Source organism: Haliotis rubra, unplaced genomic scaffold, assembly GCF_003918875.1.
Source record: "Haliotis rubra isolate DU_JTF1 unplaced genomic scaffold, ASM391887v1 Scf576, whole genome shotgun sequence".
Lineage (NCBI taxonomy): Eukaryota > Metazoa > Mollusca > Gastropoda > Lepetellida > Haliotidae > Haliotis > Haliotis rubra.
In genome coordinates, this window is record NW_025767275.1 from 610,444 (window position 1) to 682,532 (window position 72,089).

The 72,089-nt window shown below is 38.3% G+C and overlaps 2 protein-coding genes and 2 long non-coding RNA genes across 4 annotated transcripts; 3 read left to right on the plus strand and 1 right to left on the minus strand.

Annotated features, from left to right (window-relative positions):
* Nucleotides 1–30,624: 30,624 nt before the first annotated feature.
* Nucleotides 30,625–31,951, plus strand: LOC124254570 (putative nuclease HARBI1). Its single transcript, XM_046688395.1, has 2 exons — nt 30,625–31,327; nt 31,813–31,951. The coding sequence occupies exons 1-2, from the start codon at nt 30,771–30,773 to the stop codon at nt 31,949–31,951; spliced, it is 696 nt and encodes a 231-aa protein (XP_046544351.1). The 5' UTR covers nt 30,625–30,770.
* A 1,901-nt stretch (nt 31,952–33,852) lies between these two features.
* LOC124254579 lies at nt 33,853–34,737 on the plus strand. Its single transcript, XR_006892492.1, has 2 exons — nt 33,853–33,895; nt 34,562–34,737. It is a non-coding gene; the product is annotated as an uncharacterized LOC124254579 (long non-coding RNA).
* Nucleotides 34,039–35,038, minus strand: LOC124254578. Its single transcript, XR_006892491.1, has 4 exons — nt 34,873–35,038; nt 34,550–34,646; nt 34,290–34,359; nt 34,039–34,093 (listed from the first exon to the last, which is right to left on the minus strand). It is a non-coding gene; the product is annotated as an uncharacterized LOC124254578 (long non-coding RNA).
* A 1,622-nt stretch (nt 35,039–36,660) lies between these two features.
* Nucleotides 36,661–36,996, plus strand: LOC124254572. The gene has a single exon (XM_046688396.1). The coding sequence runs from the start codon at nt 36,661–36,663 to the stop codon at nt 36,994–36,996; it is 336 nt and encodes a 111-aa protein (XP_046544352.1).
* The last annotated feature ends 35,093 nt before the right edge of the window (nt 36,997–72,089 follow it).

Genomic DNA, 72,089 nt, shown 5'->3' on the forward strand with positions numbered 1-72,089 from the left:
TTTATATGATAATGCTGCAGTATTTCATGTTTCATGTCATTTTGAGGGTGGTTTCTAGAATGACTACCAGAAACTATAACACTTTGTTCCGATTGGAATGTGGTTTACTGTGTTTAACGGATTTGTTCTCTTTCAAGATGACAAAGTTATAACCCTTAACCTAGTTCACACATCAGTGACGTTCGTTCCACAATGACATCGATGCATTTATGTGTGTATATCAAGTACAAGGAAAGGCTGACTGACGCAGTTTACTATCCTTGAGTTATCGCCTCGTTTTCTCCTACAGGAAATAACCAAAGGGTTTCGTGAATTGCCATACATTATTTCATTTCACTCTCATTAAATATCATATCTTGATAATGTAAATATGTTTATTAAACGTGTGCTTATTGCCGATAACATTGTGAAATCAGTCAATGCAATCGTTTCAAACTTTGTTACTCGAATCAATCAATGTCATCAGGTCTGGCATCTCGGAACAGACGGTTACCATTCCAAACTTTTAAAGAAAACCACTTGAAAAATATTCGTAAATCATAAGAGAATTGATTCACAATAATAGAAACCTAATTTAACCTTATCGAGGATACATTGACAAATATAGTACTGATAAAAATTTTATGTAATTTGGTAAAGTTCCAAGAATGATTGAAAGTTCAATTACAACTGTGATCTCATGGATAAATGAGGCTCTTTCAGAATTTGCCACAAAACATATTCAAGGAAACATGTGTTTTGAGGTTGTCTACATTAGCGTGATATGTTTAGCTTCGAACGCTAAGTATACACACGCATGTAAACTACATGGAATTGATTCTGTCTGAGTGCACCGTTCTTTGCATTGGTTCAATCTGACCATGCTGCACTCTCCCAAAACAACGTTTACCTTGACATTCCCGCGGGCTAAAAATCAGTATCTCAATTAATGAAAACTACCGCTTGGTTAAGTAAATGTAGTGTGAAAATGCTTGGACGCTCTGTGCTATTTGTTGTGCAAATACCGGAGTTATCGAACTTGCACTAGCTGCGTAGATATGTGCACTATATTATCATCCTATAATAATAATAATAATATTAAGGGCCTGATGATGTACGCCTCTCCGTGGATAGGCCTAGAATTTTATTCCCTGAACTAAACGTACATCACCCAGTTAGGGCTGACCCTCGAAGCTGGTTTTACACTGGGTTACCGAAAGCCAAGGAGGATATCATCTTTCAACTCCGCAGCCCAGTCAGCCTTCCTCCGGTTTGATTTAAACATATTTTATTCAGTGAAGAAAGGGATGAGGAACGTTCTACGTTCTATCTGTATTTAGCACCTGCTGTATATAGCTTCACTGTCAGAAAGTAGGACTAGATTTCCCAATCGGCTTTTAGCAACATATATTAGGCGTACGTACGCGATGCCATGGCACAGTGTTTTAAGTATACATTTATTCATGGATGCTAAGCCGAACAGTCCCTGTTTTATCACCCTCACCAACCCGAGCTCTTCACAGCAGATGACGAACAGGATCGGGTGATTTAGGCTCGTTGACTTGGTTGATGGATGTAACTTTGCAAAAATGCGTAACTTGATCCACGTGATGTCAAAACTACCCCTGAAGGTCCGGGTTCAGTAACCCATGCTTGTCGTAAGAGGCGACTAACGGGATCGGGTGGTCTGGCTCGCTGACTTGGTTGACACATGTCATCGGTTCCCAATTGCGTATATCGATGCTCATGCTGTTGATCACTGGATTGTCTTGTCCAGACTCGATTATTTACAGACCGCCGCCATTTGGCTGGAATATTGCTGAGTGCGGCGTGGAACTAAACTCATTCACTCACTCCAAAGTGGATTGTCTTGTCCAGCTGGAATATTACTGAATGCAGTTTTGAAAAACACACAAAGGATTAGCTATGACTAGCATGTCTACATATATGTGTATCTGTCACAAGCCACGACCACTCGTTATAGGTGCCTATAATAATCTCATCCTACCACAGACACAGAAATACTAGAATGCCGGATTCAGTCTTCATTAATATTCGACGCCAATGCACATATTTGTTTAGTAGTTTAAATATGCGGGAGGGAACACAGCAACTAAATCTGAACAATTGACTATCGTAACAATGTCACTGTGGTCTTTCAGAATGCTAAAAGATTTTCCGTGTCCCAAGTCCGCTAAAAGTACGAAACAAATCTAAGTGGCCGAAAGCTGTGATAAATGCTGCACGTTTGAAGTCAAAGTGAGGAATTGAAAGATATGTATACATTCAGAAAGTGCATATATTTACAGGTCTTTCTGGAGACGGCCATGGCGAAATCAGTGAACAATAAAGTATATTGTTTAAGTTATAACTGTTAACAGATATTCAGGCAACAAAAAGGTGTAACCGATAGTTGGTTTATTTTCATGTAGCTTATTGATACCTACTTGGGTGTCCCACTACTTTTGCAGTAGATCTCTAATGTAACATCTAATAATTGATTGATAGTCTGTGTAGGGGATGAGAAATGGTGCCACCGATTTGTTGTGTGCTGCTTTAGTTGCAGCATCAGCCCCCGTGTTACAAGAAATTCCAACATGGCTAGGTAACCAACCAAAACAATATGTCGTATTGGCCTGTAGCAAGAACATAAAATATTCTCGTAAATATACGAAAAGAGTCTGAAACTTTGATGAACTGTGTATATTTAGACTGGGTATTTACATATTTTGTAAATATGACATCCGCCATCCGGTAATCATGAAGATAGTGTTCTGGATCAAATGTATTTGGCACTTGCAACTTCGTAACCATCCTTGGATCCATGCTGGGTTTCCATGACCACAATGTATCTATGTGTAGGACATTCAGCAAGAGTACATACTGGATGAGTACGATGACCTGTAAGGGGGAAAGTATTAACTTTGCATGATACCAAAGGTGAAAAACCGTCATTTTAACAAAACAGGTTTTGCATTTTTTTTATTTATGACAAGCTTCCGTTTACAAACAGAGAGATTTTGTTCAAAGACGATATTCACTGGTCGATAAGAAGCACTTGGGATGGCTCAAAATATTGCTCAACACTGTCGTATTCCAATTTGTCACCAGCAAATATTTTCCCTGTGAAGATGACTTGCTTCATTTTCTTTCACAAATGATGTCAGACTTTCACACATACCACTGCATATACTCTTCAGAAAGGTAGGATATAATCGGAAATGACACAATATTTCTGAAATTGAAAGAGGTAGTAGTTTCTGCTAATACTATTGAACCAATTGAGGACACATTGCAACCTGCAGTGAGTGTAGTATGCCAGTCCATGGCATGAACAGCAAACAGAAAGTACTGCGTGTATAGGAAGGTAAAGCAAGTTCGCAGATGCTTAGCTATTTGGATATACAGCTTTCGCAGAATTGGAGTCACAATCGAAACTAAAAGCATTTACTAGAAACAAAACAAGGAAGAAGTCTGCATTCGGATACCCGAAGGAAGCTTCAGTTTTTACTTTTTATACCTGTTTGAACGAAATGCAAAACCAAAACCATGTTTAATGGAATGTTTTCCTTCACTGCACAACAAATAGCACAGAGGGTCCAGGCATTTCCACACCACATTTACTTAACCATCAGCAATGCCAACACATATCATAAATATATTTTTGCATTATCAAGCACTGATGCTTAATGCGAGTGAAATGAAATACTGTATGGCAATTTACGAAACCCTTTTGCCATTTCAAGCAGGAGTAAACGAGGCGATAACTCACGGATAGTAAACTCCGGGTTGCATGTCTAAGCTTTCCTTGTACATGATGCACACATAGATGTATAGATGTCATTCTGAGACGTCGTTGACGTGTGAAGTAGGTTAAGGGTCAGATCTTTATATGTTCAACGAAAACACATCCATTAAGCAGAACATATTAATTCGTCAATGAAAATTGTCAACAACGTTTCTGGATACCTATTAAGACTGCCAGCCAAATGGCATGAAGCATAACATGCTGCAATATATCATGTAGACACAACCTTATAAATGTAATGACTTACCGCAAATTCGTTTCCTTAGAGATGCTGCTCTGGGGAAACCCACAAGCGTAGATGAGTATTATTGTTATCTCTTTAGTCTGGTTTGTGGATGTTTATCATCCTAGATGGATGAAGAATGGACGGATCAGGACACAGACTGAAAGCATAAAATTCTGTAGTAGGAGGAAGGGTGAGATTGTACATTGTTAGATAAGGCGGGTCAATACACACAAGGAGACAGAACTGGAAAGAGGAACAATAAATTCAGGTCTCAGGAGCTCCTTCCGTGACACAATTTGTTGAAAGAAACTGTGTAATCCTTTTGGTCGTCCACTTTATACAGAATTACATTCCTTTAATTATGTGTTTAAGATAGTTAACCTCATTCTTTAATTATTTTGCCCTTGATGTTCTATATCCTTTGTGAATGTTTTCGATTATAGAAACAGAAAGTGGGATCTTAAGGCAAAAACAAGGATATACTGCACGTATCAGAATATTCATAAAGGCATTCAGCAAGAGCGTACATACTGATTGAACGGGGGAAAGCAATGATGCAAATGTTTGCGTGATAACAGTTGATGCCAACCAACTGAAAAACCTCAATTTTAGCAAAGAGCCTTTTGCATTGTTTGATTTATGACTAACGTCCGTTTACAAGCACGTCGTAATTCGTTCAAAGACGATATTCAATTCTTAGAAAATGCTCCTGACAGCTAAAAAGAAAAGATGAGTTATGGTGCATTGTATTTCATGTATTCCTGAAGATTGTGTTTAGTTTCAACTTCAAACGCACGCAGGACGTCACGTTTTAGATTAAAGATTACTATTTTTAAAGCGTTTATGCATTATGGGAGTGATTGAATGAGTGAGCGAAATTAGTTTTACGCCTCTCGTAACAATATTCCAGCAATATCCCGGCACGGGACACCAGAAATGGGCTTCACACATTGTATCCATGTGGGGAATCGAACCCGGGTCTTCGGCGTGACGAGCTTTAACCACTAGACCAACCCGAGGGTCCCTTTGCATTAGGGATAAAAAAAAAAATTGTTATCAAAATTGAACATTTGAGATATTGATATATATTCTCAGAACAAGAGATTGAAGCGTCCCAACATTTATGCTTGTCACTTTTAGTCACACATGATGTAAATATCATTCTGATGGAAAATGTTGACAATTCAACACATAATACATTAATACATTGTCTAAGCCACTCATCTTCCTTGCTTTGAAACTGTCCTGGAACAAAAGAGGAATATGGTCATAATTGTGGTTGTACAATTTGTTGCCTTTATGTGAGAATGAATATGAAATTGACATTACTTTGCAATGTTTTTAACATGGTAAGCATATTCAACAGCGATCTGGTATTTTCACTGTCAGGCAATATTTGTATACAGCAAATATGTGACACTGAAGTCGCAGCAATGTGATATATAACACACGAATGAGGCAAAGCTGACTAAGCAGTTTCGCTAATTGCTTGCTGTCACATATATCTACGGATCAAAATAGGATGCAAAAGGAGGTTTATTGACATTAGTACAACTGACAGGTGGTAAAAACCGTATTCCGATTTACTTTGTGATTCAAGGACATGGTGACCCAGAGCAATCGATGGCAAGTTCTCCCGTCATCTTAGCGTTTAAAGAGCCAGGAGCTGAGGACAGAATTATAGAGGTTCAGACTATGATTAGAGATCACATCCTCTGTTTTGGTTTATCACGTTTTGCATCTGGGAACATGTATGTTTACTGCACGTTGTTGTACCCGCAACTAGGTGTTTGCACGTATTCATGTGGCCACCATTTGGTCATATACCAACGGATTCGTGGGTTCTTTGAGGTGCACAGGGTTATGTACTGTACATTAGGGGTTGTGACAACACTGAAAGAGTCTGCACACAATGTTGACACCAAGGTTTTCACACCCGGTCACAGGTGGGCTCGATCCCGACACCTCAACCTCGCTGGATCACTAGCCTGGCGCCTTAGCCAGCTCGCCAACCGCGCCCCCATGTGTGGAGGGAAATGTGTCTTTCCAAAGGTTAATGATGTGACAGTCACCACTAAAAGTATTTACTTGAAACAAAAATATAGATACCTTGGGATACCTTCAGCAACCTTCAGTTTTCTTGGTACTTTTCATACCTGTTTGAACAAAATGCATAAACTAATTTTTCAGTCTGCCATGGAATGTTCCCTTTCATTGAACACCCTGTTGGCAGAGTGTAGCTATCTGCACTTCCTAGGGCAGACTGGAGCAGAAAGTATTTATCATACATTTATGGGTGGTTAAATTCCAAAAGTGAAAATGAAAACACCATTATTGAAATGATAAAATAGGTCGTCATGGCTTTAAATTGTTTGCCTCTTGCAATCCATTTTCTGTTTAAGTAGGTGCACTACAAATTTGATAACTGGATGTTTTGGGGCCGTTAAAAAGGTTCGATAACTCCGGTATTTGCACAACAAATAGCACAGAGGGTCCAAACATTTTCACACTACATTTACTTAACCAAGCGGTAGTTTTCATTAATTGAGATACTGATTTTTAGCCCGCGGGAATGTCAAGGTAAACGTTGTTTTGGGAGAGTGCAGCATGGTCAGATTGAACCAATGCAAAGAACGGTGCACTTAGAATCAATTCCATGTAGTTTACATGCGTGTGTATACTTAGCGTTCGAAGCTAAACATATCACGCTAATGTAGACAACCTCAAAACACGTGTTTCCTGGAATATATTTTGTGGCAAATTCTAAAAGGGCCTCATTTATCCATGAGATCACAGTTGTAATTGAACTTTCAATCATTCTTTGAACTTTACCAAATTACATAAAATTCTTTATCAGTACTATATTTGTCCATGTATCCTCGATAAGGTTAAAATAGGTTTCTTTTATTGTGAATCAATTTTCTTATGATTTACGAATATTTTTCAAGTGGTTTTCTTTAAAAGTTTGGAATGGTAACCGTCCGTTCAGAGACAGAAATCCACTTGATGCCAGACCTGATGACATTGATTGATTCGAGTAACAAAGTTTGAAACGATTGCATTGACTGATTTCACAATGTTATCGGCAATAAGATCACATTTAATAAATATATTTACATTATCAAGATATGATATTTAATGTGAGTGAAATGAAATAATGTATGGCAATTCACGAAACCCTTTGGTTATTTCCTGTTGGCGAAAACGAGGCGATACTTCAAGGATAGTAAACTGCGTCTATCCCTCTCCTTGTACTTGATATATACACATAAATGCATAGATGTCATTGTGGAACGAACGTCACTGATGTGTGAACTAGGTTAAGGGTTATAACTTTGTCATCTTCAACGAGAACAAATCCGTTAAACACAGTAAACCATATTCCAATCGGAAAAAAATGTTATCGTTTCCGGTAGTCATTTTAGAAACCACCCTCAAAATGACATTAAACATGAAATACTGCAGCATTATCGTAGAAACACATCCTACTGTATAATATCTTACCTATCTTGCTAAAGATGCTGCTCTGGGGAAATCCATAAGTGCAGATTACTATTGTCATCTGTTTTGTCTGGTTAGTGGGTGTTTACCAGCCCAGATTGGTGTCAAATGGACTAGGCTGGACACAAACTGAAAGCATAAAATTCTATAATAGGAGGAGGGACGAGATTGTACATCGTCAGATAAGCCGGATCAATACACACCAAGAGACAGAACTGGAAAGAGGAACAATAAAATTAGGCCTCTGTAGCTCATTCTGTGAATACAATTTGATGAAAGAAACAATAAAATCGTTTTGATTGTGCACTGTAGAAATAATTACATTCATTCAACAAGATCTTTAAGATAATTAACCTGTTATCGGTTTTACTGGATAGATCCGGTAAGATACGTAGGCTTTACTTGGAAACTGGTGGCGTCCTTAATAACATTATCAGTTGTTGAGAAGATCCATGATAAGACTGTAAGGACTGACACTAACTCAAGGTAAACCGAATATACGAAGAAAACCTTCGAACGAAGCCGGATTGGTTAAATGGTTTGTCCTTGATTTTCTATCTGTTTGGATGATATTTCCTTAATGCATATATATATCCTACAAGACTAAGAACAAATACGAATGTTCTCGTTCTACTCTTTGCATTATTCCAGGGATGTTCTATCTGTATTTAGCACCTGTTAGCTTCACTGTCAGAAAGTAGGACTAGATTTCTCAATCGGTTTTAGCAATATATTAGGCGTACGTACGCGTTTGTGGGTCCGTGCGAGTGTGTGTATGTGTGTGTGTGTACTTAGCAAGTGACTATGTTTTATCATCTAATGGAGGGTGTTATCGGTGCAATAAAGCAATTTGATAAACTCGGTATCCAAATCTGATAACTATGCAAATAACGTCAGTCCACGAACTACTTTCTCAAAACTCAATACATGCCAATCCTAAAACGTTAACATTTCATTGATGACGTCGTCACGAGGTTACGTGGACGAGTTTGTAAACAAACATGGCTGCTCCCATTATCAAAATTGGTGATTCTGTAAGAATTGATGACAGAGGTTCTGGAGTCGTTACTGCAGTAGTTGACTTTGGAAAACATGAAACGGAGAACTTCGTTCAAATTGAAGGTACGGATTATGAGGCACGTGTGACAAGGTGTCACTACCATGAAGACCCTGCCTGACTTTGTTCTTTTTAGACAGAAAGGCATGAGTTATGTTTGCCGTGTATTAGTGACTAGTCTCAACCATATGCCAACGTCATGAGCCACCTTCACCTTGGTGTACCGCTAAATATTCTTACGCGAATGCTCGATTCTCTTCATATATAAATTCACGTACGATTTGCTTCTTTTTTAGAGTAATTAAGAATGACAAAGAGATTTTTAACCTCGTTTGTTTCCGTATCATTAATATCATATATTAGGAATAAATAATATGTATTATGCTCGCCAAAGGCTCGTATAATACACTTTTTATTCCTAATACATGATATTAATGATACGGAAACACACGAGGTTAATAAGCTCTATTTATCTCAAAGCCATCCCATAAGGCCTTCTTTCATACAAGAAGTAATGACGCACCATCAGGCGGTAAACACCACAATAAATCTGTTTTCAAAATAAATGTGTGTATGAGGTTTAGTGCGTGTGTGTACCAGCGCTTATAGTGCCAGCACATCGAGATGCCATGGCGCAGTGTTATAAGTATACATTTATTCATGGATGCTAAGCCGAACAGTCCCTCTTTTATCACCTCACCAACCTGAGCTCTTCGCAGCAGAGGGGGCGCTGGGGTAGCCTAGTGGTTAAAGCGTTCGCTCGTCAAGCCGAAGGCCCGGGTTCGATTCCCCACATGGGTACAATTAGTGAAGCCAATTTCTGGTGTCCCCCGTCGTGATATCTCTGGAATATTGCTAAAAACGGCGTAAAGCCATACTCAGTCAGTCAGTCAGTCTTCGCAGCAGGTGACTAACAGGATCGGGTGATTTAGGCTCGTTGACTTGGTTGATGCATGTCACTGTCAAGAATGCGTAACTTGATCCACGTGATGTCAAAACTACCCGTGAAGGTCCGGGTTAGAATTGATCTTCAGAAACCCATGCTTGTCGTAAGAGGCGACTAACGGGATCGGGTGGTCTGGCTCGCTGACTTGGTTGACACATGTCATCGGTTCCCGATTGCGTATATCGATGCTCATGCTGTTGATCACTGGATTGTCTTGTCCAGACTCGATTATTTACAGACCGCCGCCATATAGCTGGAATATTGCTGAGTTCATTGTGAAACTAAACTCACTCACTCACTCACTCAAACCTCGATTGCTCCCGCCTTATCTAACAATGTACAATCTCGCCCTTCCTCCTACTATAGAATTTTATGCTTTCAGTCTGTGTCCTGATCCGTACATTCTTCACCCATCTAGGATGATAAACATCCACTAACCAGACTAAACAGATGACAATATTCATCTACGCTTGTGGATTTCCCCAGAGCAGCATCTCTAAGGAAACGAATTTGCGGTCAGTCATTACATTTATAAGGTTGTGTCTACATGATATATTGCAGCATGTTATCATTCATGCCATTTGGCTGGCAGTCTTAATAGGTATCCAGAAACGTTGTTGACAATTTTCATTGACGAATTAATATGTTCTGCTTAATGGATGTGTTTTCGTTGAACATATAAAGATCTAACCCTTAAACTACTTCACACGTCAACGACGCCTCAGAATGACATCTATACATTAATTTGTGTATCATGTACAAGGAAAGCTTAGACATGCAACCCGGAGTTTACTATCCGTGAGTTATCGCCTCGTTTACTCCTGCTTGAAATGGCAAAAGGGTTTCGTGAATTGCTATATATTATTTCATTTCACTCGCATTAAATATATCTATGAGATGTGTTGGCATTGCCGATGGTAATTAAATATAGTGTGAAAATGCCTGGACCCTCTGTGCTATTTAATATTGTTGTGCAGTGAAGGGAAACATTCCATTAAACATTGAAAGATTTGGTTTTGAATGTCGTTTAAACAGATATAAAAAGTGAAAACTGGAACTTTCTTCAGGTATCCGAATGCAAACTTCTTCCATGTTTTGTTTCTAGTAAATGCTTTTAGTTTCGATTGTGACTCCAATTCTGCGAGAGCTGTATATCCAAATTGCTAAGCATCTGTGAACTTGCCTTACCTTCCTCTATTGGCAGCACTTTCTGTTTGCTGTTCATGCCATGGACTGGCATACTACACTCACTGCAGGTTGCAATGTGTCCTCAATTGGTTCAATAGCATTGCAATGTGTCCTCAATTGGTTCAATACCCTACCCTTCTGAAGAGTATATGCAGTAATTGTGAGTAAAGTCTGAGATTATTTGTGAAAGAAAATGAAGCGAGACATCTTCAAAGGAAAAATATCTGCTGGTGACAAATTGGAATACGACAGTGTTGAGCAATATTATTTTGAGCCATCCCAAGTGCTTCCGTCGTCCAGTGTGTGATTGACAATATTTCCACAGGATGGACAGCGCTATACTCGCATCTGATATTCTATACGAAATCTGAACAGAGAATAATCAGTATAAGTGAGTTTGTTTAGTTTTAGACCGCACTTAGCAATATTCCAGTTATATGGCGGCGGTCTGTAAATAATTGATTCTGGACCAGACAACCCAGTGATCAACAGCATGAGCATCGATCTATGCAACTTGGATACGATGACGTGTCAACGAAGGCAGCGAGCCTGACCATCCGACCCCGTTAGTCGCCTCTTACGACAAGAATAGGTTGTCCGGATCTTCAAGTGTCAGTATAATCAGAATAATCATAATTGATATGGAGATGCCAATGTGTCAGTTGCAGAGTGAAGCGTTCAGCGTTTACAGTTTATGTAGTGCAATTTCATTGGTTGGACTTCAATATAATAGCCAGACATCTCCGTAATCTATGTACTAAACGTTAAAATTCATATCTATTTCATGACGTATGACAAATTCAACAAGGGTTTTATTTGTAAACAGTGAGTTTAAGGCCGCTTTGAACAGTATCAGAGTCATATCGCTGTGAGTCGGTAATATAGTTTGTCTGCTATTTAACTCCACAAACAGCAATAGTGTATCTCTAAGACGGGGGCCTGTCAATGACTTAGTCTGAAACAGACAATATAGTGATTGACATCATAGGCATCGATTTACCAACCAATCCTGTTGTGAAAACCGTGAATGGTGAGGAACACTTCTCAACAGGTTGTTAAAACGGTTAAGGGTAAAGCAGTCCTCAGACATTAAGGGTTTAACACGTGTGAAGCAGAGGGAAAACCAAGACATATAACCACTTTGAAATTGCAACTGACAAACAGTGGTTGTGGACGTGCCTAAGGACACAACTCATCAGAAAGAAGTACGACCTCCTACATCCTGGCCACTCACGCCCCCTGCAAACTCATCATTTATATCTCCATTTACTCCCATTTCTTCGTTTGCTCAGTGGGGAAGGGGTACCACGTGCGTCTGAGCGCCTCTTTTTGCTTTGTGTTCCTGGGCAAGCCGAAAACCTTGTGTGTTCGAATCCCAGTTCGCCCTGTTTTGTTTCAAGGTTTGGTAGCCTCACATCACTTGGGGTTTTCGAACTGCATCTGCATCACTTCGGGATTTCATCCTCCATATTGATCTGACACAGCGTGATAAAAGTGAAATACTGTTAAAATTTGTGTTAAACCCAACAGAATCGCTAGTCGCAGACGTTCCCTGAGACGCCAGCTACGGACGTGCCTGTCGCAGACCACAATATGAACAGGCTGCACTGTTACAAATAGCTGACTATGGCTTAACAAAAGCACAATGCACAAAGCTAGTGATCGTGAGTAATCTGAGAAGCCTCTATAGACACAAACATTACCTCTCCTGATGTCGCCAGGTGCCCTTCCTGACGTTTGATGATCATTCTTTTTCCTACGGCCTGTGTACCGGCGGGGTAGCCTAGTGGTTAAAGTGTTCACTTGTCACGCCGAAGACCCTGGTTCGATTCCCCATATGGGTACAATGTGTGAAGTCCATTTCTGGTGTCCCTCGCCGTGATATTGCTGGAATATTGCTAACAGCAGCGTAAAACTCAGCTCACTCTCACTCCTACGGCCTGCGTGTACATCATGTTTTGCTTTTACATGTGTGTATCAAGTGAGATGCATGTTTGTATTGTGCGTGATACAGGTTTGTATCAAATGTTGATGTCATGCCCCGGTAAAACCCAATCTGCAAGTGCCTTTAAGTAAGCACCTACACAAAAATATTTCAGATTTTTTCAGGCAGAAAGTATATTAGTAGACTCATACTGAGTGCAAAAAATCTTGAAATCTTTGCATGAAAACAGATTTCCCAAATATGTTTTAGAATCATTAGCAAGTGGCAAGTCTTATCTGAAGGGTGGTCTCATCTGGTTAGAAAATCACACGGATTTGTCGAGATCTTTGAAGAGGCTGTATGACGGAGAGGGCGAATAGCATTAAGGGGTGCTTAATGAGAACCCCAGCTGGAGCATACGAGTCGACTCATTCTCTTAAGTCCTAACTACCGTTTGCCTGGTCTTGATCCAGTGTCATGTTGTCGTTAGACGCTGACCGGACAAGTCTATGTTCCAACATGACGGACCGAGCTATTCTTTATCTCTTTGCTTTCCATGTTAATGAGGGTGCCAGGTTGTGTCCCTGTCGTAGGCCAACATTGAATGAAATTGATGCAGATAAATTTAGAACTTAAAACAGTTGAGGTACCGAAGGTTCTTTTGGTTCTGTGCTCCAACTATAGAAACATATGGGGTTCATTTGAACGACTTTCTTAAAAGAGTACCTCAAGGCCTATTTAAAGACATTAAGTAATGGATAGTACCAACATGTAAAGGAGGCAAAAGTGTTTAATCTACAAAAGAGGCACATGTCGGGATTTTCAAAAGGATCTGAATGTGTTTGGCTATGTTGCTCTACTACGGCAAGGACTCCAAGAATGGTGTTCCCATAAAGTACCAGTCGAATCGAATCAAATATTTGGAACCGAATCCCGGTTATTCTCATAACACCCCGGGTGTCTAGCCAAACGCTTCCGAAATCTTGCGGCATTAAACTCAACTCACTCCTTCACTTTGTCAGGATCGTACAATGAACTTTTCTTTTTGTTTCAGCAATATCACGTCGGGGGACACCAGAAATAGGCTTCACACATTGTACCCATGGGGGGAATCGAACCCGGGTCTTAGGCGTGACGAGCGAACGCTTTAACCACTAGGTTATCCCACAAACACATGTGAATATGTAACTATAATGAGTATATGACTATAAGTTTCCCATAAAGGTAAAGCACAGAATCTTTTCACAGCAAATACAAATATTCATGTTACCTTCAATAAATTTCCTCCACCATTTCAAAAGTTGAGAAAGCCAAATACACATGGCGAAAGAATGTCACAACCCGAAGGTCAACTCAAGGTCAAGATAAAATACGTTTCGGAAACCGGAACACATGTAAACATTTATTTGTCTCCATGATGAGACAAGAAGAAATCCCTTCAAAATCCCTCGAGAACAACTATTCCCATGATACCTTGTTCTTATAATCCATTTCGAGTTCTACCCCTACCATCTCCGCTACTATCTGGTTCCTAATGCGGTTACATTGATTTGTTTTCTCAAATATTCATTACTTGAGAACTTGCCACTACATTACGGAATCCCCTTCCCCTGATGGCACACTTAACTAATTGCGTCAGATTTTTATCTGCTTTCTCAGCTTTTAACGTCTGTAAAATACCCACAGAGGGAAACTCATATCTTGAGGAGGTATCCTCTACCTGATAGGAAACCCAGTGCCTTTCTCGGGCGATCGAGTAATTGTTAAAATCACCATCACCCATTGGACAACCAACAAGGCCATTCTAGTAAGCCATTCCCCCGCGAGCCATTTTCCGTCCCATTCTGAAAGAGGGTACTTCTACGAGCTAATCCAATTTGTACCACTTTTTCTAAGCTTGAATTTGCAGTGGTTTGCTACAACTGTAACATTAGACGGATTGCTCTTTTGCTTCGCATTTACAATAAATAGAGTCTAGCAATCCAATGTAGCATTGTCCAAGCTGTTCCACGACTTGCTTTGATGACATTGACTCTGCGACTTTGGCGTATAATCATTGACGTGCTAACGTTGGAGTTGAATGCAGTACATGGAGGACTCTATATATTGCTGCAAAGGCAGTAAAACTAATTAGGTTTGAGATTTAGTGGCAAGGAAGGTTTGAATAGGACGTGGCACACGATTGAAATTGCCAAGAAACATTTGCTCCTTCATGAAAGTTTAACAACTCCGGAAAGATGTCATGCTACAATGTCAATCATGAAAGCAATGTCATTAAGTGTGTTTCGTTTAAAAATATAAACGTTTCTGCAATTCGTGTTTCAACATGTCTCACTTAACCGCTCCTACTGAAAGGATGGATGTTATATTTCACACCCTTGCGCTGAACTTAAATACACTGCTGAAAAGCTTCTTCAAATCCCTCACTATTCCTCATCCATCTAACTCAAAAATAGTTTAAATGTATTTAAATTTTCTTCTCTGGAGGCGAGACCGGAATGATGCCATATATTGATTAAATCATAATAATTGACAGTTTAAAATATTGGCCATGAAATGCTTCAATGAATGCACTTAATTGCCACCCTTAGGCCCTCGGTTCTGATTCAGTTGGCCATTAACTGATCCTATCCGTCTTTTCATCCCTGCTTCTGCTGTTCAGAAGTCAACGCAACTCACGGACGGAAACAAATGGCCCCCAACGGATTTGGGAAACGGAATCGCTTTGAGCATCTATACAAACCAGTCTCCGGAGGCCTATGAATCGTAGGGAGGCGGTCGTATTCAGATACGCCATAGCTTTTAATCATGTTAGGATAATCTAAAGATGACGCATCATTATGTGTTTGCAGTTGTAAGTGATGAATGATCGATGTATTGGCTCCATGCAAAGGCTGACGCCACGCATGAACAGTTGGATAAACATCGGCTTTGGTTATTTCATAACGCGTCTTGCCGAGGCATCGTTCAGAGTCCATATAATCCTGTAACAAGCTGTCTGTTCTTTGACCCTAATACCGTTCTTGTGGCCAGACGTTCAGGCTACGGTCCCTTGTGAGATACGCCGCCAGACCATGCTAATATAATGAAAACTATTCATGAGTCTAGCGGTTTATCATATTAACGGTATAACTTGCAACGTAATCGAATTAGGTATGCCCGCCATCTGTGTAGATCCAAGTCAACATCAACATCAATTACTTATTTGTCCTCATCGTTGTTAGCACATATCGTGGCTACTATAGTCATTATTCATGTGATTATTACTGATACGTAAACAGCGTATGCGGGGTACAGAGTGCTGGATATATATCATTTGAAAACAATGTTTCGCTGAAAAGAGATTTGTCGTACAGTTAACTGAAATTGAAAGAATAAAGATAATACACAGAACAAATCTGTTTTCATCGACGCTACAGATGAATTGATGTCTGATACAATGTACCTTTACTGTATCACAAAAGTGAGAAATGGAAATGGGCTTCACACATGGTACCCATATCGGTTACACTTTAAACATTAGGCTATCCCACTGCTCAAAGTATTCAAGAAGTTGAGTTAGCGTAAAGCCACATATGTTTTAACGTGTATCAAGAAAAGAAACATGAAATCTGAAGTTATTTATTTTGTCGAATTCGTCTTTTAAACGATACGTATGAAACAAATAACTCTTGCTGGCAAGACTATGCAGACTGACAGATTTGAAAATATGGATATATTTCATTCATGTTTTGTTAGCGCAAATGGAAAACTTCAGTCTCAGCAATATTACGTCCCTCCAGTACTATAACATTTTAATCAGATCTTGTTATTTTCTTCATTCTATTATACTGGTAACCTCGCTGTTTTTATGCGTCACAAACTACATCACTCTCTGGCAATATCATAAAACACGGTTATTGTCATTGATGATAAGAATCATTCTGCATCATAGAAACACGATACTCCCGAAGGTGATGCATTTCATTATACCAACAGGAACATGGGCATTTTAGTCCAATAATGAAATTGATTCTAATCCCGCGTCAAGCATTCGAAGGTAAGGCTCTGAAGAAGTAGACAATTCCATTGTCTATAGCAACTATCTATGCATTAGATATGTAATTGTTCTAATGCATTACATGAGTTTCAGAGCCTGAAGGAGAGGCAGTATTGATATCCACCGAGGCGGATCGTTCAACCTGACTCGCTATTGCAATGCATTGTAATTTTGTGCAATGACGATATTAAAGTCCATGCACTAAGGTTTATAGACAGACTTCGATCAAGTCCATATGAGTGAAAACGTGTGAAGGTACCATTTCTCGGAGATGTATACCACAATATTGACTTGGTAATTGAACATAATATGCGCAAGAGATATGTCGGACCAGAGATCTGGAAGTCGGGTTTCTTCTGTCTGGCTGTTATTGTCGGGAGATATTTCATATCAATTGTCCATATTGCCATTACACCGTTATTCCATCTCTATAGTCTACTCAATAGCAGAGAGTCGGACTCAGCGATCAGTACGTAAGACAATAGCAGAACGGACGGCTGTCGGATACAGATGGCCCTCGGGAAGGTGTATATGATCACATCACATATTTTACAGTTATAGTCTAGTGCATAGCTATTAGTAATGTGAGTTTGGCTTTCTGGGAGTATAAAGCATGCAGGAAAGTGGGGTGTGGTCTTTGCCCCGTTCCACAAATTCGAGCATTTTAACGACCATACTTCACGCTTGAAAATACCTTACGACAGTCGAGGTGCTAAATATTCGGTAGGGATCCAGTCCATTAACCACAGTAATTTGTTGTCGAAAATATATTGAACGAACTTTCCGTCAAAATTAGAAACCTTATATGAACTGTGATTATATCCTACACTCAAATATTCTAGGGTTCGTGAATGATTAGGGGATATTGTATATCATTGTGTGATCATTTTTCACATAGTTATGAAAACTCGTTTTCAATGATTAATATGAAATGAAACAAATCCTTTTGTGAAAATGATGGATGCGGTGTTTTTCAGTATACAGCTATGTAGCTTCATAATGAATTTGGAAGCAAAAGGGCAGCTAGACTGCTGAAACCAGATATTAATTGGTCACCCCTCACGAAGTTGTCAAAGTTTAAGCTGTCTGTTGTCCCTAAGACGAAAATGTATAGGTATAGGCAGGTGTGTTGAATAGAATTACTCTCTTTTTAGTATTTGTATGTGTGGTTTCGTCCCGAATATGTGAAGTGAACTTCTCGTAATAACTTGCAACTGTCCACATCACTTTTTGAAAATATCTCCCGAAAGTCACTGAGGTAGGCGTACTTTGGTTTTTAAACTCTAGATCAGAAAATACTTCATTTTCCAAAACGTGTAATTTGAAACAAGGGATTAGTTTAAAAATTATTTTATCCTTATTTCATATTTTCGGACCAAAATACGCGTCCCTAAATGTACAACATTCGTCAGTCATTGACATCTGGTCCAAACATTAAGGTCAGCCTTCAACAAACTGGGAACTTTAAAATCATAATGGATGCACCAATACAGAAGGTGAAACTATTGGATGCACAAATTGAAAAAGGAAAAAAGAGAATATGAAAAGAAACATTTTGTCCAAGACAGTTGTCAACCACCTTTGACAACTGTGTGGTCGTTTCTATTGGTATGACATCACATTACATCACAATAACTTGTAAGCATCGCTACATATATTTTTTTATATAAAAGTTATACATCAAATAATGTCACTTGAAAGGCATTTTGTTAGACGTGGAGACTTCTTGCAGCATCAGGTATCGTCCATTGTTCCTTTGTACTTGATTTCAAAGGTCTATAAAAATCCATATAAAACATGTATTGCTGCGTCCAGCATATGTAGCACACAGGTCCTGTCTCAGAGGATACAAATTGAGGCAGAGTCTTCTTCATATACACAGAAAGTAAGCGAGACAGGTGAAGTTGATACCTTGTAGATTTTAAGAATTCAAAGGATTTCAGTAACTTTTTTGCAAAGACAAGAATCAAATTTACCTATTTCACAGAATGTGATTTGCCAACGCTGTACACCACAATCACACTCGTAAAAACACCTTCTTTGATCCAAGGAGCAGTTGTCACTAAACGTGGAGAGCATAGATATAGTTACATCAAACTTGAAAGTCATCTATACTTTACAGAGAAAACATCATGAGAATTGTTTTGTTCCAACTATATAATCTTCATGAGAAAATGGTGATAAGACTTTTAGGCTAGAAGTAGGCATACCCAGTGTCAACAATTGCGCTTCCCTTCGTCTTGGTCTTTTCAGTGTGGATATCACTCTGCTCAGATTGGTAAGATAAAATAACAAGAATAGTGACACGACGTCGAACGGAAACTTCTGACCAGTTTCCATTTTCTGACACCCTTCAACAATTTACTCACCGAACAAGAAATGAAAGACACCAATGAACCACCATATGTGTACATAAATATTTACAGTGACAAAAATCTATTCTCTCTTGGATAATGGTCAACTTTGGAGAAACAACTGAGCATGCTTATTCTACGAGGAGTTAACTGAACATTATATTACTTACTCAAAAGATGTTTTGTCAGGTTTACAGTAAACCCTTTAAAATTAGGTTTTGATGATAGTCCAAGGGATGATGTTTTTAAACCTGACGCATCAGTGACGGAAACGAGGTTGGAAACAAATCCGTACTTACATGCATCATGTGTTCACGGAAAAGTCCATACTTGACTTGCTTTTGCATGCGTTTGTCAAGCAAAAAGCTGGTATCATCATTTGACAGTGATAAACACATGCTCATAGTTTAGTCGGTATCCATAGGCGGTGGGTTTAGCCTAATGGGTAAAGCGTCCGCTTGTCACATGGAAAGCCCAGGTTTGAGTCCACACATAGGCGCAATATGTGAAACCCGTTCCTGGTGTCTCCCGCCCTGATATTGCTGAAATATTGCTAAACCTTGCTAAACCCACTCACTCACTCTCTTTCTTGAAATCGTACAGTACACTTAGCTTCACGCAGAGTTGTTTTATGATTGCGATTTTTTAAAGCAGGGAATGCATTCAATTTGATCGTTAGATGTCATACCCGGGCCTTGAGTATTCTTGGGACCCGATCACTATCACCATAACAGCCTACCATCCACCCAGGACCAGTGGAAAACAGGAGCAATATGAAGTGGGTGGTGCTCAGGTACGCGGGGCTATCAAAACGGTTTTGAGCCTAAAATACTTATGATATGTGCATGATACAAATAACTGTATGATATTGAAAACTGGTTTATATCATTCAAATAAACGTAATACTGACATGCACATATACAGTCTTACAGTTTTTGGTCCTCGAGGGCCACCCGGCGAAGCACATTGAAGAGCGATTGACATCAGTACTCGTACAGTACTGTTGTCAATCGTTCTTCAATGTTTTTCGCAGGGTAGCCCTCGACCACAAACTTTATGACTGCTCTGTACTCAAGCTTATCCATTTCTGCCGTTTCAATGGGGGTACATGTGGTTAGATGTCAAGTGACCAGAAACAAGTGACACGTGCATATCAATATTATGTTTATCTGAATGCTATAAACAATTCTACGCTGTCATACAGTTATTTTTATCATGCACATATCAGAAGTATTTCAGGATCCAAACATTTCATTGCCCCTCGTACATAGTATGCCGTGTTGGAATAGGACTGAGTGACAGTTGCTCATGGTGTCAACCACTGGGTTGTCTGGTTGAGACTTTTGCGCCGACATACAGCTGGAATAATGCTGAGTTAGACAACACACAATGGGAACATTCTGACCCTGCCTTCAATAACCTCGTTTTCTTCTGCCTTCTGTCGGATATGCCCACCTGTTTCACGAGCTCACAGTTCAATTAGACGGGGTTTTTTGTGAATATGCCGTGCTTGCCAAAGCATTTTCCTGCATGTGACACATATACGAGTATGTATAACCCTTAGGCACTGACAGTTTAATTTCCTTAGCGGTAGAAAAGCAGTTCTTTTGCATCATGCGCACAGAAAAAAGACTTGATAAAGGTTTCATCACTGCCACGAAACAATGGTCTTGTTTTTTTATTAGGTTTGTGCATATATCTGTTACCGCTTTCATATTGTTCTATCAATTATGGACTTTGAGGTATCCCCGAGACAAACGATGTCTCTTTTATGGAACCTCCTCTACTGACAACTGCTGAAAGACGTTGAGGTATTAGCATGCGGAATGCTGGAATGTCATTGAAGGCTATTACAAGAGTTGTTGTTATCACCGATCGTCTACCATTGGGCAGAAAACATCTGCAAATTAATATGCAAAGGATGGTCAGCGTTCAGTTCGGCCACGGGTGACAACTCTATGGTAGGATACAGAAGCACAAGACTCCATGCGTTCGTGTCAAGTGGCGTGGTAAAAACAGAGCGGCTTTCGCATAGTCGTTTGTCCAACAAAAGTGTCCAAAATCGCCTACGATCGGTCAGGAATGGAGTCGAACGATCTATCAGATGTCGGTTGATTTTACCAGAAAGCATTTCGAGTAGCTTGATGACAAGTTCGACGACGCTGGAATTTAACGTCATGGGGAAGGGTCCACTGGTCGAGCAAGAGTCGACTTCGTGAACTACAGACATGAATGATCAGACATTTGAATGGACAATGGTACATCACTGGCATTCCGGCCAGGGTTGTTGTTTCAAATTTCGATGACCTTCTTCATTGAACTACAAGGCCAGTCTTCATGGACGACAATGCAAGGCAACAACGTACGCGTGCGGTCGATGATTTCTTACTTTAAGAGACGACAGCAGCTCTCGGCCCACCAGGAGTCCAGATCTCAATCAAGCTCCGGTACAAAATCTTAATGTATTGGAGCAAAATCTCCATTAAAAAATGTTATGTTTATGGTAAGTATTATAAAATTATTAATAATTAAACTGAACAAACTGACAGAATGAGTATGGTTTTACGCCGCTTTAGCAATATTCCAGCAATATCAAGGGAAGGGGGCACCAGAAATGGGCTTCACACATTGTAACAATGTGGGGAATCGAACCCGTGCCTTCGGCATGATGAGCGAACGCTTTAACCGCTAGGCTACTCCCACCGCATTAAACATCAAATGACGGAAGTACACGTACAAACGACAGATGCAGAAATAAATTATTTTACAACACATCTCTACTGACAAGGAATTCATAGGATCTGCCTTCATTGTATCTTCAATGTAAAGGTTAAAAGAATGACGCAAATTAATGCACCAAATGCAACGCAAACAGTTTTTACTCATTTAGGTAGAGAGCTGCGGCTTCTTTAAACCCCGTAGCTGAAACTTGTGAACGAGAACTGACAACCCAAATCCGGGCTGTCTCAGTCAAAATTACAAAACGCACGAAATGATTAGTGCAGTTTGACACATATCGAATGCTCCCGTCCCTTGCGTTGTTTTTACATTGAATTCTCGATCCAGCATTAGCTAAGTATTGGACCGGTATGGATGAAATTCGTTAAAATCGCGAGGATTTCTTATCCTTCGATTCGTGCCAAATTACATTTCGGAAGGTCTTTTTTCTGTGGAATAATCATCTTGATCGTACCATAGCCCGGGGCAATACGTCAAAATGAAGTATTTTTATTCAATAACAACTGTCATTTTCCTCATCGTGTTTTCCAGAGGAACGATAAAATCTTATTCAATAGACCATGGCTCATTCTCTTTCTAAGGCATCGAGTTGAAAATTGTCTTCAAATATCAATATGTATCTGTAAAATGGCTTAAATTTCGTTTTACTTTAGTCAGCACTTGTGTTCATTGCGGCAGCAACGAAGCCACGTACTATCAACAGTACATCAACGTTTTATAGAGCAAAGAAAATTAGTTTTTTTATGGTCGGATTTGGTTTGCATTGGGTTAAGGTTACTTTCGAATATAATTTGCTTTAAAAAATATCCTGTATATTATTTTCCCATTTTCGCCCCCATCACCTTCTATAGAGCGTTTTGGACTCCTTCCGCAATAAAACATTTTTCCTTTTCATGACTCTTTTCATAGCCTCTTTAGTGTGTCTATTCTCTATCAAAAGTAAATTTATAAACCGAGAAAACTCAATCAGGTTAACTGACAGGCTACGGAATACATCCAAGATGCAAACTAGCGATTATCCTGGTATCCATAAGGGACACAACTCTGTGTGATAAATCATCCTCAGCTACTGAGTTTCCTGTCCATAAATCGTTGCTCACCGCACATCACTCGTTGCAATTTAAAACTATCAAGACAATCGAAGTGAAGACTTGAAATTTGGATCAGAACAAAAACGTTACGTAAGGCTGCAAACAGTGATTCCCGTATCAAATACATTATTATCGATTGATTATTCATTTCTGATTTGTTTATTTCAGCCTAAATTGTGTGTATATTCTCTTTCCCCAGGTGTTTGGAGTGGGCTTAGTGACGGTGTCTTGCTCCGTGTTTAGTGTTCTTTTTCACACGTAATAATTAATCATTCAGGGCCAAGTGCCATTTAACCTCAAGGCAGCCATGGGTGTAGCCAATCAATAGGTCATAAAGTGCGTCCTCACACGACAGTATGTCATGAAGAGCAATAGCAATATTTTCTGTGATACGAGGAGCCAAATGAATCCATGGTTGTACACGAATGTTGGCCTGTACTTTCATGATCTTGCGCTATAAATTGAACACGGCCTGTTTCATAGTTTCCCAAAGCATAATTTAGAAACAGTCCTAACAGAAAGAATTTTGTAACACCAAAAGTTGGCCTAATTTTAAAAATCGTGTCAAAAAGCAACATCCAATATCACGCCATGGGTTTGTTGAGGCAGTACCAGCGCATCTTGGTATTTAAAATCCGTCAACCAACCATTCTTTGGAATATATATTATCTCTAAAAATATTATTTGATGCAATAATAACAATAGCCAAATGGAAATTGCCAACACAGTGTGTATATAATGCTCCCATGTTGCTATTTCAGAAACCCTCCGGGAGATTTATTAGATGAAATCTGCAGCAGGAGATCTAACCAGGAGATTTTGTCTCCATAATACCTTTGAAGAGACAGGATCATTTTTGTTATGTCTGCTGACAAAACAGATTTGCCTCTTTTGCTTAGTGAACCAATGCAAATCTGGCATTATCATATAGATGTGGTAAAAAGCAATTCAGATAGTATGTATAATGAAAGGACATACCGTGGCTATTGAGATCGATTTCTTGTCTGGTATGTTGTACATGTATACGTGATCTGCATTGTTTCGGTGTCCTGAATGTGTCTAGACACCTATCAAACATCTAATATTCCACAGGATATGTATATCACGGAGGACGAACCCTGTGGGAATCCCAGGTAGGTTAGAGTTGAATATAGCAATATTTTATTCAAGGTGTTTAGAACGACAGTCAGGCTGTTCAACATTGGTGAATGATTGTTTGGTTAAATCCGGGTGCGTCTTCACGATATGCATACGCCCTATACGGCCCTCTGCATTCGCATATTCTCAGTACATATATAAAGGGTCGGTTGTGTCATATAGGACTGAAAACTCAGTGATATAGATAGCTAAGACATACTAATATAACTGTTTGTATTCACATTAATGCCACAATGTATGACAAAATTAGTGGTACACGTAATAATTAATCCTTCAGGGGCCAAATAGGTCAACAGTGGATGAAACAGTTCAGTGGGTACCCTGCAACGTTATGTTAACATAAGTTGCTGCTTAATGCAGCCACAGACATTCACATCAATGTGGTCTTTACCAACTGAGGCTTTGCTTGTTATTAGTTTTAAATTTGAATAGGAAACCTTCAATTGTATCGTCCACAACTATACGGGTGATCCTTCAACGGTTGTATTGAGCATGAATGCTGCAGATAAGCCTACTATCCATAGTCGTTTATCCAAATACTTCTGTTCCAGTACACACATTATGCCTATTCCAAATATGCCAATTTGCCTTTTGCCTAACCTGCTTTAGTTTGACTGCCAACTCCAAATGTATGTCTACTCCCATTGTAATCCGACTCTAAATAGTAAACTCTAAATGCCCGTGCCATAGGCTTTTCCTCTTTGGTATAGATATAATAACTTACTTATGCCAAAATACACCAACTAATATCATACCTAATACATACGCATCTTAAATTACCACAAATCTCGTAATGACACACCACAATCTTCTCACAATATTCCGACTCTACTTTGCCTACCCGATATGCCTACTCCATTAGCCAATACATAAGCTAATTATGTCCGTGAAAGTTCATATGTATGGTTTCTTTATCGGCATGTACAAAATACCGCATATGTGGTATTAATAATACAGGAAAACAATTTAGAAGTGGTAACATTAATATAATTACTTGACTCATCATCGAGATGACTATTCTCTAGGTCTTACCTTCAGGCTGTATTAGATCACAGACCTATTATATGTTCATGGATTTTCTTTGTCCGCATATACAGTGGAATGTAGAACATGATACACCACTCAAACATACTTAACACAATTCATGTTCGGAGTACAGATAAATGTGTTGTCATTGTGTAGCATTTCTCGTATCAATGATTTGTCGGTAATGAGAGGAGGTCAGCAATTATCATGGAATCATTTATTACTCTTGATATATGATATTGTTAACTCCTGAAACTGGTTTCTCGAGGCAATGCCACAGATCCACGCAATCTTCCCGCTGAACTGCTGCCGTGAACAATTCTGAGAATGACCAGAGCGCATGGCTTAGCACCACTTTATGCCTCGACTTTATATCAGAATTTAACTTTGTTCATAGAGCATTGTCGTATTTGGACTATGTTTTTTGCATTGATATAGTTTGATCTTGTAGTTTGTATCATTTGTAAAGTGATGGTAGTTGTATAGTGAGTGTTGTTCGGTTTTTTTTTCTTTTGTTTTTTCTTTTGTTATGGTTTTCGGGGTTAATGTCAAATCTTATACTTTGTTTGGGGTCGTCTTGTGTGGTGTTTTTACTGGAGGTGGGGGTGGCGGGGTTATTGGGTTTTTTTAATTAATATTTTTTAAAATATTTTTTTAAAGGTTGGAGGTTGGAATATTTAGTAACGGTTATCGTTCTGAAGTTTTTGAAAGGCATTTAGAAGTTGGACGAACATGAATGCATGTCACCATTATGGATAACAACTTCTTTTATTCTTTACATGACGTTCGATAGCTAATTCTTGCTTCTTCATCAGGTGAATCACCTGTATTTTTAAATGACGATCGCTGGCGCCTGAGATGGTCCATTATGTTTGATGACGTGTGTATAAAATAGTCAGAAGGCAGCAGATTCAACACATTGAACCCGATGACGTGTTAAGTGATATTGACATCCCTGACAGTGTCCTACATTTGCATCAATGTTTTCCAGTAGATGCCATTATGGCCCAAGCAACATGTCTCTTGTAATCGGAGAGGTAGTTGTTGATAAATGTGTAGGATCAAAATTGACAGCCGTCGCCCTTGGCTTTGCAAGCACGTGCTTTTGGCAGATGTAATATGACTTTATAATATGATTTTTCTGACACTTTGTAATATGGAAGGTTGTGGTTGATCAGTAAGAACTATATTCATAAAATGGCATGTATGTGATCTATAGAGAAGGGTTCCGATTGCATTAACTTCGAATGGCTTGATTTTATTTACATAGAATTTACAGTGAATGTTTGCTTGAACAGAGTGCGGGTGCGTGCGTTTACTGTTTATTTTCCATCAGGGCAATAGCTATAGTATGTATATAATTATAAGAATACTTTGAGTTTCACATATTTGATTGTTGCAGTTTGTTTTGGAAGAAGAGAAGGCATACTGGTAGCAGGAACGTTGGGAATGGTAGTTGGTATATTTGGAATAGACTTGATAGTAGGAGGTGCACACCTCCAGTGGGAAAGGGCCGAATGAAAAGAGGGTGTAATAGGAATAGGCTTGATAGTATAAGGTGTATTGTTAATATGCTTAATGGTAGTAGGTGTATTGGGAATAGGTTTAATGGTAGTAGGTGTATTGTGGATAGGCATAATGGTAGTAGGTGCAATATGAATAAGTGCTATGTAAATAGCATAATTGTCGTAGGTATAATGTGAATAGGCATAATGGTAGTAGCTTATTAGGAACAGGTTCAATGGTAGTATGTTTATTGGTAATAGGCCTAACGGCAGTAGGTGTAAGAGAAATAGACTTAACAGTGGTGTATTAGGAATAGCCATACTGTCAGGAGGTATATGGGGAAGAGGCTAAATGGTTTTACGTATAGTAGGAAAATACATAATGGGAGTAGACATGTTGGAAGAAGGCTTAATTGTGATAGGTGTATTGGGATTAGTTCGGAATAAGCGTCAAGGGAGTAGGCATATCGTGAAGACGCACTCTGATTTTAACCGATAGCCTGACTGTCGTTCATTACACTTAGTATACAACATAGGGAGTAGGAAACCGGGGTACAAAGGAATGGGGTATGGCTGTAGTAGGCATATAGGTATTGAGAATATGCGAATTCAGATTATTCGTTGGCATATCGTAAACACGCACTCGCGCTTCGCCAACGACGATAAATGGTTGATATGTGTAACGTACCTGAGATACCAGCAGGGTTCGTACTTCGTGATATACATATCCTGTGGAATATTAAACGTTTGATAGGTGTCTAGACACATTCAGGACATCGTTACAATGCAGATCACGTATAGATATACAAAATACCAGACAAGAAATCGATCTCAATAGCCACGGTATGTCCTTTTATTATACATACTATCTGAATTGCTTTTTACCACATTTATATGATAATGCCAAATTAGCATTGGTTCACTAAGCAAAAGAGGCAAATATGTTTTGTCAGCAGACATAACAACAGTTTTTCATGACTAGGTGTATGAATAGTTAACATAATCTCATGCTTATGTCTGCCCCAAAAGGTTGGGGTTTTTTGTTTGTTTTTTGTTTTGTTTTGTTTTGTTTTGTTGGAGTTTTTTGGGGGGTTGGGATGGGGGCGGGTGGAGGTAATAAGGATATTTTGATATGAAACAAAAACTCATTACTGTCTTTTAACACACACCTAACACGTTCCTTTGATGCGAAGAAATACATTTGTGACAACAAGAATCCAACAAACCATTGTACACCTAAAATGAGGGAACACACATCCAATATTCCAGGTTATTTCAGACCATGGTGTTACCTATATTGTATGGCATTAAGTCACACATGTAACGAAGACTCATCCGTTTTGTACATTCATGACCTTTGAGCTGGGTTTAAAGTCTCTTAGAACTCTCGTAGTCTGAATAATCATCCTGAACAATTCCTTTTCCGAACAATAACATCTCGACATCACATGGTCCAATTGACAAATCCACATTAATCCAATCACACAATGTGTCAATTGCTCCGCAGAAAGTGAAGATCAAAGGTCACGGGTCAACATCTGGCAGCGTTGACATAAAACAGAGAAGCGTTGTTTGAAACACGACCCGGATGATGAAAAACCTTCTTCTTTTTTTATCTTTTTTCTTTTGGGCGTTTGTGATATTTGTCAAGGTGATTCAATCAACACAAAGGAATCTAATCCATAATTTACAGTGGTAGCTTTGCGTGTTGTCGATTACAAGGTCTGTTTTACACATTTCTGGGCAGATCTTGTTAAACGCTGTACTGTGTCGTTTTATGATTCGCTGTACATTGCTACTGAACCCGAAATTCGCATTTTGAGTGGCCATTGATGTCTTGATCGTGACCATCATTATACCATGTGTTCTCGTGTTTGTTTTCGTATGACTGGTGCGTGCGTGCCTGCGTTTGTCTGTACCAACACATAACATTCTTTAACATGCTTTAGTGTGCCGCGGCCAGGGGTTCGAACCACCGAATTTCCGTGCTCTGGGCAAACGCTATATCCACTGTACCACGTAGGTGGTCCGTCAAAGCTTTGAACACTTTGAAGAAATATGTTTCTAACTCGATAGTTATCTGTATGATAATACTCATTCATTCTATGAATGAAAATAAATTTGTTTAACTGGATTGAAGAAAGAGACCACACGTACCACTACAGACTGAAATGTTTTTAATCAATGTTCTTTCTTAATGAAACGAGTTCCTGTGAACCACCGGTGTCCATATGTGTCCTTAGAGATTGTTCCCAGCACCACACGTCTGTGCAATTCCAACTGGATTTGATGATGAGTTATATACAGCGGTTGCTTGTCAGCCCCACATCCATGCAATATTCTCTTATTCAGTCTGCAAGTCAGAAGTCATCTTTTGTATTTCGCAATGAAGGAAAGTTGATTCAATATCTAAAGTAGCGACCATACAGAGATTTTGTTGAATTTATTCATTATAGGTAGAAGCACTATAGGCATTTAACTGTATATATTTTAGTATCGCTGCGGATTCTTCCAGAATCTCGAGTTAACAAAGGCTTTGAATGTCTCAATTCTGTTCAGGAACAATATATTGACATGTACAAAGGCACGTTCTCATACGTTTGAAGGTTACACTTTAATCAATAACAGCGTATAGGAAGATGTACGGGAATCACCAAATTACGGATAATTTGTGGCAAGAATATGCACTTGGAGAAAACCTTATTCCCTTGTCCCTATCCAATAACATGGACTAGACTATACTTCGCTGGTGCCCATTTACAGTGTAGGTCTAGACATATTAATTTGCGGTTTTGTATAGGGACTGGATATATTTGTCAGCCACAGCTGCGAAACAAGATAGTTTTTTAATTAAAGGTATGAGCCGAAATTTTTTTTCAACTACGTGTTTGTGTGCCAATGACTATTTTTCCAAAGTATTTCCTTGGACAACTTTTTTACATTGTATCCTTGCCAACAAATACACTCTCTTATCAAGCGGGATGTCAGTTATTAGTAAGACTCACGTTGAAATCTTTACCTTTTAATGCAGAACCCACTTACACAAGTAAAGTAAAGAGGTAACCTTTGTGTAACTTTTGTTTAGAAAGTGGTCGCCAAGCCCCAGTTTGATTACCACAATGCATTAACATTGACGTGGAGTCCCTAAAAGACAATTTCCAATAAACTTCATAGCAATCAAACGTTGCAAGTGTACAAAGGTAAGTTAAGGTCGGATTACAACTTCATGAAGATCTGTTCATGTCAAATTAACAATTTATTACCCTATCAGGGTCGGTACGCTATACCATGCTGGGATTGGTCAGTAACAGACATTATTAATTGAAATTAATTTGAATTGAAAGTATATAAATACACACAGCTGCAAAAGTAAACGTTTACGTGTGTAAAACCAATCGGGCTTATTCCCGCCGGTAACTTCGGCTCTCATCGTGTGCACAGTTTCGACCAAGCCCTAGAGCAGCGTTACACTATATATACATCTAGAAATATAATTAAGGTAAACAACCGTCTTGGTGGCGTCCGTCTACACACAGTAAGAGTATGTGAATTATTAACTCAGTTCATTCATGAAGTCACCTTACTCACCTACCTCTATCACTAGCCCAACTTAAAGACACCCCATCGGTTAGCAAGTGCAAGAATGTGGGTAGGTTTCGTCCCCTTGGAAATTAATTCCGTCATCCTAAAATACAGACATTTGAAAATTTTATTGCAAGGTATAACCTTGTGATCCCGGGGCTATGAAGACGACGGACACGAGCGAGATTTACAGGTCGGGTTAATTAAGTGGACCTGCTAGTGCACAACCTTGTCTCAGTGCAAGAAGATGAGACCCTGAGTGTCTGTTATTACAGTTGATGCATGTAGAATTATTGTTACAGTATGAAACTGAAGACTGTACACAGACTGATCTGGAAAACCATTTTGCTAAAGTATCGGTGCCATGGTTAGACTCTCAAAAATCACTTTCCTTAGGAGGGGAGCTGACGTATAATGAAGTTCTTGAATCACTAAAACTGAAAGAGTCCTGGGTCCCGTTGTACAAAACAACCTTAGCTCTAAGGCTACCTTATTTCCTTAAGTTTTAACCTTAGGCCTTTGCTAAGGTTGACGTCCCGTTGTACGAATCTACCTTACGCTAAGGTAGCCTTAGTTAAGGTGAAAATTTAAGGTTAGTCCGACCCAACCTTAGTGTGGCTAAGGCTGACATTTCGAGTAAATACAATATGGCTACATTCTTGTTGATGCATGATGAAACTAGAAAAAGTTTGAGAAAACAGCGTGTTTTCCGAGACAGAACCATCCAACTAGAAACTCTGACTGACTTAGAACTCATATCCCGGTATAGACTCACACGCGAAGCTATTTTCTGCCTTGTGGACAAAGTTCGCCCAATGGTCGAAAGACCGACACAGCGTTCCCACGCTATGACAGTCGAATCACAAGTCCTCTTAACTTTGAGATATCTGGGAAAAGGAGGATTTCTTTCTGAAATTGGAGATTTACATGGTCTGGACAAATCCAGTGTTTCTCGGGGCTTCCATTGCACGGTGAATGCAATATGTACGGTGTTAGACAATATTACTTTTCCCTGGAGTCTAGAACAGCAAACTAAAGTTAAACAAGATTTCTACCGAGTCGGTCATTTCCCCAAAGTTCTCGGCGCTGTAGACGGAACACTTATTCCAATCAAACGACCTTCACCAAACGAGGAAGCCGCCTACGTATGCCGCAAGGGATACCATGCAATCAATGTGCAAGCGATATGCGACAGTTCTCTCCGGTAAGATATAAACTAGACATACATTTACGTCTAAAGTTATCATATTTAGTTACACTTGTTTTCGATATCTACCAAGTACTATCTCTTAATGTTGAAAGAAAAATGATGAACTGGTTAGTGGTCCGCAAACTACGCATCTCTGTTTACATTAGCAACGGCCTTTGACCCTTACAAACGAGCCGAAACTACTTTCTTGTCAAATGAAACGAGCTGCATTTTCAGTCTGTTTTAAATTAGTAATTTATTGTACCCATTTATACAGCAATCGTTTCAGGATTATTTTCTGTCAGAATTCATTTAGTTTAAGTAAATAAATTCTTTTTAAACAAACATTTTGCTCCAAATTATTCTGTGCACGGTGTTGATTTTACTGATTTGACAGGTCAGCAAGTTACAGAAGAAGTTGCAGGAATATCGGCGTGAAAGTAATAAGTTAGAAAGAAATACACTGTCATCGGTTACTTTAACGACGTTCACCATTTCAGTTTTACCAACGTGGTTGCCAAGTGGCCTGGTTCAACTCATGACTCCCTGATATGGAGTAACAGTCAAGTTGGCATGAAGATGGAAGAAACTGCACCTGATGGCTGGCTACGCAGCGATTCACAGGGTAAAACCATTTAACCATAGTCATCAGTATATGTTGTGGTAGTTATACGTTTGAAGTGCAGTAAACAGATATATCATTCCTGTGTAGCCCAAGTATAATCGCTGCTATACCAATTATTGATATCATACATTTAAAAAAAATTAATGTTATGTACCTCATACTCATTGTACAGATATGCATGCAGACCTTGGATGCTGACCCCCTTAGCAGATCCTCAGACAAAGCCAGAACAGAGGTACAATGCAGCCCATATCAGGACAAGGAACACAGTTGAAAGGGCATTTGGAGTGTTAAAGTCAAGATTCAGGTATTATATTCATGGTTCCATTTGTGTATGAATGGTGATATGACAAAATATAGATATATATAGTATTACTCTTTGGATTAAGAATAAGCTAAAGGCTTCTTGATTTCCTCCTTTTTGTTATATATTCCATTGTATAAGTGCACCAGGATAGTTCGATTATCTTTTGAGCTGTAATATTCATAATGTACATGAGAATATTAAATTTATATCTGTGTGTTAATTTAAAGAATAATACAACCAGTGAAGAACATTAATGTTTCACCTGATAAAGAATATCATTTATTTGTTTATGGAAAATTTAGTTGAAATTGAACATAACTAGAAACTGTACAAACATAATATTTAAGGCATAACTTTTTACCGTAACTACAGTAATGTTTATCTGACTTTTCAGATGTCTCCATAAGTCTACTGGATGTTTATGGTTCAGTCCACAAAGATGTGTGGCTGTAATCATGGCTGCTTTCAAGCTGCACAACTTCTGCATAGACAAAAATATTGCACCACCACCAGGATGACACTGACATGGAAGTTGATCATGCTACTGGGGAAAACTGTCCTGTCTCTAGCCAGGATGGATGTTCAACAAGGAGGAAGCTGATTGCAGAGAGATTTACATAGACTGTAAGCAAACAAAATACAGTAGCCATAGGTTGATTAAATGCATGTATTTATGTTTATTACAGTAACATAGATGAACATGTATTTGCAGATATCAAAATAGATAACAACAAAAATTATGAATATTTTGCTTTTAAACACAGGTAAGATGCACATGGGATGTTATCATGGTTAGGAAGAATACATAAATTGGATAACTGGGAAAAGAGTATTGGGAGATTTGTTGCCTGGATTCATCAGCATATGTTGCAGCAGTTGAAATTTTGCAGTTTCTCCAGATCAAGTCTTTCTCGCTCTAAAGTGAGATGGTCTTCCGATATTTTTAACATCTTCTTTTTACCTCAATCAGCTCTTTGAGGGCATCCGCTTTTGTTGTCTCCATTTCCATGATGGAGGCAACATATCTGGAAAGGCTGCTGCTTTGGGTTTTCTGCAATAAATGTTATAAAATTCAATTTATATTACATTACCAGCACTTCCATGTTATTTGCTCATTGATCAACATTCTACATTTCATTCCGATAAAAAATGTACGAAGAAATCAATTGTAGAGGCCTTAAAAAGTATTTGTAAACACATTGTATTTATTATTGATATTATTGAGAATTCTTATTCCATGATGATATGGATAGAAAAAAATAGTTTTGGCATGTTTAAATAACATTTCATGCAACATATTTAACAATTTCATACCAGATTTTCTTTGCCTGCCCCTGTTCAAGCTTTAGGTCCTTATCTGTAACATCCCAGAAAATACATCTGTTTTAAATAAATATTAAAATGCCTAATATAACTATTAAACGACTAATGTAACATCACATTAATATCCTAGAGAAACAGTAGAATTTAAACAACACTCCAATTGTTTTATTTATCATTTTTTACCATTTGAGGCTGAATTATGACATGGCTGATCTGCTGTTTCCACAGGTTCAGCCATAGAGGTAGCCTCATCACCATTGATGGTTCCATACATTGATATAGGACCTGCAAAGGAATTAAAGGACTTAAAGTTCTGTCAATACACATTGTAAGTACATATATATGACATTTTTAAGCTGTGACTAACTGACTTGATGACAAATTTAACTTTTAAACATGCCTTTAAAAATATTAATTAAGCATACCAGGTGTTTCGTTGCTCTTCCTCTCATCGCTGGTGAAGGCCGAATCAAGTAGTCTTCTGTGGGAAGGCCACTATCACTGACCATGTTCAGTGTTTGAAAAACTGAAAGATTTATGTTATTTATTACCTAATCATCTATGTAATGTCAGACCAAGCTAATATTCATATGACTATCAGTAATAATTATTGAAAAATACACAATGCAACAGAGGAAATGATTTGAAAATATTCAATCAGCTTAAAGATTGTTTTAACGATTTGGAACATATTCTGACATTGATTGAGAAAAAACACTCACTTTCATCAACCTCAGACTCCAATCCACCAGTTATCCCTTCAATTTGGCACTGTGGAATCAGTGATACAACCTAAAAACATAAATATTTATATTTCAATATGTGTGTACTAGGAAGGAATAAATCAACAGATGTGAATATAATGTTGTAACCCTGCAGGGAGTGGTGGTGGTTGTTATGAGAGAACACTTTTATCATAGCCTTTATATCCTGGTATCCCTGAATTAACATTGTCAAAATGAAATTAAAACTTAATGATTACTTTAAATTCCAGATCAGTCAGAGGTACTGGAGCTGGACCACCTCCGGTTTTGGATGATTCTTTTCTGACATCCATGGCTCTTCTTTTCACCTGAGATCTGTAAATTAATCATGTGAAAATTAGTTATTTCCTGACATATCCAATTCACATTGTAAATAAAAAGCTTATTTTTATGTTTTCAAATACTAGTAATTGTTTGTCCTTTTTGCTTAAATAATGTTATTATACATCAAAACAACAGAACTTAATTTACCACAACCTACAATGGCATGCACATGTAAGCGCACACGCACACACACACACACACACTTTCTGACACTTACTTATAATCATTCCATTTTTTTCTTAGTTGTGCCCCTGTTCTTTCCACTGAAGAGCAAGCACTTATCCTGGAACAGTGACAATAATATGATATATTTCATATATCCAATGAACGTCATATTTAATTTGTCTATCACTTTTAATTTCCAAGAAGTATGTCTCAGCAAACCTGCAGTGTATACAAAAAAATATCAAAATTAAATCTTTTCAGCAGAAATACAAATAGAATGCCCAGGGGGGGGGGTTGTGAACTTAGTATCATAACATAAATGATACATAGACAAGCGTGCGATTACAAAACATTCAATGCTATCTGCTAAGATAAAAAATGAAGACACTTACTTTGCAGCTATTGCATCCCTCCTTCAGTTTAGTTTGGTTGGTAATAGATGAAGAAAAAGATCCAAACAAGATGTGGCTTCGACACTTCACCTCATCGGCCAGCATTGTTAGCTCGCTCGGTGTATAGTTTGACAACCTGTTCCGTTTTCGTGCACTGCTAGTAGACGCCTCTGCCATGCCGAAGTATTGATAACACTAGTCGTCTGCTGATACGAGCAGGGGAGATAACTCACAACCGTAACTACGGACATAATTGTATCTCCGGCACTAAAGATTTCAACCTTAGCTAAGGTTGACGCTAAGTATCCTTCCAGAGTTAAGGTTGACCAAAGGTAGCTTTGTGCAACGGGCGTAACTTTATGTTAAGGTTACCTTAAGGTCAACCTTAGTGACTAAGTTCAACCTTAGTAAAGGTTGTTTTGTACAACGGGACCCTGGCCCAGAAGTATTTATAGTTAGACCTCAATAAATATTTGATACATGCTTTAAATTATGCATTATAAAATAGGCGCCTTTTCTACTAGCCAAACACAAGACCTAATCACTTGCTTACCTAAAGAAAACAAATCAAACCTCTTTCTAAAAAAATGGCCCCCTATTATTCTTTTAAGTACTACTTATATATTAGCAGCATCGACATTTGCATATAGGATAAACCCAATTTTACCACTGATTATCCATGAGGATCAAAAGGGTTTTGTATCGGGTAGTGTCACTGTGCCAACTACCATCCAGGGAGACTGGACGGAAAATGATCCAGATTAGTAACCAACCACATTGTTGATACAACCATTTATTAAAGCTAAGTTCCCGCTCAAGCATGAATGAATTTGAACCCCAAGCACAACAACAAGCCGCTAAAAACAACACGTAGCTAGCTAAGTAAACTCGCCTTAATAGACCAGCTCAGGGATCAGACCATATATCGACCGGTGACACCTAATGAGTGGGGAATAACGGTTGTATCCCATTACCCCTACATCCCAGTACCCCTACAATTATTTAAAACAACACACGGCATTTACCTGTCTGGCATAATGAACTTACCCATGGGAGCGATTAAAGTGTTGTGTATACAAATTAGAAAGGATTAAGGTGTTCTTGGTTAGAGAAAGTTTGTTAAGTTGAAATGAAGTAAATGTTGAAATTGACACTGAGATGAGACAAGTAATTTGAGATGACTTAGCATGGTATATAAATGTTGGAAACAAACTAACATGACATCAACATGGCTGGTCTTCGCCATTCATGCTATAGAGAGAGAGTTTCCGACTCCTGAAGTAAAGGGTTGCTTCTTCCACTACTGCCAGGCCATTTAGAGGAAGGTCCAGGATCTGGGACTTGCTGTTGCTTACAGAGAGGATCTGGAAATATCCAGATGGGTAAGAAGGAGGGCTGGACTACCCCTGTTACCCCAGAACAGTATCCAGGACACGTGGGTTGACGCCATGGACGACGCTCCCGATGTACCAAGAGCGGCCACCTTCAACGATTACATGGTGAGTACCTGGGTCGACGACGACGCAAGATTCCGTCTGCCACTGTGGAACCATCACTCAACAACAGGTCCAAGGACAAACAACAACCTAGAGGGATTCCACAACCGCCTGAACCGGGGACTCCCACATCGACACCCCAACATCTACCGATTTGTGGAGGTGATCAGGAAAGTTGAACACGCTGAGAGAGCGAAAATTTCCCATATAGACTTTGGAGCAGCACAGAGAAGCAGAAAGAGAGTGTACAGAGAGATGGAGCATCGTTTGTGTCGCCTCTTGGGCTGAAAACACCAAGCAGTTCCTTGACGCTGTGGGCCATCTCCTCAAATTGGGATAGAGACTTGTTTAAAAGACAAACATTAACATTAAAAAGTTAACATGACCTGCTGCACAGATTAATGTCACGACCAGGAAGAAATCTGTGTATTATATTCATTTATTTGTGTAATTAAATCCATAAATTAAAACATTAAATCTTGTCTTCATGTGTTTGGGCTAGTCATCATCATCACACGTTTATTACTCAAAATAATCCACCATCGGTGGTACATGAGTATAACAAAGAGGTATGTTACATACAATATGTACAACAAGATGACTAAATGATGCATCAATTAAAGTGTTTGCAAACAATCTTGATGAACTTGGATACATTTTTCAGGGTAGATATTTTACTTGAAAACAGTTGACGGAATTTCGATAAATTTGGCCAGGAACTATAAGGTTCTTTTAACAACGATTTACGTATGTCTGCAAAATAATTACATTTAAACAAATAGTGGAACTCATCTCCGATCAAATGTGAGTCACATAAGTTACAAACTCTGTGTTCTTTTGGTATATTTTGCCATCTCCCTGTTTCTATAGGGAGTTTATGGTTGCATGTTCTAAATTTTAGGATCGGTTTAGAAATAGCATCTGAGAGAAGTAGGTATTTTTTCGAAGTTTGGAGAGCGCTTCAGAACTTTATAGTATATTCCTTTAGAGGAGTTTTGCATATCGCTCGTCCACGATTGTCAAAATTGGTCCTTTAAGATAGATTCAACATTTGAAATGATCCATGAATTTGAGTATAGATGAGGGTTGTCAAAAACGTCAGGCAATCCGCACCTACAGAGAATATGTTTAATATGACTGAACCAGACACAGTTATTCGATGTTTTGTTTTGTTTAGTAATATATTGAAGAATGAAAGTTGCTATTTTGTTATTTGGATGTGATAATGTCAATTTACACCAGTACGAGATTAGTCGTTTCGAAATTTGAAGCTGAATAGGTTCCCTACCAAGCTCCCCGTACACCATGAAATTAGGGTGTTATATTTTAAAACCAATTGCTAATTTAAGAAATTTTAGATGTACTCTTTCTATCATGTCAGTCTTCTCATGTCCCCATATTTCACATCCATACATCAATATTGGTACTACTAATCTATCAAATGCAGAAAGGAGCAGGTCCAGTGGCAACTTAACATTTCTGGCACGTTTTAGTAACGCTATTGATGCCTTCATGCCAAGATCGGCTATGTGTTTAACAGCAAAATTCATACGACCATTTCTGTGTAGTAGAGTTCCCAGATATTTATAAGTGTCTACAACTTCTATTCTATCATCATATAGTGTAAACGATTTCTTATAACTAGCTGCAGGTCCGGAACCAAAAAGAATAATATTAGTTTTAGTAATATTTACTTTAAGTTTCCATATGTCGCAATATACAGCAAAATTTATTCAGTGTATGTTGTAAATCGTCATGAGTTTCAGCTAAGAGGACTGTATCGTCAGCGTAAAGTAGAACTAGCAATTTTAGATAAATAATAAACTCATCATTATTTGTTTTAATTCAATACCGACACATGCTTGTTCTTCTAAATGGGATTCTAAGTCATTTAGAAATAAAGAAAATAAAAGAGGGACAAGTTTTCTCCTTGTCTAACTCCTGAAAGACAATAAAAGAAATCTGATCTTGCAGATTCTACCATAACGCAAGATTTTATATCATTATACATATTTTGTATTAAAGTCAGTATTTTACCCTTGATACCAGTTTGTCTTAATTTGGTCCACAGTCCAATTCTCCAAACCTTATCAAATGCTTTCGAAAAATCAATAAAGGCACAAAAGAGTTTCTTTTTACATTTCTTCAAATGATTTAACAAATTATGAATAATAAACACATTATCTGTTGTGGAGAAGCCTTTTCGGAAACCGGATTGGACATGCGATATTATATCGTTATCATCACAAAATTTATTTAATCTCTCGTTTAGGATGCTAGTAAAAAGTTTACCAAAAGTAACAGGTAACAGGAAGGGGATTAGCAGTGCATTGGACCGTGAACTTTGTTGTTATAAGCTGTAGGGGTAATGGGATGTAGGGGTAATGGGAGGATACCGGAATAACAAGTACCTAACTACTGCCACTTACATGGAAAGTATCGGCCCAATAAACATCCCCAAGTGACCAATAGGACAAACAGACCAGAACAAGATATACCACCACAAAAAACAGTCTTGAGCTCCCAAGTCTTGAGCTACTCAGGTCGTCCCACGATGCGGCGAATGACAACTGGTAGCAGGCCGACATGCACAAAGTAGTCTAGACTTTCCCAAGTGTGTTGGACAACTGGCCACGTCAAGCTATAACGTAAACGCGCGGACGTCGCAGAGAACAATACACGACACGAGTTGAAAGTTTGCATCTAGCCTCTGACCAGCAAAGAAGTGTACCAATACTTGGGTACATAAACGACTATGACTAAATTGTAAGCGTATGTACAGTGAAAGGGGAATACATGTATAAGAAGAGCGCGAGCTCTACTACAAATATATATAGGTGGATAATGAGACAATAGTTTGTACAGTTTTGTAGTTAGCAAAAACCCTGATAACATAATGGGTATACATAAGAGGTATAGGTTGGAGCGGCATAAACGCTTATATCTCCCTTATAAAAACAAATACAGTGACGGAAGTCACACATACAAAAAGATAGCAAACTTCTATACAAGAGGGTACATACATAGGTGTAAAGAGGTGTTAATTATAATGCATAACATGCAAAAATTAGCAACATGGGACGCACGGCTCAACTAAATGAGCTGAATAAACAAATGCGCAGGTACTTACGGCCATGTTGCATAACACACACGCGAGTCGCGTGACAGTAGATATATAGGCTAAGTGACTAGATTTATTTATGATATATTAGACTACACATAATCAAACCAGATACCAGCCTCTGCTCCTTATTGATTTTGAAATGGCATTTGATTCTGTGGAGAGAAAATGTATACATAATGTACTTAACTGTTTTTCACTTTGGCTAAAACATTGGATAAAATTATTGTTCGAAAACATTGAAGCAAGTGAAGCTTTGGTAATTGGATTTACAAGCCCCCTCCCCTTTAAGGTTACAAGAGGGTGACGTCAGGGGGATCCTATACCACTTGATCTCTTTATATTATGCGCAGAAATCCTAGCAATAATGTTAAGAAATAACAAGAATGTAACAGGAATAAGACTGGGTAATATATATTCCCTTTTAGCACAATTTGCAGATGGTACCACTCTCAGTTTAGATGGTTCAGAAAAAAGTCTCTATTCTGCAATGAATACATTATCCTTTTTTGCCAGATTTTTAGGATTAAAAGTAAACACAGAAACAAAACTAATTGATATGGATAAGTTCCAAACAGAGATCAAGAAACAAACTCTGTAAAGAGTACAAGATTTTGATATTGATTTAAAAAATATGGTTAATTTGAACTATATGAATAAATCACTTAACATCGAAAAAGAAATGAACCATTGGACAAAGAGAAATTTAACACCAAGGGGTAGAAATATTGTGTTAACATCATTATTAATATCTAAACTAAACCACTTTTTCAGCAGTATACCAAGGCCACCTAAAATATAATAGAATCTTTTCAAAAGAAATGTTTTAAAACCAGATAAAGTCAAGAGAGATATAATGTCATAACAGCCTAAGTATGGTGGCGTAAGTGTACCCATAGTAGAAAATGTTGTTGCAGCTCAGAAAATGTGTTGGATCAAAAGACTATCTGGTAGCAAGTTCAAATGGAGACTTTTATGATCATTTAGTTAAGGAAATGTCATACATTCTACATAGAAAACAATATTATCGAAAACATACTCAACCAGTTTTGGAAAGAAACACTGTCATTATATGCTTCATATTTAAACTGTTGTGATAATATTGAACTTTCTGTTACGGATGTGATGAATAAATCAATTTGGTACAAGAATAACATAACAATTGATAACAAGCCAGTATTAGTTTCCCATTGGAATGAAAAAGGTATATCATATATAAATTATTTCTTCAATGATACAAGAAATTGGTGAATATATTAAAATATATTTTAAATACAGATTTTTTCACACTTCATGGGTTACAACAATTTATCGCCCAATATTTAAAGAGAGAACTTTAGTCAAATACTAAAGATCTCTCAAAAACCAAATTTACCTTGTAATATTTCTAAAATATAAAAATAATTTAGGCAGTAAATTATTTGATGAAATTTTGATGGTTAACATGGTTTCAGTTTTATGATTTTACATAATGTTCTTAGCACTAATTGTTATTTATATAACATTGGCTATGTCAAGTCACCAGCATGGTCACTGTGTGATGATCCAGCTGAAACTATTGCACATGTGCTTTGTGCTTTCAAAGTTCACTGCTTTATTGTAACTATGCAAGTTTTCATTCTTTCTGGTCATCGTTCCATTTACTGTTTAGAAATCCTATAACTGACTGACTGTATGGTTTACTCCCATTAGTTAGACGTTCCAATTGTTAGACACTGGACGAGGGTTTAATTAGGGCAACACCAATATATACATGGGAATGTCCCAATAGGATATTTCAACCAGTTAGTTGAACCTATTTATTTTTTATAGAAAATGTTCTTTCAAATTATCTTTATGAAATCTATGTCAACAAGTTACTAAAGGCAGTTACTTTGTTTTACGCAGAAGTCGGTTCAAAAGAAATTACAAATTACATATATGTTTTATGAGAAAAGTATTACCTGTAAAGAAACGTACACCATTATGTATGCTTTATGGTAGATTAGGTAGAGTACCACTTTCTGTTGATGTTAAAACTCATATGTTAAGTTTTTGGTCTAAATTAATTACAAACAATTCAATTTTTTTCTCAATCTTTTGTTCTATTGTATATAATCTTCATAATCAATGTATATGTACTTTGTATGTATATGTACTGTATATAAGAGGTAATGTACACACCAGGTATTTACATCGATACTATTCACTGTACACTTACAATACTTTCAATTGGAGGACATGAAACTACTGTAATGGAAATTGTAACATAAAAATGGAAGTAAAAAAAATAACTTTTTTGTTGTTGTTACACCTATTCGTATATGCAGCCATGCATATTGTCATCTGCTTTTGTGATAGACAAAAAACTTTGTTCGTTAATCTGTCATCTCATAACAGATGAACCATAATGATATGAAAGCTCTTTGAATCCTTAAATGTTGCATAGAAACAAAACGTATAGGAATTTCTAGGCTAGAAGCAAATACAATTCAAAAAATAATTTGTGTAACCCGTGACGATGACGCTCATGTCGCACAGCAAGTTCAGTAACCACGTGGTATAAAACGAAACATATACCATCGAGATGGCGGAAGTTTCACACCATACGCAACTCCAAAATTTGTTTTTGAAAATGCAAACAAATGCAACACTCTCCCCTGTCAACGTGGACAGTCATCTCAACCAGTCAGTTTCTTGACAAAGATACCCGTTACATTCTTAGTGCTGTACATTTTTTGTCCTGCCTAATTTCGTCTTGCTTTTCATCCCAGCCAGTATCCCAGCTTTCTATAACGTGTTTTTAGTGTGTTCAACGTTATTAATGCTATTCATATCTTAGGCGATGCCTTCTATTGCATCTTATATAATTAATTTGCATCGCTTACTCCCCACAATGCACTATTCAAGCTTTTTTAAAATAAGACAGTTTCGTATTTTTTGAGTATGCACACAACTTTACATATTCCACTTAGTTGATATATGTTGTGTGTTTGTTTAGTTGAGTTTTTTATGTTCTTTCGCGATGTAACAAAAATGTCCCTTTGGAAAATAAAAAGTCAGAACCTTAGGACCATTTCGAAAAATGTTCTTACTCGAATGTCTTTCTTCCTACATTATGTCTGCCATGATAGTACTCTCTTACAGCGACGTTAACTGCAACAAGAAAGACTCAGTGGTCGCGATTCGTTTTGCAGAGTTACCTCTTTTGGGCATAGGGGATCTTGGTTCTAATCTAGTTTCTAGTTTTGTTATACCCGTACTTGTAGGTTCAGCAAATTAGTAGACGTCTGAGATCTGCATCAGATCCGCTTTCCTCCCACATTAAGCTGACACGCCGTGATACAACATGAAAACGGTTCAAAGCCTTGTTAAATCACACGCTAACTCGCTCAGTAAAAACCAAGCCTTTTTTCTAAATAGGAACGGAAACAATTATTTCAAGATATCCACTTCACTAACATATCATTGCAACCTTGACGACAGACAAAAAGCATAACTTAGTACATGGGTACTTGAAGAATGTGTTCGTTTCTGTTTTACAGTCTTTGGTCGCCTACAAGTGCGCTCCGTGTCAGTATCCAATATCTAAATGAGAACAGTAATCAGTTAAACATAGGCAGGGAACCTACAGTGGTTAGCTAACCTTCATTACTGTCCCCATCTGATCACTTGATTATTCATCAATGTTTAAACAAGGGGCCAACCTTTTCTTCAATTAAAATCTTCAAAAGAAGATTTTCCTTAACGCCTGACCACCATTATCACTGAATAGTTCATGAGATACAGGGTGCAGCGAAGACCCACCAGTTTCTTTTGCCGATAGATTTGTGAAGTGACAATGCTAAAGAAATACAACGTCATAAATAAACAACCTTTGTCTGACTTTTGGCGAGTTTCTAAGACTGATAAGTCCCAACCAAGATAAAAACATCGCTGTCGCTGTAGAAGAGGTTCTATGTCCATGCTCCATTACGGATCGGTTTCGCGGAAGGTTGTATAACCGTAGGCAAAAGAACTGCAGAAGTCTATAAGAAGAACGTTTGTCTGGCTAAAACACTTTGGAATGTTGTAGGCTCAATGTGTACTGTTAATAAACATTCGCTTTTGTTTGTTGCTCAACCAATTATCAAGGAATATATATGGCGGCGATCTGCAAGTAATGGACCAGACAATGCCGTGACTGACATCATGAACATCCATCTACGGAACTGGTATACGATGACAGTTGTCAACGAAATCAGCGAGTCTGACCACACCATCCTGCTTGTCTCCTCTTACTAAAAGCATTGGATGCTGAACACCAATTCCAATCTGGATCTTCACGGCTACCGCTCGTCAGTACGAACATGAGTGTTCGATTAAAACTTAAACTTACGATGTGAACAGAATCTGGAAAAAAGTAACTATGCTTAATATAAAGTGCAATAAAAATACAGCTGTTCTGAAATAAAACAATGCATCTTTCAACCAGCGTCCATAAAGATCCAGCCGTGGCTCATATTTTGCATGACTTTAAGGCCATGATTCACATGTTCATGAATGGCGCATACTGTGTATGTTTGTGTGTTTGTTCGCAGCTGCATGATACTCACCCATGGTATCTGAATGTAGACTACGAAATCGTCGTTTGTTTGGCGCCACGTTCAGCAGTATTACACCTGAAGTTATTATAGGAGGTGCAACAGACATGTTGTTACTGATCAATTTATGAAATGTCCACATGTCTATCATAAAACGTTTTGAAAATTTTTCTTAGGCTTTCAATGTTGTTATTACTAACAAACAAATCACAAATGATGTTGCCATTTGAGTTTTCGTGGAAATACAATATTATTATCTCTCTCAAGAAGTTATCTACAGCAGGGAATACACATGACTTGCCATCCATATTCGGTTAGTGCATTCATAGAATCGACACCAAATAGCCACATTAACAGCTCTGACAATTGCTGCGTTGAGACCAATTATGACAAAACCGTATGCATTTTGAATCTTCATAACATTGCTGTACTGCCGTCTGTTAGAACAGATTTCTCCCACATTAAACACGGAACATCTAACAGCTACCTGTAACAGGACGAGAATCAACTGGTAAGATTAGTTCAATTGAGTCAACTTTTTATTGATATTTAGAACAGCACCCACGGGCTGTTTACAATCATCTGACATCTTCCTTCGCTGCTGCTGAAACGCCTGTATCAAAGCAAATGGTAGTGGTCGCACCCGATATTGACATTGTAAATTAAGTTAATTGTATCAACGCCTACCAGATTTCCAACGAATCTGTTAATGTAAAACATTGATCAGATTTATGACCAGATAAAATCTTCAATAAGATAATATTTGCACCACTTTATATAAAAGCAGTTTCCTTTTCCCTGTGGTATTATATAGTAAGAAGTAATAGTTTTACATTGTCACTCGTTTCATTAAATACGTACAGCTATGATGTCTACGTTGGCGTGTCAGAGACGATTTGAAGTGAGTAACAATGATCGGGTATGTGACCTGATCGCGTGTGTGATAGTACAGATCTTTCCCCTGTAAAACACAGCACATCTGGGATGGGACTTACAGCTATCAGAAACAAGACGTGAATCATCCGGTTGTGTTAGTTCAGTTGAGTCAATCTTTGATTGATATTTAGAACAACACCCGTGGGCTGGTTTTAGTCACCAGCGCTGCTTCCACATACAGGCGCTGCTTCCACGCCTGTATGAAAGCAAATGGTAGTGGTCGCACCCGAGATTGACATTTTTAATTAGGTTAATTGTATCAACACCTACCAGGTTTTGGTTTCGTCAATGAATCTGTAATGTTAAAATATTGATCAGAGTTATAAAATCTTCAATAAGATAACATTTGCACCACTTTATGTGAAGCAGTTTCCTTTTCCCTAAGGTATTTTATAGTAAGACGTACTTGTGTTACATTGTAACTCGTTTCATTAAATACGTACATCAATGATGTGGCGTGTCAGAGACTATTCCAGGCGAATAATGATGATCGGTATGTGACCTGATTGCGTGTGGGGTACTGCCACGACTGAGTTGATGGTTGCTCATGCGTTGAGGTGGGCATTCCCAAGACACACAGTGATATAAAGGAAAAGCCGTTCTGAGCGACCGTAAACTCTGTTGGTGCTTACTACATCAGTGTCCATGTTACAGGGTGTGAGCTAAATGAGGAAGGTTCGTCAGAATATATGCAGGCAATATAAACATGTATCTCTCTGACTTTACCAGGAGAACGGGTATGGTTCTGAAAGACAAATGATCTATACGAAATGCAGCTTGCTTCCTAATCTGATTAAAGTGATGTCGTGTTGCAATTCTGCTTAACCAAATATTTCTCAAATGGGTAATATAAACACATCTACCACGACCTTCAATTTATCTACTCATGTGTCCGAAATATCCCAAGATGGTCATGTTACATCTGCTCATCAACGTCCGGTCTCGACGTCTAGCGGTTTGTCTACCATCAACACTCACAGCCAAGCTGACTGGCAATGGTGTCGACGTCAACAGCATTTTGATGAAAGTCAGATGGTGACTCTGAACAAACGCCCGGAGTGTTACAACAGTTATGTGAACATAATCTTTTGGGTACCCATTGAACTGTTTCATCCACCGGTGACCTATTGCATGTATCTTTTGTCAATAAATGCAATTGTCTCAGTATGTCCTCATTGCGTATATAAGTTAGTTTCCAGTCTCATATGACACAGGCGACTCCTTGTATATGTATTAAGGATGTGCGAAAATGTTGATATATGCATAACCAACCTGAGATTCCAACAGGGTTCGTCCTTTCTGATATACACATCCTGTGGAATATTAGACGTTTGATAGGTGTCTAGACACCATACACATTCAAGACACCGTTACAATGCCGATCACATATAGATGTACAACATCCGCGACATAAAATCGATATCAATAACGACCTTTCATTATACATAATTTTTATTACTGTGATTGCTTTTAACCACATATATTTGTTTGGACACAATGTATGAAGCCCATTTCTGGTGTCCTCCGCCGTGATATTACTGGAATATTGCTAAAAGCGGCGTAAAACCAAAACTCACTCACGCACTCACATATATTGATAATGCCAAATTAGCATTGGTTCACAAGGCAGAAGAGGCAAATAATTCAGAAGACAGTTTTTCCTGGCTCGTTGTATCTTCAAAGGCATTATGTATACTTCAACAAGAAACAGAATCCCCCTCAATGTATCTGCCTAAAAAGATTCAATCAAAAATAAATCACGGAGCATTTCTGACATGGGCGTATGAGAACATTGGCAATTTCCTTCGGGCTATTGTTATTATTGTATCAAATAATATTTTTTCGAAATAATATATAAACCAAACAATAGGTGGTCTCAATTATCTGGTATCAAATACCAAGATACGTTAATACCTGGCGTTATCTCTGTTTTATGTTTTGGCAAACTAGGAAACAAACCGTGTTCAGTTAATAATTCAGGTCATCCAAGTATAGTCCAACCTGTGTGTACAACATTTGATTCATTTCGCTCCTCATGTACATTTACATTACCGAAAAAATTGCCATTGCTCAGGTCGGGATGGTCGTGTGAGGAAGCACTGTATGACCTATTGATTGGCTACAGCCGTGGACTAATGTTTTGTTTGGCACAAAATGAATTACTGAGACGTTGGTCCTGGCTAGCTATTCTCGAAACGTTCGTAGCGCTACGAACCTCTTAAGTCCATTCTTAACACATTGGCTACGATCAAAGTTAAGAATTCTTAGGGCTAAGTAACGTTTCGAGAATAAGGGCCCTGGTGGTTAAAATGATTTCCCCAACACTAGATTCACTATCTGTCTGTCTGTATATATTTATATTTGTATATATCGCTGGTGTTATTTGGCTTCGAGTTAAGTATACATAGTCTGCACATATATTGTGTGTGTTCCAGGTGAGCAAACATCAGACACGTTCCTTTCGTACGAGGAGATACAGTTACAATAAACCACTGTACAGCCTAAATGAGGGAACACAGATCCAATATTTCATTACAGCTTATATCAGACCATGGTGCTATTTAACTAGTATGGCATTAAGTCCTACATGTGACGAAGACTCATTCATGTTGTACATTCATGACCTTTAAACTGGGTTTGAAGTCTTTTAGAACTCTCGAAGTCTGAATAATCATTTTGAACAATTCCTTTTCCGATCAATAACATCTCGACATCACTTGGTCCAAATGAAAAATCCACATTAATCCAATCACCCAATGTGTCAACTGCTCTACAGAAAGTGAAGATCAAAGGTCACGGGTCAACATCTGACGGCATTGACATAAAACAGAGAAGCGATGTTTGAAACACGACCCGGATGATGAAAAACCTTCTTTCTTTTTTGTCCTTTTTCTTTTGGGCGTTTGTGATATTTGTCAAGGTGATTCAATCAACACAAAGGAATCTAATCCATAATTTTCAGTGGGAGCTTTGCTCTTGTGTTGTCGATTACAAGGTCTTTTTTACACATTTCTGGGCGCATCGTGTAATCCGCTGTGCTTTGATTCGGTTTGTTTCGCTGGACATTGCTACTGAACCCGAAATTCGCACTTTGTGTGGCCATTGATTTGTGATCGTGACAAACATTATTTCTGATGTTTCCCTGTATTTTAACCCAACCTTTAACGTGCCTTTGCGTGTGTTTGTTGTGACTGAAGTCACCGATGGTGCAGGATAGGCTTACCTTTCCAATAACACCTGGTGTCGTGACTATGTAACAATGGTTTACATGCCAATGATAGCGTCGGAATCGTCCCTTGGATTTTAATTTTAGCCCAGATTTGAATGTGATGTTGCGCTTTTTGTCAACATAAAAGCTGATGCACCATGTTTATCCAACCTCTCTTCCTGTCTCAAAATGTCTTTTGTCTTTTTATTATGGAAAGAGTTATGTTGCTTATATTTCATTAAGGCGGTTAATGTCCATGGTGTTGAGCATCATATAGAACAATCTCGTTGAGATGTAACTGTAATTTTGTACAGAGATATACAGTGTTTATCTGGATGCTTTAGACGACGTGACTCATATGACTGTTTCACCAAGAATCGTGAGAGTAATCTGAACCCAAAACTGATGATAAGCGAAGAGTGCATCTGTGGACGAGTTGCTGTGCACCACCGGTGTCATTAGAGATTGTTCCCAGCACCACACGTCTGTGTAATTCCACCTGGATTTGATGATGAGTAGTATACAGTGGATGCTTGTCAGCCCCACATCCATGCAAAATTCTTTTATTCAGTCTGCAAGTCATCAGTTGTATTTCGCAATGAACAGGTATCACGTGTCCTCACAAACTTGAAGGATAAAATATTGCATATCTAAGTAGGGACCATACAGAGATTTTGTTGAATTTATTCATATTTCGGTAGAAGCAGTGTAGGCATTTAACTGTATATATTTTAGTATTGATGTGGATTCTACCAGATTCTCAAGTCAACAAAGGCTTCACTTTGAATGTCTGAATTGTGTTCAGGAGCAATAGATTGACATGTACTAAGGCAGTTTCTCATACGTTTGAAGGTTACACTTTAATCAATAACAGCGTATAGGAAGATGTACGGGAATCACCAAATTACGGATAATTTGTGGCAAGAATATGCACTTGGAGAAATCCTGTATTCCCTTGTCCCTATCCAATAACATGGACGAGACTATACTTCGCTGGTGCCCATTTACAATGTAGGTCTAGACATATTAATTTGCGGTTTTGTATAGGGACTGGATATATTTGTCAGCCACAGCTGCAAAACAAGATATTTTTTTTAATTAAAACTATGATCCGAAATATTTATTTTACAACAAATTCGTTCCAACGCTGAATTTTTAAGCCGATTTATTTTAACAGTATGATTCATGACTATTTGTTCCAAGCATTTTCTGGGGCAACGTGTTTATTTCATCCAAAGGCCACACAAACACTATGATATCAAGCAGTCCGTTCCTTATTAGTAAGACAAGTCGAAATCTTTACTTTTTAATGCGGAACCCACTAACACAATGTATCGAGGTAACGTTTGTGTAACGTTTGTTTTGAAAGTGGTCGCCAAGCCCCAGTTCGATTACCACACTGCTTTGATATTGACGTGGTGTTGTTGTAATATTGTCAAAGCCAAGTAAAAATATAATTCTCTCACTCACTCACGTTGTTCCTAAAACATGGTTTCCAGTAAACTTCATAGCAGTCAAACGTTGCTAGTGTACAAAGATAAGTTGAGGTCGGATTACAACTTCATGGAGATCTGTTCATGTCAAATTAACAATTCATTATCGTACCAGGGTCGGTACGCTATACCATGCTGGGATTGGTCAGTAACAGATATTATTAATTGAAATTAATTTGAATTGAAAGTATATAATACACACAGCTGCAAAAGCAAACGTTTACGTGTGTAAAAGCAATCAGGCTTATTCTCGCCGGCAACTTCGACTGTCAGCGTGTGCACAGTTATAACCAAGCCCTAGAGCAGCGTTACACTATATATACATCTAGAAATATAATAACTCAAATCATATATATTGTGCATTGTATTTTCAGGTACTTTTAAGTTGTCTGGTTTATATTCATTCACGATCTAACAAACATTTCCCATTGGAAAATATAGTATAATCTAAGAGATAAATTAGGGGCTCGGCCAAAGTAAGAATCTTTGACTTTTTCGAAAATCTTTCTCACTCAAAAGTTCCCACATTATGCCATCATAAAATACTTATCACTTACAACAACGTTAAATTCAAGCAGAAAGTCTGTTGAGGAAATCGCAGTTCGTTTTGCAGATTTGCAGAGTTGCCTCCTTTAAGCCCTCCTTTAAGCCCGGAGAAACGCACGATTTTTGGTTCTAATCTAGTTTCTAGGTTTGCTATACCTGTGTGTTAGGGTTTCAACAAATTGGTAGACATCTGCCATCTGCATCAGTTCCGCTTTCTTCCCATATGACGCTGCCGTGATATAACTTGAATACGGTTCAAGGCCTCGTTAAATCCCCAATATCTCACTCGCTAATAAAACAAAGCTTTCCTAAATAGAAACGGAAACAATGATTTCAAGATGTCCACTTCATCAACACATCATTGCAACCTTAGTGATAGACAAAAAACATAACTTAGTGCATCGTACTTGAAGAACTTATTCGTTTCTGTTTTATAGCCTTTGCTCACCTACAAGTGCGCTCCGTGTCAGTATCCAATAACTAAATGAGAAAAGTAATCAGTTAAACATAGGCAGGGAACCTACAGTGGTTAGCTAACCTTCATTACTGTCCCCATCTGATCACTTGATTATTCATCAATGTTTGAATAAGGCACCAACCATTTCTTCAATTAAAATCTTCAAAAGAAATGCGGAATTTTCCTTAACGCCTGACCACCACCATCACTGAATAGTTCATGAGATACTGGGTGCAGCGAAGACCGAGAAGTTTCTTTCCCAGATAGTTTTGTGAAGTGACAATGCTAAAGAAATACATCGACCTGAAAAAAAGATTTGTCTGACTCTCGGCGAAATTCTAAGAATGATAAGCCACAACCTCTTCTTCTGCGATACCAAACCTTCTGGCTAGCAGCGAAAAAAAATCAAATAAAACTGTTTGTAATTGGAAGGGAAAAAACACCGCCGCCGCTGAAGAAGAGGTTCTATGTCCGTGCTCCATTACGGATCGGTTTCGAGGAAGGTTGTATAACCGTAGGCAAAAGAATGGATAGAATAATGTTTTTCTTAAAAGGTTAAAAGAAGAATGTTTGTCTCGTTAAAGCATTTTGCAATGTTGAAGGCTTAATAATTGTTACTGTTAAAAGCATTCGAGTTAGTCTTTTTGTTGCTTAAGACTGCAATTTCCAATTCCGGGAACATATATGGTCTGCAAATAATCGAGCCTGGGTCAGACAATGAAGTGATTGACGTTTTAATCATCCATCTACGGAATTGGGATACGATGACATGTGTCAGCAAGATCAATCAGCCCGACCATTCCATCCTGCTAGTCTCCTCTAACGACAAGCATGAGATGTTGAACATCAATTCCAATCATCAATTTTTCTTTCAATCGATCGTCCATGCGAAAGTTGGTGTTCAATAAACCTTTAAGTACAATAAAAATAAACGTATTCTTAAGTAAAACAATGCATCTTCCAACCTGCGCCCATGAAGATACCTCGACTTTAAGGCCATGATTCACATGTTCATGAATGGCGCATACTTTGTATGTTTGCGCGTTTGTTCGTAGCTGCATGATACTCACCCATGGTATCTGAAATGTAGACAGTACAAAATTATCGTTTTGGTATCAGGTGCTCATCAACATACTTTTGTTTAACCGTAATTGACGATTACATGGTACACCGTCTTGCTGAGTGCAACGACAAAACCCTTTCCACATCTATAAGAAATCTCTGCTGAAATCAGAGTCGATTGTACAATTCTGACAATATCAGCATGCGTTTCTTTAGCGCCACGTTCAGCAGTATTACAGTTGAAGTTGAAATAGGGAATTCCATCAGACATTTTGTCACTGATGGATCACGTGAAATATCCTACACATGTCTATCATATAACTTTTTGAAAGTTTTACTGAGGCCTTCAGTGTTGGAACTCAATGTAATTACTCACAGACAAATCACAAAACGAGGCTGTCATTTGAATTTTCGTGGAAACACAATATCATCTTTCACGGCATTATCTACAGCAGTGTAAAACACGTGACTTGTTATCCATATTCGATTAGTACATTCATGGAATCGATACCAGATGCCAATTATGACAAAACCGTATATTCATTTTGAATCTTCATAACATTGCTGCACTGGCGTCTGTTAGTACAAATTTCTCCCACATTAAACACGGGACGAGACAGGACGAGAATCAAATGGTAAGATAAGTTCAGTTGAGTCATTTTTTTATTGATATTAAGAACAACACCCGCGGGCTGTGTACATTCATTTGGCATCTTCCATGCGCTGCTGCATCCTCGCCTGTATCAAAACAAATGGTAGTGGTCGCACCCGATATTGACATTGTTTATTAACTGTATCAACGCCTACCAGGTTTTGGTTTCGTCAATGAATCTGTTAAGAGTAAACATTGACCATATGAAATCTTCAAAAAGATAACATTTGCACCACCTAATATAAAGCAGTTTCCTTTTCCCTGTGGTATTTTATAGAAAGACATAATAGTTTTCCATTGTCATTCGTTTTATTAAATACGCACTGCAATGATGTCTACGTTGCCGTGTCAGAGACGAAGTAAGCAACTGTGATCGGGTATGTGACCAGATCGCGTGTGTGGTACTGCCACAACAGAGTTGATGGCTTCCCATGCGTTGCGGTGGGCATTCCCCAGACACGCAGTGATATAACTGATATGCTTTTCTTTGTGGCGTTACACCCTATTGGTGCGTATTACATCAGTGCCCATATCAAAGGGTGTGAGCTAAAACAGGGAGGTTGGTCTGCTTTCATGCAGGCAATATAGCCATGTATCTCTGTGACGAGGAGTAAGGGTATGGCATCACAATCTGGTAAAAGCGTCACCATTTTATACTTCCGCTAATCATATGAGTAATATGCGCAAATGTATACTATATGTTTAGGTATTTGTTCATAATTCTAAAAATTATGTTCATAATTTAGGCGAATGGGAAAGGGAATAAATTCTTTCCAAAAGCATGTTTGTTTGTTTTTCTAACATTATTTTCCATGATTTAAACACTGTTAAAAGATCACATTCATTTCGACCACAGACGAACACACAACAGTAAATAAACAAAATAAGTTGTCATGGAAACCAAAACCATCCTTGTCACCTAACAGTATGTCGATCTCAGACAAGGCGTTTCATAAGCAGTGGGGTGGCCCTGTGGTTAAAATGGTCACTACATGGCCCCTTCCTGGTTTCTCCTGATATTGCTAGAATCTTGCCAAACACGACGTGAAACCATACTCACTCCATCCCCACCTACTCTGCCTTTAAAGTACAAAGAATCGTTATAATATCAGGGTCTTTTGTCAATATGTGTTCAACTGAGTAAATATATATACTTCATGCGACCCAGTACATTGAAATCAGCACTTTCATATAATGTTTTTTGTCAGATATTGTTCGCCTGTTCACTAGAAGTGACTGGGTTTAATGCTTAGTAGCATCAGTGGCCACTACGTCTGCATCAATACACCTTGATCATTTCTTATCTCGTAAGATCTTTTTCACTTGGTTTCCCACACAAACATCATTTTTTAGTCTTAAGTGCCTGCAAGAAAATCGAATATGAAGTCAAATCGGACTTACACATTTTCAAGCGTACCCAATGAACGGGATTCGAAAAATATGAGACAAACTCGTGCCGGATTATATCAATTTGTCAAAAATCTGCAGGCAAACGAAAAGAATTGAAGAATGTTTTATAGTGCGTCAAATGTTGTTTTAGGTTCTTTGTCTTCAAAAATGTTGATTAAATCAGATTGGGCGTAAAGGAACACTTTTACCAAGAAATTGGAAAACTGGGTAAAAAGCACGAATAAAGCTTCTCACTCTGCTGGTGTTTCCGCAAAGCCAAATTCTGATATAAAACATGTTTCAGATAATTTACAAGCGGTTTGTTTTTAGCATGTTCAAATTAGCCTAAGCCTCTTTTGGGCACCTAAATACCACACGCTATTCCAGCGTGATGCCCCAAACCCAAGGCATTATGAAATATCAAACCAAGGCAAGGACTTAGATTTTGATGACTCAATCCTCGACTCGAGCGAGGATGCGATGTTATTTAAAACCGCCATAAAACGAAGAAATTGTGTTCACAGCTTGCCGTGTTGCAAACACTGCAGCTTTTTTCAGGACACTGCGTTCCAATAAATTTAGATTATATGCAGTTTATGGAGACAGCTAGCTTTACGTCCCTCCGAAGACAGTTTTACTTGCAATTCCAGATTGGGGAGAATTTTTCCAAAGGTGCACCACGAGATATAAAACCTTAATAACAAACTCTGTATGTCTTGCGTGCAGTTCTTTAACAGACTTAAAGTAATGTAAATTAGCGTACCAAATGGAATCATGGTGGGCCAGTGTTGGAGCTTGTCAGACATTCAGTCGATGATATCTAACGAATTGTTGGCATATACAAAAACAAGATAGGATCCAGAGTACTACGTTTCATCACTACTAAGACATATGAAGTGGCATTGGTAGTAATATACTGCCCATGGTAGAGCACGGTATATGTGTATATTTATCCATGTCTCGTTGTATACTTTGCTAACAGTCCATGCAGTTATCAAAAGTACTGCAAGTCCCCATGGTCCCAAGCGTGGTGATCTTCCTTCAGTTGCTGGTGATTATTAGCCCGTTTTTTATATGGCATTGTTCTCTATAGTGTGAGTGAGTTTAGTTTTACGCCGCACTCAGCAATATTCAAACTATATGGCGGCTGTCTTGAAATAATCGTGTCTGGACCGGACAATCCAGTGATCAACAACATGAGCATCGATCTGCGCAATTGGGAACCGATGACATGTGTCAACAATGTGTTACATAGCTCTGCTTGAGGATCTTCAAATCACATAGATCAGTTCTCGTGCTGGGGACAAATTGCTTGCCTCATCTCTTTACAGGTCGCCACTGTAAATAGAAACGGGAAAATCCTTTCCACTCCCACAAGAAAGTCGATTGAACGACTTCGACTGAATTCTGTTTATAACACAGCATTTATAAAACACTACCAAATAGTGAGGATGCCACGTGTTTTCATAAAAGGTGATGGTACCCAACACCCGTCACAAACACATGCAAAGGCTCGTCATTTGTGCACCTGAAATAAATCATTACAGGTCAAAATAGGGAATTGCATGGGACGTCATCATTTTTGTCATTGATGCGTACCGAGGCTTTGAATGTTGTAACACTGATCGAACACAAAAGGCGAGAGCAGTTGGGATATTGCTCGGCATAATGGGACTCTTGTCACTCTGCATCATTGTGCATGGATCTAAACACGAAGCATATGAGTCAGTTTCACTGGTCTAGCTGCTTACGTGTTGTCTAAATGTTTTACCCCAATTTGTACAAAGCTGAGTTAATGAAGAAGTCCAGCATATCACATTTCACGTCAAATGAGATTTCTTTTCATACTTTACAGATTGTCCTGTATCTATGAACATAGATATGTTGATGTATCGTTACTGGGCACGTGTCTTAAATAATGCCCCACAGGTAAAGAAATGATTTGTTTCTGTAAGCTTGTCAAGTGCGATAGTGGTATACAAAGGGGAAAAAACACATGTTTTGACAGAACCGAACTCTGTCTGTATTGAGATTGAGGTCCTTGGAGATTTTGAGAATCAACATGGTATCAATTTTGTTTGTCTCCAAACAACTACTTATAATAATACAGGCTTTCGTATTTTTATGAGGCTTAAAACTATATCCAACCAATCACAAGTCCAATTATAGCCAGTGGTTTTCATGTTAGTAGTGCTTTGTCACTTCTCTTTCCGTGTATACCATGAGTGTGATGAAATGCTTCATTGACAAATATGAAATGAATATGATATGAATGAAATACATACCAGAACGACACAGCTCAGTTTTCTTGATATTTGTGTTGTCTTGAAAGGTCACCCCACCGCTCACGATTGCAGGAACTGTTGGTCGCTCTAAATGATCTATGGGACTTCTGGGAAAACTCATTTGTTTTAGAAACATGACTCGGTTCAGGAAAAACTGTAAGAATAATTTTAGTTCATTTTTGAGTAAAAAAATAACTATCCATAATAAACCAAGGACTGTGTATGCAATATGGACGCAAAGGAACCAGCGAGACGACAATTTCTCAGGAACGTAACTCCCAGAACCCATCAAAATAATATGGCTCATCTCCAATGGCTAATGACTTATATGCTTTGTGGCACAATCATGTGACGTTACTTGGGAGGGAGAAGTCTGTGAGGCCGCACTCTATGAGATTAACAAATGCAGCTAGAGAAGCCAGGTCCTCAAACAAATATCGGTTGAACTTATATCAAGGATTTGCTGCTCGCTTAAATTCCGTGGGGAGTTTGTCCTGGCATGCACCTGTAAACTAACGCCTTATTGAAATTTTACATTTTGAAAGAGAACTCGTGACCAATCAATAAATCAATCCATTTCTCTCGAAACTAAGTAAGTGTGGGCCTCGAAGAACTTCCCATGTAGGATTAATACTACACGTTATTCTTGGATTGGTGAAATGGGGAAAAGGCCTGTTGACGACATCATAACCAACGGACATACATGATTGTACATGCATATTAGAAATCTTTGTCTGTTTCAGACATTGCTTGGGGCGTGGTTCCTGTTGAACGGCTACCCTGTTTGCAGTATAATGTACTGGGTTGATTAAAACGTCATTGGAACAGTTCGGTAATCCATTATTGAAAGCGCGCTCTCACCCTTATATACAATTTTCACAAAAGTCAATATCTGTCTTAAGCTAGTCAGGTATTGGGCTGGTTACCCAAATGTACAGCTGATTTCAATCGATACGTAAATGGGTGTAGATATAGTATTTGATGTAAAAAAGACAATTTCGTTGTTCGTGTCATAATAATATAAAACACTGCCGGGCAAATGAATGAATACATTTGAAAAATGGATATGGCTATAAAATTGTGTGCATGTCAAAATGACAATTGGTTGAAAACAGCTGCTGAAACATTGCAAAGCTAAGGTCCAAAACACAGCATTGACACCCAGATGTTTCAAATACCTCGCTATCGCATATTTTGTTTGTTTCATTTTTCTTCTGTCCGGAAGTAACGTCTAAATAGGAAGTAAAGGTAATCCGTTGACTTTTACATCGCTTCTCATTAAGTATAACACAAACATGTACATAGTGATCAGGATATCTGTCAGTTCTAAGGGACGTAACTCAAACGTAGTTGTCTCCCTTGACTAGCTATCAAACAGTTATCTTCCTTGACCATATACTGTCTGTTTTAGTCAAATAAAATCATGTGTAACGTGGTAACTATTCTGTATCAGAGAACCAAGGATGAAATGTAAAGATCAGAATTCTCATAGCTCATCAATATTTCCATATTATATTTCTTAAAAATACTGAATAGTAAATATTTCAACTTTCGCATTTGGAAAATGGAAAAAGATAAAAAAAAACGCAAATAAAATGGTAGACAGCCCACTGGCTAGAAGGAAAAAAATCAGTTAAATAAAACATATCTGCCCACAATACCATGCCAATGAATACATTTTCTGCCTTCAAAGAAATATGCCTCGTTACTGGACAAACCGCATTGCGTTAAAACATTTATATTTCGGTGATATGCCGATATGTAGCTTTGAACTTTAGCGAACACGATAGGTACTGCTAAGAAATTTAGCCTAAACTTCACACAGACAATTAAAGCTGTCGGCCTGTCGAAGCTCCTGACAGCCCCCTCCGGCTACTGTCTTCCGCAGCAGTGCCATCATTACTCAGACACCTAACCAATTCAACAGCCGTGTTTTAGGACCTCCCTGACACAGTTATAAATGATAGGTCTGCAAATGTCAACACCCTACCAGTGACATCATCTTAATTATCGTGAAACAATCTGTAGATAAAGATGACTTAGATTAATAAATGTATGAGAAGAGGATGAAAACGAAGAGGTAAACGATTAACGTAAATGAGTGAGTGAGTGAGTTAAAATTTAACGTCACATTGGCAATATCTCAGCCATATCGTGACGAAAACAATCCATACAATAAAAGGTGAAAACATTTGGAAGATTAAAACCTGTCGACGATGGACAGTAAAAATACTAGAGAATCACATATATAAATATAAAACTAGTGACGAAATCTAAAAAATTCCAATTAAAGAAGACAATACAGTATAAAACACGGGCTATAGATCGCCAACAACTGAAGGTAGATCACCATACTAGGAACCATGGGGACTTACATTACTTTTACTACCTGCATGGATCCTAGCTGTATTTACACCATCCCTTCAGCAGCTGGATTGTAGGTACATTTAGCCAACAGTTAAAATAACAAAAGTACGACGTTTAAAATGTGATAATTTATATATTACTTCGAAAGTTTTGTGACTTACGTACCCTCTCAGGAGGACAATCATTTTACGGTACTTTAACCCCTTTGAGGGTACAGCCACTAACAATCTAAGTTTACTAATCTAAACTACCAATCGTTAAATTACATCTATCTACAGAACATTTTATTCAAAATTCATCTGTGAAATCAATTTCTTTTAAAAAACCAATAATTAAATGAAAATTAACAGTGTTAAAAAGATCCTTAACTGTTTTCACATTGAAATATTTATCCCTTATGATGGAGAATTCAACACAGTAAAGCAGGATATCCTTGACCGTGACTCTCTCATCACAAGGGATTCAAAACGGAGGATATTCACCTTTCAACAAGTATTGGTGAGTATAACGCGTATGTCCAATGCGACATCGTCGCATGATGACCTCCTCAAATCTGGATTGACAACCCAAGTAGGTGTAACCAATATAGGGTTTTATTTCATGTAGTTTATTGATACCTACTTGGGTGTGCCACTTCTTCTGCATCAGATCCCGGATGTAAGTTCTAATGCTAGCTTTGTAATCAGAGTATGGAATAAGAAGTGGTGGTACAGATTTGTTGAGTGCTGCCTTATCAGCAAGATCAGCCATTGTGTTCCCAGAAATGCCAACATGGCTGGGTAACCAACAAAAGACGATGTCGCATTGGCCAGTAGCAAGCTCATTATACAATTCAATAATTTCTATTAAAAGTGGATGTTTACAAGAAAGATTTTTAATAGCCTGAAGACACGAAAGAGAATCGGAAAAGATGATGTTATGTTTATATTTACGGTGTTTATTAATATATTTAAGAGCTGTTAATAGGGCGTTACCTTCTGCTGTGAAAATAGAGCTGTTATTTGGTAGTCGAGAAGATATTGTTCTGGATCCAATGACAGTGGCACATGCCACCGCGCCACCATCTTTGGACATATCTGTAAATAAGGATGTGTATGTATTATATTTAGTTTTTAATTGATTATATTCTTGTTTATATTGTAATTCATTAGTTTCAGATTTCTTAAACTTTGTCAGAGTTAGGTCAACTTCAGGCCTCACAAGTTGCAAAGGAGGAGAAGAAAGAAGACGGGAAGGAGATATGTCCCTGAGTTATGTCCCTTAGGCACGTCCGGATCCTGCTAAAGTGGGTTCTAATCCCAGATTCGCCCATGTGTGTGACGTTAAATACAACAAGAATGTCCAAGTCGTTTTGCATAGCTGCGTACTTTGGGCACCAAGAAACACACAACTGTTATTTCAAATCCAGTTTCATGGTCGGTCTTACCCACTCTCGTGGGGTTTCAGGTCTGACATCTGTATCAGTTCTACATTCCCACCATATCAAGCTGGTCCGCCGTGATATAACCTTCAGAGGCTCGTTAAATCCCACTGTCTCACTCATCGTCAAAATGCAAACTTTCCTAAACAGAAACGGAAACAGTGATTTAAAGATATCCACTTCACCAAAACACTATTTCAACCTTTTTGCAGAACTTAAAGAACATGTTCGTGTTTGTTGCCTACAAGTGCGATCCGTGTCAGTATCCAATATCTAAATGAGAAAAGTAATCAGTTAAACATAGGCAGGGAACCTACAGCAGTTAGCTAACCTTCATTACTGTCCCCATCTGATCAGTTGATTATTCATCAATGTTTAAACAAGGGGCCAACCTTTTCTTCAATTAGAATCTTCAAAAGAAATGTGGATTGTCCTTAACGCCACCATCACTGAATAGTTCATGAGATACTGGGCGCAGCCAAGACCGAGAAGTTTCTTTCCCAGATAGTTTTGTGAAGTGACAATGCTCAAGAAATACATCATCGTAAAAAAAGATCTGTCTGACTCTTGGCGAGTTCTAAGAATGATAAGCTACAACTTTTCTTCATCTACCAAACCTTCAGGCAAGTAGAGAGAAAAATTCAAATAAAAACTGTGTTTTCAATTTGAAGATAAAAACATCCCCGCCGCTGAAGAAGAGGTTCTAAGTCTGTGCTCCATTACGGATTGATTACGAAGAAGGTTGTATAACCGTAGCCAAAAGAAATGAAACGAATAATGGCCAAAAGGTCAAAAGAAAAGAGTTTGTATGGTTAAAGCATTTCTGAATGTTGTAGGCTCAATTGTTACTGTTAAAAGCATTCGCCTTTGTTTGTTTAATGTTAACGCCGCATTTACCCATTGTCCAGGAATGTATATGTCTTCAAATAATCGGGTCTGGACCGACAAGAAGTGATTGATGTTATAATCATCCATCTACGGAACTGGGACAGCATGACATGTGTCAGCAAGATCAGTGAGCCTGACCACTCTATCCTACAAGTTTCCTTTAACGACAAGCATGGGTGTTCAATTAACCTTTAAACCTTTCAAAATAAACGTATTCTGAACTAAAACAATGCACCCTTCAACCTGCGCCCATGAAGATATCTCGACTTTAAGGCCATGATTCACATGTTCATGAATGGCGTATACTTTGTATGTTTGCGTGTTTGTTTGTAGCTGCATGATACTCACCAATGGTATCTGAAATGTAGACAGTACAAAATTATCGTTTTGTTGACAGGTGCTCATCAACATACTTTTGTTTAACCGTAATTAACCCTTACATCATACACTGGGTTGCTGAGGAGAACAACAAAACCCTTTCCACATCCGTAAGAAATCTCTGCTGACATCAGAGTCGATTGTACAATTCTGACAATATCAGCATGTGTTTGTTTAGCGCCACGTTCAGAAGTATTACAGTTGAAATTGAAATAGGGAATTGCATCAGATATATTGTCACTGATAATTCACATTTTGAAATATCCTACACATGTCTACCATAACACGTTTTGAACGTTTTACTTAGGCCTTCAGTGTTGGAACTGTCAATGTTATTGCTAACAGACAAATCACAAAACGAGGCTGTCATTTGAATGTTCGTGGAAGCACAATAACATCTTTCACAGCAGTATCTACAGCAGGGCAAAACACGTGACTTGTCATCCATATTCGATTAGTACATTCATGGAATCGATACCAGATTGCCACATTAACACCTCTGACAATTCCTGCGTTGAGGCCAATTTTGACAAAAACGTATGCATTTTGAATCTTCACAACATTGCTCTACTGCCGTCTGTTAGTACAGATCTCTCCCACATAAAACACGGAACGTCTGGGCTGAGACTTACAGCTACCTGTAACTGGACGAGAATCAACTGGTAAGATTAGTTTAGTTGAGTCAATTTTTACTGATGTTTAGAACGACACGCAGGCTGTTTACAATCATCTGGCATCTTCCATGCTGCTTCCACGCCTGTATCAAAGCAAATGGTAGTGGTCGCACCGATATTGACATTGTTAATTAAGTTAATTGTATCAACGCCTACCAGGTTTTGGTTCCGTCAACGAATCTGTTATGAGAAAACATTGATCAGATTTAAAGCCAGATAAAATCTTCAATAAGATAACATTTGCACCACTTTATATGAAGCAGTTTCCTTTTCCCGGTGGTTATTTTATTGTAAGACGTAATAGTTTTCCATTGTCACTCGTTTCATTAAATACGTACAGCAATGATGTCTACGTTGGCGTGTCAGAGACGATTTCAAGTAACAATGATCGGGTATGTGACCTGATCGCGTGTGTGGTACTGCCACGACAGAGCTGATGGCTGCCCGTGCGTTGCGGTGGGCATTCCCCAGACGCGTATTGATACAACTGAAATGCTGTTCTGAGCAGCGTTAAACCCTATTGGTGCATACTACTTCAGTGGCCTTGTCACAGGGTGTGAGCTAAATGAGGGAGGTTGGTCTGAATGAATGGATGAAATATAACCATGTATCTCTGTGACGTTACCAGGGGTACGGGTACGGCATCACAATCTGGTAAAACCGGCACCATTTTATACTTCCGCTAATCATATGAGTAATATGCGCAAATGTATACTATATGTTTAGGTATTTATTCATAATTCTAATAATTATGTTCATAATTTACAGTAGGAGAATGGAAAAGGAAATAAATTCTTTCACAAAGCATGTTTGTTTGTTTTTCTAATATTATTTTCCTTGATTTAAACACTTTTAAACGATCACATTCAGATACTCAAACGAATTTCGACCACAGACGAACACACAAGAGTAAATAAACAAAATAAGTTGTCATGGAAACCAAAACCATCCTTGTCACCCAACAGTATGTCGATCTCAGACAAGGCGTTTCATAAGCAATGGGGTGGCCCTGTGGTTAAAATGGTCACTACATGGCCCATTCCTGGTTTCTCCTGATATTGCTAAAATCTTGCCAAACACGACGTGAAACCATACTCACTCCATCCCCACGTACTCTGCCTTTAAAGTAGAAAGAATCGTTATAAAGTTCAGGGTCTTTTGTCAATATATGTTCAACTAAGTAAACATATATATACTTCATGCGACCCAGTACATTGAAATCATGCACTTTTTTATAATGTTTTTGTCAGATATTGCTCGCCTGTTCACTAGAAGTGACTGGGTTTAATACTTAGTAGCATCAGTGGCCACTATACAACTTGATCACTTCTTATCTCATGAGATTTATTTCACTTGGTTTCCCACACAGAACGCCTTTTTTCAGGCATACGTTCCTGCAAGAAAATCGAATATGAAGTCGAATCGGACTTATACATTTCTCGCGTAGCCAATGAACCAGATTAGGAAAAATATGAGACCATCTGTGCCGGATTATATCCATTTGTCAAAAATCTGCAGGCAAACGAAAAGAATTGAAGAATGTTTTATAGTGCGTCAAATGTTGTTTTAGGTTCTTTGTCTTCAAAAATGTTGATTAAATCAGATTGGGCGTAAAGGAACAGTTTTACCAAGAATTGGAAAACTTGGTAAAAAAGCACGACTAAAGCTTCTCACTCTGCTGGTGTTTCCGCAAAGCCAAATTCTGATATAAAACATGTTTCAGATAATTTACAAGCGGTTTGTTTTTAGCATGTTCAAATTAGCCTAAGCCTCTTTTCGGCACCTTAATACCATACGCTATTCCAGCGTGATGCCCCAAACCCAAGGCATTATGAAATATCAAACCAAGGCATGGACTTAGATTTTGATGACTCAATCCTCGACTCGAGCGAGGATGCGATGTTATTTAAAGCCGCCATAAAACGAAGAAATTGTGTTCACAGCTTGCCGTGTTGCAAACACTGTAGCTTCTTTCAGGACACTGCGTTCCAATAAATTTAGATTATATGCAGTTTATGGAGACAGCAAGGTTTACGTCCCTCCGAAGACAGTTTTACTTGCAATTCCAGATTGGGGAGAATTTTTCCAAAGGTGCACCACGAGATATAAAACCTTAATAACAAACTCTATATGTCTTGCGTGCACTTCTTTAACAGACTTAAAGTAATGTAAATTAAAGAACGAAATGGAATCATGGTGGGCCAGTGTTGGAGCTTGTCAGACATTCAGTCGACGATATCAAAAGAAGTGTTGGCATATGCATAAACAAGATAGGATCCAGAGTACTACGTTTCATCACTACTAAGACATATGAAGTGGCATTGGTAGTAATATACTGCCCATGGTAGAGCACGGTATATGTGTATATTTATCCATGTCTCGTTGTATACTTTGCTAACAGTCCATGCAGGTATCAAAACTACTGCAAGTCCCCATGGTCCCAAGCGTGGTGATCTTCCTTCAGTTGCTGGTGATTATTAGCAATATATGGTATTGTTCTCTATAGTGTGAGGGAGTGAGTGAGTTAGTTATGCCACACTCAGCAATATTCCAATTATATGGCGGCTGTCTTGAAATAATCGAGTCTGGACCAGACAATCCAGTGATCAACAATATGAGCATCGATCTGCGCTATTGGGAACCGATGACATCTGTCAACAATGTATTACATGGCTCTGCTTGAGGAAATTCAAATCACATTGAATCACATTCAATTGCTTGCCTCAACTCTTTACAGGTCGCCACTGTAAATAGAAACGGGAAAAACCTTTCCACTCCCACAAGAAAGTCGATTGAACGATTTCGACTGAATTCTGTTTATAAAACAGCATTTATAAAACACTACCAAATAGTGAGGATGCCACGTGTTCGCATAAAAGGTGATGGTACCCAACACCCGTCACAAACACATGCAAAGGCTCGTCATTTGTGCACCTGAAATAAATCATTACAAATCAAAATAGGCAATTGCATGGGACATCATCATTTTTGTCATTGATGCGTACCACAAAAGGCGAGAGCAGTTGGGATATTGCTCAGCATAATGGGACGCTTGTCACTCTGAATCTTTGTGGATGGATTTAAACATGGAGCATACGGCAGTTTCACTGGTCTAGATGCTAACGTGTTGTCTAAATATTTTACCCCAATTTGTACAAAGATTTAGTTAATGAAGAAGTCCAGCATATCACATTTCACGTCAAATGAGATTTCTTTTCATACTTTACAGATTGTCCTGGATCTATGAACATAGATATGTTGATGTATCTTTACTGGGCACGTGTCTTAAATAATGCCCCACAGGTAAAGAAACGTAGTTTCGCTTGGGCTTAAAACTATAGTCACCCAATCACAGGTCCAATTATAGCCAGTGGTTTTCATGGTAGTATTGCTTTGTCATTTCTCTTTCCACGTATACCATGAGTTTAATAAAATGCTTCATTGACAAATATCTCATTAACATTATCAGAATGAAACACATACCAGAACGACACATCTCAGTTTGTCTTGAAAGGTCACCCCACCGCTCACGATTGCAGCAAATCTGTACCTGAACAGATATTCTGTTGTTCGCTGTAAATGATCTATGGGACTTGTGGGAAAACTCATTTTTTAGAAACATGACTCGGTTCGGGAAAAACTGTAAGAATAATTTTGTGTTCACTTTTGAGTAAAATAAATAACTATCCATTAGAAACCAAGGACTGTTTATGCAATATGGACGCAAAGGAACCAGCGAGACGACAATTTCTCGGGAACGTAACTCCCAGAACCCATCAAAATAAAATGGCAAATCTCCAATGCCTAATGACTTATCCGTTTTGTGGCACAATCATGTGGCCTTACCTGGGAGGGAGAAGTCTGTGAGGCCGCACTCTATGAGATTATGCAGCTAGAGAAGCAAGGTCGACAAACAAATGTCGGTTGAAGGGATCAAGGATTAGCTGCTCGCTTAAATTCCGTGGGGAGCTTGTCCTAGCGTGCACCTGTAAACTAACGCCTTATTGAAATTTTACATTTTGAAAGAGAACTAGTCATCAATCAATAAATCAATCACTTTCTCACGAAACTAAATAAGTGTCGGCCTCGAAGAACTGTCCCATCTAGGATTAATACCACACGTTATTCTTGGATTGGTGAGAGGCAGACAAGGCCTGTTGACGACACCACATCTAACGGACATACATGATTGTACATGCATATTAGAAATCTTTGTCTGTTTCAGACATTGCTAGAGGCCTGGTTCATGTTAAACGGCTACCCTGTTTGCAGTATAATGTACTGGGTTGATTAAAACGTCATTGGAACAGCTCGGTAATCCATTATTGAAAGCGCGCTCTCACCTTAATATACACTTTTCACAGAAGTCAATATCTGTCTTCAGCTAGTCAGAGACCTCCTTAATAAGACAGGTATTGGGCTGGTTTCCAAATGTACAGCTGATTTTATTCGATACGTAAATGGGTGTAGATATAGTATTTGATGTAAAACGGACAATTTCGTTGTTCCTGTCATAATAATATATAACACTGCCGGGCAAATGAATGAACACATTTGAAAAATGGATATGGCTATAAAATTGTGTGCATGTCAATATGATATTTGGTTGAAAGCAGCTGCTGAATCATTGCAAAGCTAAGGTCCAAAACACAGCATTGACACCCAGATGTTTCAAATACCTCGCTATCGTATATCTTGTTTGTTTCATTTTTCTTCTGTCCGGAAGTGAGTGAGTGAGTTATTATTTAACGTCACATCGGCAATATTGCAGCCATATTGTGACGAGCTGTTACATCGCTTCTCATTAAGTATAACACAAACATGTACATAGTGATCAGGATGTCTCTCATTTCTTAGTGACGTAACTCAAACGTAGTTGTCTCCCTTGACTAGCTATCAAACAGTTATCTTCCTTGACCATATACTGTCTGTTTAGTCAAATAAAATCATGTGTAACGTGGTAACTATTCTGTATCAGAGAACCAAGGATGAAATGTAAATATCAGAATTCTCATAGCTCATCAATTATTCCATATATTTCTTAAAAATACTGAATAGTAAATATTTCAACTTTCGCATTTGGGAAATGGAAAATGATATAAAAAAACGCAAAGTAAACGGTAGACAGCCCACTGGCTAGAAGGAAACTCTAGTTGTATTTAATGTGTTTTATGCCGAAAGAAATCAGTTAAATAAAACATCTCTGCCCACAATACCGTGCCAATGAATACATTTTCTGCCTTCAAAGAAATATGCCTCGTTACTGGACAAACCGAATTGCGTTAAAACATTTATATTTCGGTGATATGCCGATGGGAGAATTAAAACAAGATATGTAGCTTTGAACTTTAGCGAACACGATAGGTACTGCTAAGAAAATTAGCCTAAACTTCACACAGACAATTGAAGCTGTCGGTCTGTCGAAGCTCCTGACAGCCCCCTCCAGCTACTGTCTTCCGCAGCAGTGCCATCATTACTCAGACACCTAACCAATTCAACAGCCGTGTTTTAGGACCTCCCTGACACAGTTATAAATGATAGGTCTGCAAATGTCAACAACCTACCAGTGACAGCATCTTAATTATTAATAATAATGACAGCTTGATGATGACGACACTGTTTGCTTTGGACAAAACGACGATGGTGAAACAATCTGTAGATAAAGATGACTTAGATTAATAAATATATGAGAAGAAGATGAAAACGAAGAGGTGAACGATTAACGTAAATGAGTGAGTGAGTACGTAAAAATTTAACGTCACATCGGCAATATCTCGGCAATATAACAATCCATACAATAAAAGGTGAAAACATTTGGAAGATTAAAACCTGTCGACGATGGACAGTAAAATACTAGAGAATCACATATATGATTATAAAACTAGTGAGGAAAGATAAAAAATTCCAATTAAAGAAGACAATACAGTATAAAACACGGGCTATAGATCGCCAACAACTGAAGGTAGATCACTATACTAGGAGCCATGGGGACTTACATCACTTTGGCTACCTGCATGGATCCTAGCTGTATTTTCACCATCCCTTTAGGCGCTGGCGATTGTAGGAAAATTTAGCCAACAGTTCAAATAACAAAAATACCACGTTTAAAATGTGATAATATATACTTTACTTTGAAAGTTTTGTGACTTACGTACCCTCTCAGGAGGACAATCATTTCACGGTACTTTAACCCCCTTTGAGGGTACAGCCACTAACAATCCAAATTTACTAACCAAAGCTACCAATCATTAAAATACATCTATCTACAGAACATATTATTCAAAATTCATCTGTGAAATCAATTTCTTTTAGAAAACCAATAATTAAATGAAAATTAACAGTGTTAAAAAGATCCTTAACTGTTTTCACATTGAAATATTTATCCCTTATGATGGGGAATTCAACACAGTAAAGCAGGATATCCTTGACCGTGACTCTCTCATCACAAGGGACTCAAAACGGAGGATCTTCACCTTTTAACAAGTATTGGTGAGTATAACGCGTATGGCCAATGCGACATCGTCGCATGATGACCTCCTCAAATCTGGATTGACAACCCAAGTAGGTGTAACCAATATAGGGTTTTATTCATGTTATTTATTGATACCTACTTGCGTGTGCCACTTCTTCTGCATCAGATCCCGGATGTAAGTTCTATTCTAGCTTTGAAATCGGAGTATGGAATAAGAAGTGGTGTTACAGATTTGTTGAGTGCTGCCTTATCAGCAAGATCAGACATTGTGTTCCCAGAAATGCCAACATGGCTGGGTAACCAACAAAAGACGATGTCGCATTGGCCAGTAGCAATAATTTCTATTAAAAGTGGATGTTTACAAGAAAGATTTTTAATAGCCTGTAGACACGAAAGAGAATCGGAAAAGATGATGTATTGTTTATATTTACGGTGTTTATTAATATATTTAAGAGCTGTTAATATGGCGTTAGCTTCTGCTGTGAAAATAGAGCTGTTATTTTGGTAAAGTGGAACACTTTTTATGAATAGACAACTTCTTTGTTGCAGTAGTAGTTGCGACGTTTCAGTGTAGATCCTAACCCGGTTATCAAGCACATGATAACGGTGTTAGTATCTACACCGAAACGTCGCAACTACTACTGCAACAAAGAAGTTGTCTATGCATAAAAGGTGTTCCACTTCATCATACCAGCTTCTAAATGCAAATTAAGGAATGTTATTTGGTAGTCGAGAAGATATTGTTCTGGATCCAATGACAGTGGCACATGCCACCGCGCAACTATCCTTGGACCAATCTGTAAATAAGGATTTGTTTGTATTATATTTAGTTTTTAATTGATTATATTCTTGTTTATATTATAATTCATTAGTTTCAGATTTCTTAAACTTTGTCAGAGTTAGGTCAACTTCAGGCCTCACCAGTTTCAAAGGTGAAGAAGAAAGAAGACGGGAAGGAGATATATTTTCCAGCTCAATGCCGGCAGCAGTAATGAATGGCTTAATGATTAACGTAAATATGAACACTAGATTAAGCAATGATTACACTGAGACAGCCCAACACATTGTCAGTGGATACCAAGTGTAGGTCGAACCTGTTATTTGGACCGTCTTCGCTATGCTTGTTGGTTTGACTTAGAGGTCCATCCATCGTGTGACCCGGGATATGTAGAGGTCGTCATGGAAAAGGTATATTATATAATTCTATTTACGGCCAACAAAACTTACTTTGTCCATTTTGATTAAAAACCTGAAAGTATTTATCTCATTTAATTATCGGTCCCCCTTGACACTATTTCCATTCACAAGATTTGACGGGATTCCCATTCGCCAAGTAGCAAGTTATCCTGCTCCCCATTTATCTTGTTGCCATAGGTTTGGTACCTCCTCCTCTTTTGACTGACACTGGAAGTCTCCCTGGGCTTGCTACGTGGAACAGTTCTTCTGACACTCAGAAGTCTGCCTCTGGAACGTTCTTGGTGGGTTCTACTCTGTGTTGGAGACGTGTAGAGGGGTGCAAGCTCCCTGAGCTGATTATGAACCTATCCTGATATACTACACTCATTCAATTTTCTTCTCATCTCATAACGAAATCAGCATTATTTCATTAAATCATGTCGATCATCAATGAGGCAAAGCAGATATTCAAATCACTGTACCAAATCCACCTTAGTATTGAGGTAGCCCAATGAGTAACACACTGGTTACACACCACAGTTACGGGTGCGTGTGCGCTAATTGTAAAACACTTGATATCTGTACCAGAATTCAATAACAGTACCACAATACGATAACACAAAGTGATAACTGTACCAGAATACTATAACAGTAACACAATACGGTAACACAAAGTGATAACTGTACCAGAATACAATAACAGTAACGCAATACGATAACACAAAGTGATAACTGTACCAGGATACAATAACAGTAACACAATACGATAACACAAAGTGATAACTGTACCAGGATACAATAACAGTAACACAATACGATAACACAAAGGGATAACTGTACCAGAATACAATAACAGTAACACAATACGGTAACACAAAGTGATAACTGTACCAGAATACTATAACAGTATCACAATACGATAACACAAAGTGATAACTGTACCAGAATACAATAACAGTAACACAATACGATAACACAAAGTGATAATTGCAGCTCGATAAAGTCATTTTACGCTTCGTCCTTAAGTGTGTCTCTTATTCGAGCGTCGGTTCATTTCCAGAAACATATTTTCTCCCAGACAGACATTGTTGAGTACTTATGTAACCTCGAAACACAAAACATGTTTTCATTATCATAAGGTAATCTTTATTTGACATGACTTTTGTATCGTCTTTGGAGTGAATGGTGATTTGGCACCTAACACGTCACTTTAACATTAATGAGGCATAATATTGACGTCTGCTTCCATGAGTTGCCAAAGGGTTGCCGAGATACAATTCAGTTTAATCATCTCTGCGAAAGATTAGAAAAAAACTAAGACCGTTTGGGGGATTAAAGTCAACGATCAAACAAGGGTTGCATGTTATTGAAAGCAAGCGGTTTGATGGCAGCTCAGCACAGTAGGTCGTGCGGTGAGGACTTGAAGAATATCTTAAATACGGTAACTCTTTACGGTATTTATGTCTCAAAACGTGTCACGGAACACAGAATGGCGGAAACATCATATATTCAATACGATAATCACAACAATACACAAGTTCATAAGAAACTGTACACCAAAAATGTTTTTGAAGAGACAGATAAAACCTCAAAAGTATTATAACGCAGCCACATGCATATGTATAAATTATCGACTAAATGCAACATCGTTCAAACATTTACAACAGTGTCCCTTGGCTGTGCCAGAGGCATGTCATCTCAGTTTCGACAAGATGAATCGCTCTGATTTTGTTTCATGGTTCGTCAGCTCAAGCTCGTTTCAAAGCTGACGAGCCGACTCGAGTCGATATATATTAGACATATTGTTAAAAGCAGCGATAAAACTCACACATTCCAAGAAACGAATACAGATTTTCAGTATAGCTTTAAGCGATTGATGTTTGCCACAGCTCGTTTAAATATACTTCTAATTTTTTGCTTCATACTTTGCTCGTAATCTCACATGAACTGGTAGAAATCAAAGATTATCGGAGATGGATATGGCACAGTCCGTAATTTTAAAATGGACTCTAGCCTGGGGCATTCTACTGTTATCAATGTCATATAACTCAACTGCCTCTTGGTGGAAGAGCTGACATCGTTGTATGTAATGAATACTATCCATTATGATAGACACTGTTTTGAGCTTCCTTAAGAAATCTTCTCTGTGATAAATCCTTTTCGCTATAATAAGCATTGTCCTACCGGAAGCTTATACGACTTAAAATCCGGACCGACCTCGGAGATTACCTACAGTAGCCATAAATATTGTCTTTAACTGTGAAGCACACTGTTGTTCATGACGTTACTGATGGC

Coding starts and splice junctions, on each gene's coding strand:
- LOC124254570 (XM_046688395.1), top strand. CDS start 30,771: ATGGCTACATTCTTGTTGATGCATGATGAAACTAGAAAAAGTTTGAGA. Junction 31,328..31,812: donor ATATGCGACAGTTCTCTCCG/GTAAGATATAAA, acceptor TCACCATTTCAG/TTTTACCAACGTGGTTGCCA.
- LOC124254572 (XM_046688396.1), top strand. CDS start 36,661: ATGGACGACGCTCCCGATGTACCAAGAGCGGCCACCTTCAACGATTAC.